The sequence below is a fragment of the Phycodurus eques genome, chromosome 4, assembly GCF_024500275.1.
Source record: "Phycodurus eques isolate BA_2022a chromosome 4, UOR_Pequ_1.1, whole genome shotgun sequence".
NCBI classification, from domain to species: Eukaryota; Metazoa; Chordata; class Actinopteri; order Syngnathiformes; family Syngnathidae; genus Phycodurus; species Phycodurus eques.
The window spans coordinates 24,244,576-24,315,984 of NC_084528.1; the positions used below are offsets into that span (position 1 = coordinate 24,244,576).

The following is a 71,409-nucleotide window of genomic DNA, read 5'->3' on the forward strand; positions in this document are numbered from 1 at the left end:
CTGTAATTGCTGTGCCCGCACCACGGAGGCTGAGGACCCCGCCCAATCAATCGATGGGCGGGATCAGGCCCAGGGGTCCACCCGAGAGCAGCCCAGCGGACTGGACACATCCCACACCGAGGGACCCAGGGCGGTGTGCCGGCCCCACCGAGGCGCCCCGACAACTGGCTACCCGGTGGGGGCCGCAGAGACTCACTGCTAGGCCGCTCCTTCTCGTGTGTGCATCTTGGCCACATGGGGTCAGTATAACCCAGACAGGATGACCCTCTTCGTGGTTGTCCGGCCTAATGGGGCCGACCTGCAGGAGCCATGCCTCTTAATCACTCACTTAGCACACGCTCACACCATTCACTGTATATATTTTTCTCACTAATCACAGATACGCATATCAAAGGGTTCCTGGGGGACTGGTATGGGATCGGGAGGGTGCGGGTGTCGGATCGGGTTTCAGCACGTCTGTGCTGTTTCCCGGTCCGTCCGGTCTGCCCCTCCGCCCTGCCTGCCCCCCTGGATTTTAAATGCATCACACACACTCCCCGTGTTTTCATGCACCACATACACCTATCTTTTGGCTGTCAGGCACTAGTGCCTGGCAGCTCTGCCCCCACCCCCTCGGCCAACTGACCCCTCCAGATTTTAATGCATCACACCCCTCGGGGGGGTGGCACTGATACACTGGATAGTCGGGGACCTGGTTGGGGTGGGGGGGGGGGGGGTTGGCTGGGGGGGGGGGACCGCCGTGGGTCCCTCGGTGTGGGACGTGTCCCGTCCGCCGGCTGCTCTCGGGTGGAGCCCTGGGCCTGATCCCGCCCCTCGATTGATTGGGTGGGGTCCTCAGCCGCCGCGGTGCGGCCACAGCAATTACAGGACACTTCTATCAGTCTTTGTGCATGTAAAACGGTATCGATTCACTTGCATGTGTACGCAGGCACACACCCCGAGGACTCTTTCACTGGGTGTGGGCTTACACACTTACTGCAACAAATAACTCATGAATATGCAAATCGCTTGTGTATCCCCTCACTTATACTCTCGTCCTGTAGACTTTTATAATTCACATAATTAATGCCACCACACTTCAGTTGTACAGTCGGATTCACGACCCTTGTCCTGCATGCTTCTTCTCGTGTCCTTGTCTTGTTCTATCTTGTCCTACCCTTCCCTCACAGGATGTAGCACTACATCCCCATGCAACACTGATATTTGATGTTTCATTGTTGTAGATAGGCGGCACGGTGGGTGACTGGTTAGAGCATCTGCCTCACAGTTCTGAGGACCGGGGTTCAATCCCCGGCTCCGCCTGTGTGAAGTTTGCATGTTCTCCCTTTGCCTGCGTGGGTTTTCTCCGGGCACTCTGGTTTCCTCCCACATCCCAAAAACATGCGTGGTAGGTTGACTGACAACTCTAAATTGCCCGTAAGTGTGAATGTGAGTGCGAATGGTTGTTTGTTTGTATGTGCCCTGCGATTGACGGGCAACCAGTTCAGGGTGTACCCCGCCTCCTGCCCAATGATAGCTGGGATAGGCTCCAGCACGCCTGCAACCCTAGTGAGGAGAAGCGGCTCAGAAAATGGATAGATGGATGGATTGTTGTTGATAATATAATGATTTACTTCTCTCATCATGTTTACAATTAGTGCTTTGTCTTTTGTCTTTTTTGTCTCTCTCCTTTCTTGAAACATTGTTCTGTTCGACTGATCTGATTCTCAATAAACCTCAATTATAATACCACAGCGGAAGCTTAAAAACTCCACTGTGACAGATGCTTGTGTGTGTGTGTGTGTGTGTTGTTATACTGTCTGTCTACATGTATTGCTGCACCGTTTGTTCAAATATCCATTGTGTGAAGGTTTATAACATTATTTGTACATTATCTACCAAACTGCTGCGAGTTGGGAAGCGAGTTGTGTTCACTGTCATCATACAGCGCTCCAATCTCAAATTTTTGCTTACAGGTCAAAGCAAAAAAATCCACAGAACGACAGCTCATGTCTCGAACAACTCGTAAGTTAGGTCCTTCGTATGTCAAGGCACCATTATACGTTTAGGACAAATGTGAAAAGTACGCACAAAGTAACTAACCTCTGTGTTATCCCTTTTCTTGTGAAAAATCTAAAAGTGTTTTGGGCTTTTATTATTATCACTTTAGTGGCACAGGCTGGCTATTGGTTCCTTTTTAAAGATCACATGACACCACATGAACGCACGTGTATCATCTTCTTCCATACTGCCCGTCATGTACTGGAAATATATGTGGTGTCGTAAAAACGTGGCATGCACCAAATATGCCTCTTTTAGTAACACATAATTGTGATGTAGTACAGTAGTTCACATACTTGTGCCGCGAATCCCATACGGTCTCAAGGTTAGGATTCCTGGTTTTCGCCCGGGTTTGACTCCCAGTGTTAGAAAGACACGAGTTTAGAGTGTTATGTAATCAAACTGAAAGGAGGGAATGTCAACAGACAGACTTTACTGTTTATGTGTATGTGTGTGTTTGCACTTGTTTGATAAGCTTATCCAAGACTCCGGGACAGTGTGTGTGTGTTTATCAGCACTTGCACACTACTATGGAATGACAAAAGTATCGGGTCGGAGTCACTGATCCCTAAATACTTAATGTTTTGACGTCAATAAGTAGGATCTTCTTTTACATTCAGTATATGAAATTCTCTGACTCAGTTAATTTGGCATGTCATATCTCCAGAACTGTAACAGATACAGACCAAAATGCCCACAATTCCAAAGTTTATATCCCGTTTCAATAGTTTTGCACAGCAGAAAATCCGTATTTTCCAAATCTTGATAACTCATTTTTGGGGGGGGCATCACTTGTTGACCTTTAGCGGCATGTGCACCTTAAGCACTATAATAGCTAAAAACATGTTTTTGGTATAAAAATGCCAGAAAAAGCCATGTTTATATTCAACTTTGATACATTTATACATGGGAAAAATCTACAGATTTTCCAGTTGTGTCTCATAAACCCATTTTTTGCTCTCCTGAGTCTGTAAAAGTACCTGTATCTCAAAAACAGTTTTGAAAAGAGTGGGATTCGAAGAAAATATGTACCAAATTTCTTTGTTTCACTTATCTGCTCCACTAATTGGTTCAAGTATTGAGTCAGATGCCCGAGTTGTCTCTAAATGCTTCATTAAAAACTTGCAGTACAAAGGTTCCTTAAAAAGCATGCTTAGGTGGGTTTGGTTCAAAAGAACACAGAAAACTTGCAAAAGGCGTTCCAGTGTTTATGTGTAAAATAAATCAATAAATGAATAAAATAAGCAAGATTAACTGTGGTGCTTTTCCAGAAAAGGCCACCATTTAATTGGTGAGCGGGACCTCCCGCTGTGTGTGTGCTCGCATGTGTGTGTCAGCACATGGACAAAGGTAGTGGGTCAGAGATTGGTCTTATTTGTTACTAAATGCTTCATTTTTGGATAACAAATTCCTATTTTTCAAAATGCATGCTCTGGGTGAGTTTGGTTTTGAAGAACACATAGAAATGTGACGGTGAATGACATCAAAGACCTGACATCACAAACGTCCGCTTTTTCTTCACTTTCTGCGCTCTCTATGTGTCCCAATGCTTTTGTAAATGTGTAAAAAGACAACAACACTGACCGACTATAGTGTTTTTCTGGAAGTCTACCATTTATTCGGGAGCGAGACCTCCTGCTGTGTGTGTGTGTGTGTGTGTGTTTGTGTGCATGATAGGCCATCATCCAACTTCCAGTTTTACCTGCTTCAACCACCACCCACCAGAAGGCATTTGGATCACGGCCCATTTGTTCCGTTTAGATAACAGCAAAAACAAAAAGAATGAGAACATCTTATCAGCTCAAATGACTTTACAGCGCTGTGTGTGTGTGTGTGTGTGTGTGTTGGCAGAATAAAACATCTAACCGGAATAAAGTTCCAAAGTTCATCACCATAAACACACCAGTTTCATTTTGAGTAAACGCATGTGTGCCAATTGGACAGATTATTAGGTACACCTGTGCCAGTGCGCCAACTTTTGTTCTCCAGGGCCACATTTGATGGACAGATGGGCCAAGTCATTTGTAGATGAGGTTTAAAAAAAATTATAATAATAATAGCTACCATGTGTACGTAAAATTGTTCATTTCAATAATAAAATAATTAAAATGGTATTCTTCGAAAAATATGAATTTATTATTATTTCTTAAAGAATTTTATGAACCAAAATGGTCAATCATGCCATATGAGAAGAAGAAGAAGAAGAAGAAGAAGAAGAAGAAGAAGAAGAAGAAGAAGAAGAAGAAGAAGAAGAAGAAGAAGAATCCCCTTTATTGTCATGAACATGCAAGCATGCACACGAAATTTGTTCTCTGCATTTTACCCATCACAGTGAACACATACACATGTTAATGGAACACACTGGAGGAGGGGGCAGCTGAAGCGCCCGGGGCGTGACTATGTGTTTATCTTGCGAACCTCCGCTACCTTAACGCTAACATTCAACGCAAAATGACAAAAATGGGCTGATGGGAATTAGCATCGATGTTACTGTATTTATAATCCTTCAAACAACTGCTACTTTAACATCGAGGGAGCAACAACACATACAAACAGAGTACACAACATCCATATCATCACTGTCGGGTGTAAACCCTGTATGCCCAAATATGGCCAATAGTTTTTTTTTCAAATTTCTTCAGAAATTGATACTATTGGTCTGTCCCCACGTTGTTTCCACTTGATGAATCAATTTCAAGTGTTAAAAATCACACAAGAACAGATCTATTAACTCTCTTTGACACTTGAGACTTGACAGACTGTGAAAAGTGTCATAAAACTCAGCCCCGGTGGCATTATATTGCCTCGAGAAAAAGGTCTGGATGTTTTTTGGACAATAAGAAGAGAAAATAGTTTGCTTGGATACATTTGAGTAGGCCTTTTTTGTTAAAAATTGATTGCTGTCATGCTTGGGTGCAGCAGGAACTGGTCAGCTATGAAGTATTACGCTGCTCCGTCAGCTCATTGTTTTATTTACTGCATCACTCATGATGTTTAAAAAAGAGCTTGGGAATATTATGTAACCACATTTGTTTGCTTTCGTTTAGTATTAAAGCCTTTTTTGTTGTTGTAGGGGTAATAAATTCACTTTTTTTTTTTTACCACAGAATATTAGCGCCGGAACATGATTTTGGGGTGGTGTTGCATTGATGTTGGTGCACAATGGTATATGTTAGCAACACAAGGTATAATACCAACTTGAAGGATGTGGTGTTTGGTAACTGAAGAAAGATGTACATTTTTTTTAGTTCCTAAAAAGATAGTTCTTTAATTGTATTTTTTGTGAGGGTTACAACTGGCACAACCATACATTCTCTCTGCTCCGTGGGAACAAGTATTACTAAAGTTTAGTTGGGTACCTTCTCGGCCTCTTATTTGTGCTCTTAGTAACCCAATGTGGTACTACACTGAATGCACACAATTCTAAATTCAGACTTGCCTGTATACTGTAAAAAAAAAAAATTATAATAATAAGATCTATTAAAAATCTTCGATATAGCAGAGGCGTAAACCATAATATTCTCGAGGGTTCATTGTGTTTATTATTATCAACGTGCTTGTAGTTTAGTTGTGCCACTGTACAGACGAGACTGTCCTCAATAACCTAAAACCAGAGAGGGTGAAAATATCATCAACATTATTATACAACGTGAATATTATTCGTCGCAAACTATAACATGGGTTCAGTAGGTTCATGAGGTGAAAACACGACTCGACGTCTCACTCTGCCTCCAAAATCAAAGGCAGTCAGCACTTCCTCACACACATAAAGTAACATTACATAATTTGGTGTTCCGCGAGCGGTGTGTGTACATTCAGCAATTTGAGAATCCGTGTGTGGAGTCACTGTGCACTCATCGTTCCCCTCCTCCAGCAGGCCAGTCAATCAAATTGCACTGTTTCTGCACAGCGTGTGTTCTTCACTGGTGCGGAACATCCTATAAAAGACATGTTGTGGACACACTTTGCGGCATTATGTAACACACTTGATGTGTACAGCGCTGCCGATTGCATCATACGGACTCCTCCTCGTGATGAAGCTACACCATGGGTTGTAAAGCACGTGTTGTCAAAAGGACCAACGTTTCGGGACAACTACAGGAAGTGACTTGAACTTTCACAGAGACTGGGGGAAATGTGCTTTTAAAGGGTAGTGTGAAACGGGCTCGTGAAGGAAAGGCTTCCGAAGAAAAAAAGAAAAGAGTTCTTTCACACGGAGATCCTGCAAAATAGCTGTTTCAGAGCCGAGTATCTGTATCTGCCTTTCACACTAAACACAGTCACAGGAAAAAGACAGCCAGCCTGGGGCTAGGGGATAGGGAACGAAAACATTCCCAGGAATAGCAACCAAGACTCAGGAGCCTCTTTCACACAGAGATCCTGCAAAATAGTCACATCAAATTCATATTAGAAGAGCCGAAATTCTTCCATTTGTGCCTTTGACACAAAACATCGACAAAAGGTCTCCAGTATGAAAGAGGCAAGTGAAAGAAAATCTGGCCTTGGAACAGGTCTTTTACGCAGACATCCTGCAAGATATGCCGAGCCGTAATAGAAGAGAAATTCATCAGCTTGTGCCTTTCACATGGAACAAAGACATGGCTTGAAAGGCAGGCAGTTGGAAAGGGTCTAGTGAAGGAAAAACTTCCCTCGTAACAGGAAGAAATCATGAACTTGTGTGAGCATGATTTTGTAGCCTCTTTCACATAGTGATCCTGCAAAATAGCCATAGAAGAGCCAGTGTTCTTCTGTTTCTGCCTTTCACACAGAACACTGAAAGCTCTGAAAATCTCTCTAATGTGAAAGGGGCAAGTGAAAGAAAATCTTCCCAGTAAATAATCTTGAACACACCGAGATTTAGAAGGATCTTTCCCACAGAGATCCTGCAAAATAGCCGCATCAGAGCCGTAGAAATAGTTAGAGCCTTTCACACATGGAAACAGGAAGATGGTGGCCTGTGTGCAGAAGTGGGCAGGGATCAACTACATTTACTCCATTACTTTTGCTCAAGCAACTTTTTGGATAAATTATACTTGTACTTGGAGTAGTTTTAATGTAACATCATTTTTACTTTTACTGGAGTATTTATGTTCAGAAGAAATGTTAGTTTTACTCCGTTACATTGAGCTATACATTCCGCTCGCTACTTTTATTTTTTACCTACAGGTATTTATTATTGCCCGTGCTACAGTATTTTGATTCATCACAGAAACTTGTGTCGCACGAATGTGTTTCAGCAATCGCAATGTACTGTAGCTACTAGTGACTTTTGACGCCAATCAAACGGAGCAAAGAAGTCACGTGACTGCACACAAATTTACGGCAAACATGGGGAAAACAATCTATAAGCAGTATATAAAATGGATCAAGGGACTATGAAAAACAACAGCTATGTCATGTGCTGCATCGGTGTCTGCCTAAAAATGTCGACATTTCAGTCTACAAGAACTCCAATTGTGCTATTTCAAGACTGTAAACTAAGAAAGTGTATTTAAGAGCACTTCTTGAGGCTACATTTGCCTTTATATTTGTGTCTATTTGACATCCACGCTCTGATTAAAGAAGTAACAAGTAACTTTAGTCCTTGATTGAAAATCCTTTGCCCAAATCCCCTTCAGCGTCCTCGGGCAGGTTTAAAGGTTACAACAGGATGCACAAAGCTACTGTAGATTGTTGGCATAGCTTCATGGGAAGCTAACTCAAGTATGTAGGAAAGATGATATAACGTGAAATTTGCTTTTGTGGGAGTGACGATCGGAGGGGACCAAAACACTTAGGTGAGTGTCTTGACTGCTCAATGTACTTTTTAAACTTCCACGTGGACGATTAACGGTTTCACCTCGAAGTGAACTCCAATGGTTGAAGAGTGTCAGCCATCTTGTCCGCAAATGAACAAATCATTGACTGCGTGAGTGAGAGTTTGGTGGATGTGGACACAGGGTCAACAAGTTCTTGCAGCGTGTATCTGACGGTTACAGTTAGCGATATACAGTGTAGCATATAGCATCCCCAGTGTATCGTATGGCACACGTCTTACGTATCATGTAGCATACAGTAAATAAAGAACGCGGCATACTGTATATCAGGTTGTTTACACTCAAGTATATACTGCACTGTAAGTGTACAGTGTATCATTTGGCATGCAAACTAGATCTAGCAGACAGCGTGTAGCATAAAGTACAAAACAAATAACCCAGAATATAGCATGTTGTTTAGCCTGTAGCATATACTGTTAATACTTCAGCATACATCCTAGATGAGCATGTTGCATCCAGCTTAGCCGTGTTTGTGTGGTATATCAGTCATGAGTTGTATGGCCTTGAGACAGGTTCAACACCATCGCATAATCATGTAGCATACACAAAACAAATAACACCGAGTATAGCTTGTTGTTTAGCCTGTAGCATATCCGGTTAATCCTATAGTTTAGGTGATACATGCAGGAGATCTCGAATGTAGCATTTAGCTTAGCTGCGTTTGTGTGGTCACTCATGCGTTGCGTAGCCTTCAAGAGGTTTCAATACCATCGTTTCCTTCTGTGTGTATTCATTTAGAAAAAAGTCATCTTCTTTGTCTTCTTTTTCTAAATATGCTGCCGTTAGCCGGGGATCACGTTCCCGCGTGTGCTTAGAAATGTGCAACAAATAAATCCTTTCATCGTACTGGCGGCCAAGTGCCTCACATTCCTCTAGAGAGCGAGTATAAAAATTATCTCTTTCTCTTTCTCTCTCTCTCTCTCTCTCTCTCTCTCTCTCTCTCTCTCTCTCTCTCTCTCTCTCTCTCATCTGTCTGAATGCAGGAAACAAACTCTGTGAACTTGAGCCTCTGGCCGCCCGCCAATTGCGATCAAAGTTGATTCTCTTGTTTTCTTTTCCAGACAGGAGCGCTGCCACAAAGGCAAATGTTTGACAACATCAACAAGGAGCGCATTTGGAATTGTTTGGCTGATCCCAAATCTTTAAATATTTAACTTTTTTTTTCGAAAAGAAAAAAAAAAGGGCTAGCGTGTTTGGAATGTTTGTATTACTGTCAAAGGCAGGGGTGGGCTAACGTTTGTGCAGATTTTTAAAAGGGACACAGGGTAGATGAGGTTAAAAAAAATAAAAATAAAATTCATATGTGCATCTAAAATATGGAAAATAGTCAACTTTAACAATAAAATAATTCATTCACATTTTTTTATTTTGTATGTAACATTGTACATTTTGTAATGGATTTCATTAGAATTACTTAATTAAACCAATTATTTAATACAATGCGTAAGAAAATGTTAACTCTCCAATCGTGACTGTACTTTTTATTATATATATTTGTCTAAAAAAAATCCTTCTCTCACTATTATGGCATTTATCAAATAAAACTAATTTTGGTAATCTTAATTCTCCTAAAACAGAAAAACGTTAGTCTGATTTCATGTCAGACAGTCAAGAAAAAAAAGTTCTTTTAAAAATAAAGTAATAATTATCATCTTAATATCATTATTTATAATTAATTATAATAAACTCACCAATTATTTCATAAGACTCATTTGACAATGTTAAATCTGGATGTTAAATAATTATTCTTAACATAAAATAATTCATTTTCATTTATTGTTGTGTATTTTTGTATTACTTATTTTATAATTAATTAACTAATTATTTAATAAAATAAACAAAATTGTTAAAATTGTTCATTTTAACAATAAAATAATAATTCATTCTCTTTTTTTATTTTATATTGTAATCAATTTCATTTCAATAAATTATCCTACTGTTCAATAGGAAAAAAATACAAAATGTTAAATCCAAATATAACAGTTAATTTTAAGAATAAAATTAGAGTTTTCTCATTTTTAATTGTAATTAATTTTACTGTAACTAATTAACTAATCATTTAATCAAATAAATGCAAAATGTTGAACCTAAATTTAAAATTGTGAATTTTAACAATAAAATAATAATTCATTCTCATTTCTAAATGTTACTATTCATAATTTATTTATGATCATTAGTTATCTAAAATAAATAGGCTATCATTAATTATATTTACTTTATACAGATAAAGTCAATTCAGAATGAAATTAAACAGAAGGTATTTAAATAGGATACAATTAAATATTATATAATAATATTTAAGAAAGTTACCAGTCATTTACTAATAAATAATCATTTAAAATTAAGTTAAATGAAATTTTAAAAAATGACAAATGGTCATGAAATTAAAATATATTAAATACCACATATTTTCTCAGTTCTGTTTAGATGTTTTTGTTTTATGTTGTTTTTCTTTTTTAGAATGGAATTTTTAATATATGAACCATTTGTTTCTGGTCTGACTTCATTTCTTGAACAAATAACATATCAGATTTTTTATTTTTTATTTTTTCAGCATAATGTGCCATGTGTTTGTCATATTTGTGCGTCTGTGTCAACAAACATCCAAAAGGTGATCAACTTGATCACTTCATCACTATGAGATTGGTGCATGTCTGTAGCTTTCACACAATTTACAGATAACAACACATGATGTCAATGATGAGAAATCTTCACAAAGTCATCAACATGTTTTTTTGTGTTACTGCCTCCATTAGCCGCACCCCCCAAGGTTGTAAACCTATGGTTGTAAATACTGCCGCATCTCAAGCGGCATCCAGCAGCGGCTCGTATTTCAACTTCGTCGCGGCCTCTCACAGTATTTTAATGCTCCGCATGTATAAATAAATGAGTCTGAGTGTGAACAGTTGAGACCCTGTCCTTGAATCCTGTTTTGGAGGTTTTTTTTTTTTTTTTTTTATGTCTGAGGTGGATATTGACATTAAAGCAACTACAGTATTTGGTCAAGGAGAAAACATTATAAAGTATAACATGCAGATGTGAATATTTATGACAATACACAGTTTTAGAAAATTGACAAATGCAATGTTCAAGGTTTTCTAATAATTTGTAATTTATAATTACATTATAAACAAATATATACAATTACGTACTGTATAAAAAGAGCTTAGAAATATTTTATTTTATGATTATTTTATATCAGACTTGTCCATAATTTAAACTAAATACATTAAAACATATTAAATTAGATAAAATACTATTATAAAAAATAAAATACTACTACTATATACTTATTCAATTCAAAATTTTATGAGATAAAATAAATTAAAAATAAATAAGTGACCTGTCCAGAAATGGAATTAACTGAATTCAAATTAAATTAAATTAAGAAATATTACATTAAATGTGTTCAAATAAAATTCAATAATATACACTTCAATTCAACATTAGATTAGATCGTATCAATTTAAAATAGTTTAATTGACCAGTCCAGGAATTAAATCAAATTAAACTCAATTAAATTACTTACTTACTTATTTTATCTACCTACTTAAATTAAATTGCATTATCCATACATTTTTTAACAAAATGTCCATATTAAATTACATTTAAATAGATTTAATATAATTACTTTTAAAAAATATTAATTATAAATTATTATAATTAATTATTATTTTACATATGAATATATGAAAAATTTGTTTCTGGACTGACATAATTGAATGAACAAATAGCATACACTAGGTTTCTTTTTTTTTTTGCATTAAGTGAGGATGTGTTTGTCATCTTAATGTGCCTGTGTCAACAAATATCCAGGTGGTAAATTGTATCAGTTTATAATAAATATTTAATATTTTTATATGAATATATTAGTTTATAATAAACTTTATCAGTTTATAATGTACATGAATCATTTTTATAAGCCACCTCTCTGGTTAACAACGTGGAGAATCATTCATTGGCCATCGCCTTATATGTTTCTCTCCCAAACAAACAAACAGAATGAGGAAGCGCGTGCCCCCACACTTCTCAACAGGCCAGCTTCACTTCCTCTTTAAAACCGAACGTCGGACGCATTTTAAACGATGACTCATGTCTCTTTCTGAACGGGGCAAGGCGTGATGGCAACAAACAGGCTTTTCTTCTCCGCTTCCGGTACATTCCTCTGCTCGGAGGGCACGTCTCCGTAGTGGATCGTAATCGTTCCGTTGACGTTGCTTTTGCTCTTTTCTCACACATCCTCGCCTATTGTTTTATGGGAATGAAAGCAAACAAAAAACATTACAGTTGGGAGAGTATGTGACAATAAAACAGCATCCAGCTGCAGCCGCTTTTGCGTGACATCATATCCTGTGACCAATTGAGCAAGCAAAATTGCTTTTGTGTGCTCCTTTATAGTTTTGCCTCTTGACTCGCTCCACAAGTCTCCACTCGCTCTCAGCCGATTGCCAAACACTTGATAGTCGACTTCTAACATTATTTATTAGACACCCGCTAATATAAATGAACACAAGTATAATCCAAACACGTGTGGTGAGAATGATCCGGCTATGTTTGTGGTATAATCCGGTCAACAGATGGACATGTTGAAACAAACAAATGGGGCAAAAATACGCTTACTTACTGGATTTGGTTTACCCTTTAATCTCACACTTGTGTTTTGATGTTGTTGACGATCTCGCTGCTAACAGTTTTTTTTGTGTTTTTTGATGTTTCACATAAGGACGACAACACGCTCACCATTCACATTCATAACTGAAGACGCTGTAATGTGCATGCCAGGCCACTAGTCGGTGACGTCATGTCGGAAAGAACACAAACCATCAAGTTTAAACCTTATAGTCTCAAGCAAGTCCCATGTCGCATTAATGACACCGAGCAACACGGCCGAAACCTAGTGAACAGTCTCGCGGTGCGCGACCTTCGGCAACTAGTTTTCATGTGTGGCCAACCGGCAGCCACGGATTTGAATTGCCAGTGAACAGTTTGTCCACGGCAGGGCACCCATAGATGTGCGACGCTTAATCGCTTGGTGTGCGCCGAAGAGTCGCCAACTGTTATTTTGTTCGCGATGTTCCGCTTCAGTCGTCTTCGGCCACATCGGTGTGATCTTCATAAAGAGAGAAGCCCAAATAAGGTCAAATAATGATATTACTGTCCAATTTATCTAACCTGTTTGTATGTAACTATAAGGGCTCACCAACCTGGAGACCGCGGCCACCCAAGGACCTTATGAGTAGCCTGCAAGCCTGTTTTAAAAATAGCTCACCAGTGATGCGACATTGCAATTGCCTAGGAATATTGGAAAAGTGTTGCATATTGATATTGAAATGTTTTGTTGACAAGTGGTATAAGACGTGCCAAGATAATGCAGAGATTTGCAAAGATAATGCAAAAATTTGCAAATTTGACCATGAAGCTTATCTCACTGACTTAATTCACTCTTTCGTAATTCAACACGACTTCACAACACAGCTTGCAACAATAGACATCATTTAGTTTCATATCTGAGTGTCAATCAAATCTTGTTTTACACTGTAAACAACTTCTGATTGTTTTTGGGAGGAAGTCGTACTGTTGTTTGCCAGTCTGTTTTCCTTGAATGAACAAATCTTTTGAATAGCCTTTATTGACATATGTGTTGATTCAAAATAAGTTGCCACGTGACACAAATTGTACAAAAAGCACATAAAGTATGTTTACCATTATTGTTGTCGGAACGCTAATCGACACCATGCCCCAAACAGTTGCTGGGTGTGTCCTCCATTTAAGACTAAGCGTAATTGTTTCACTTCATCATTTTAACATGATGTCAAAGAGTCAATATCTTTAATTTGTGTTCCTGTAGACTCTGACTCCACAATGTTGTGTGCGTTCAATGTTGAAACTGTAAAACGAGTTCCCTGTGCAGTATTAAAGATGAGTTTGTTTTGTGGGGATGCCGCCAATAAACCAGTTTCAGTAGTCACACAAGTAGCCGCTCCACAATGTTGTGTGTGTCCATGTTTATGTTAGAAATTAGTTCCACTCACTATATTAATAAAGATTTTACGTTGTGTGGAGACACGTCTTCAATTTGCATTCATTATTATTGTTAGTATGACACTCTGACGTGATCACTCCACAATGTTGTGTGCGACCATGTTTGTTGTAAATTAGTTTTGTTCACATTCGTAGTATTAAAGATGATCTTGCGTTGTGTGAGGACAGCGTCTTTAATTAAGAGTTCCAATTATTATTACACTATGAGTTGGTCGCTCCACAATGTTGTGTGCATCTGTGCTTATGGTACAAATGAGCTCCCTGTGCATTATTAAAGATGAGCTTACGTTTTGTGGGGATAGCATTTTTAGCCACTATTAGCCATCCAGTACACTCTGATATGTGATTGCTCCACAGTGTTGTTTGCCTACATACGTTTGTGCTGTCAGGGAGTTCCCTGCGCAGTATTAAAGATGGTTTTACATTTTGAGGAGATTGCATCTTTAGCGACAATTAGCTAGTTCCAGTAGACTGACATGTGGCCTCTCCACAATGTTGTGCGCATCCACAATGTTATTAGCTTCACCAGTCTGTTTGGGTTCAAAACAGTCCTTTTTATTTTGGTTTGAAGCTAAACTTTTACTTGCCATAAGTTCAACTATACCAATCACATTGTTTATTATTATTCCAAAAATGTGTTTGGACAAATTACTCCTCCCCCCTTCTAATAAACACCTATTCCCTCTGCAGTTAAGTAACTGAGTAATAGATGACCATCTTGACTCAACTTTCACTTTGAGGCCATTTCTCACTGTTTACTTTTCCTCTTTGATTTCTTTTGTTCCGTTGAAAACTTTGTTGCATAACCACTTCCAGTAAGAGTCAAAAGTAAATATGGCTTTCACTGAATCACTTCCTCATGCATGTAAAAGTTGTTTTGTAGTCAAGTGTTGAATAAAACGTGATCAGGCCGCTTCGAGTATGATGTTTGGCTTCACGCCGTTGTTGGCACTGACTTTCATCTCCAACATTTTTTGGTACCACTCCCAACCGCGCCTTGCCTCCCACTCGCCTTCCCCCGCCATCTTCTTACTTGCCACTCGCCTTTGAAGTCTGAGTTAGGGCCCCTCCGATTGGCTCGTTGCGACACGTGCTGGCAGTCATAGTAGCTCCTTATATGGTGACGAGGGCTCTCATTGACTGGGGCATCAGGTTGAGCCGTGGTGTTTCTCAGAAAGCACAACTGAACACTGTGTACTACTCCCCACAGCAACACACACACTCTCCTATTGTCGGCATATACATGCTGGGCGCCACGCTGACTATGCACTGCAACCAGACGCTCACAAACAGTTAACGGGGGCCTATTTTTAAAGGTCCAGATTGCACTGGTGTGAAATTCAGCCATTTTTTTATGTCCTTACTGTGCCCTTTTGCACTATATATTAACAAACGCAGTGACTTGATATGATTTGTTTCATGGGATGCATTCAGGTGCCTGTAGAAAATGGTCCTACACATTGGTCCAAATTCTATCCCCTGAAAAGTTTGTTTTGGTTCAAGTGAGGATGTTATTGCAAAGAAATACTGTGCATTCTGGTATTAATATGTTCTTGCTTGTTATGCCAAGACAAAATGGAACACAAAAGGCTTGCCTTTCTGTCCTTGTAACCGGAAATGTGTTAATTTGTTCCATTTGTTTCACGCCTTTTCCCCCAGAAAATTCGGTTTGTTTTGGTTCAGCTGAGGGTGTTATTACGAAACACATTATGGTTTTGATATGTTATTGCTCGTACAAAAATGGCACAAAATCGAACGTCAGAGGGTTGCCTTTCTTCACTTGTAATCGAAAATGCGATTATTTGTTTCATGGGATATAATTTGCTTCGCTGGATGCGATTAAGTGCACATATATAAAAAATAAAAATACAAAATGAGACAGAAGATTTGAACCATACCTTCAGTACGTGTGTTACTCTACAGCGGAAAAACTAACAGCTGATAGAAAGGTGCAGTTGTTTGCTTAGATTCAAACTTCAGCTGGCAGCCAACGAGCGTTACAATTTCAGCACCCCGCTGCCCTCTTACTGGTCAGTGGAGACCAGTCACGTTCTTTGCTCTCGTTGACGACCAACTTGACACAACATGTAGACTGTGCAACAAGAGAGAATAAAACTGGACCTCCTCTGTGCCAAATGGTAATGTGAAGGGACCTCTTCTTATATATTTAACGAGAAAATAATGTTACATATCTATTCAGGTATTTATTACAGTTATTGTGTTTTATTGTGCTTTTGTCCAGCAGCCAATTTGTAAAGATCCCATTGGTTTGTTTTGGTTCACTTGTAGATAGATAGATAGATAGATAGATAGATAGATAGATAGATAGATAGATAGATAGATAGATAGATAGATAGATAGATAGATAGACAGACAGACAGACAGACAGACAGACAGATAGATAGATAGATAGATAGATAGATAGATAGATAGATAGATAGATAGATAGATAGATAGATAGATAGATAGATAGATAGATAGATAGATAGATAGATAGATAGATAGATAGATAGATAGATAGATAGATAGATAGATAGATAGATAGATAGATAGATAGATAGATAGATAGATAGATAGATAGATAGATAGATAGATAGATAGATAGATAGATAGATAGATAGATAGATAGATAGATAGATAGATCGATCGATCGATCGATCGATCGATCGATCGATCTTTGGTTCCCCGTGACAGGCATTGAGGAGTTATGTAACGTCCATTTCGGCGAGATGACTCCAAAAGCAGCAGAGCGGTTACGTGGGTTCGATGCGTTAATAAATCTGCATACATACACGAATAAGTGCATTACTTGTTTTCGAGAGAATTTTAAAAAGTGAGTATGTTTAGAAAACATCCCACCGACTGTTCGCCATGACTAGTTGGATGTTTTGTTTTTTCAAAACATCCCCCGACGCCCGCTCGGCGGGAGACTTGGTACGTTCCGCATCACACGTCATCCATTGTTTACAAATCAACGGAGCTTGTTGGTGGTTGGCGGCGTGGCGAGAGCGAGGAGCGGTGCGAGGACCGGCGCCTCTCTCATTCATCCCCGACGACAACAACAACAAAACCACCGGTGTTCACGATGCCCTGTCGAAAGGAAAACTACATCTTCCTGGAGCAGTCCGTCACCGTCGACCCCAAAGAGGTGGACGCGCTGGTCACGAAAATCGGCGAGGCGCTGCAGCTCCACAGCAATAGCGGCGGCCACCCGAAGAAAACGGCCTGCCTGCACAGTCTTAACGCCGGCGTGGGGAGCGTGGTTAACCCGGCGGGGGTCCTCGCCGTCGGGGGAGGAGTAGGAGGCACAACCACCACCACCACCGCGGGGGCGCCGGTAACGAAGCGGCAAGGCTGCTGCATGCGGCTACGGAACCGCGGCAGCAGCCGGGCGAGCCCCTACCACATCCCCGGATCGAGCGACCAGGAGTGGGACCAAATCAAGCCGTGGAACAAAAAGAGGCTGCACGCCGACGAGGACGACCCGCACCGCCTGCTACAGGAGCTCATCTTGTCGGGCAACCTGATCAAAGAGGCCGTGAGGCGGCTGCAGTTCTCCGCGGCGGACTGTGGAGACTTCCCCAAGGCGGCGGACAACGTGCCGTGCTGACGAGGCTTCAAACACGGTTCCCCCACCCCATCCACGGTCCTCCTTTGGACTTTCAAGTTGAACTCAACAAGACCGGTACCTGTGTTTCCCCTCCTCATTTCGTTCGATTTGTCCGGAACCTTGGCTCCGTTGCGTCAGCGGCAAGCGGTTAGCTCGCCAGTTAGCCGCCCGGCTAATGAGCCGTGTTGTTTATGTTTGAAAATCTCCCCCACCGAGGTGCAGGGGTGGGGGCGTCTAAGAGGCTTCGAATAAGCCAGGATTTGCTAATTTTTCATTGACATTTCCACCCTGCCCTATTAATGAAATGACATTTCACATGGGGGCTTTTTATGTAAAATGGACGCCATTTTCAAGACGACTCGGAAAGCGCCCCCCGCACACATGTAAACACGCTTTTTTTGTTGTTGTTGTCCCAAGTCATCCCTTAATCTGTTGTCGTGTTTGGAGGCTGGAGTACACATTTCTAGCCTTATTCACCCCGTAACAAACATGAACTTTATTGAGGAGGACGGTTACGCTGGTTTAGTGTTGTGTGTGGCCATTTTGTTTACACTCGGGGAGAGGAGACAGGAAGCAAGTGTGTACCATTATTTACCCCCACCCCTAACTTCTTTAACTTCCCTCGGAGCAGCTACTTTCACCACTCAAAACCTCAACTAAGACACAATTTTGTCTCTTATTTTCTAAAGCAGTTTTTCTACACAACACTGATGCTATATGTGGTTAGCGGGACTGCCTTGCAGTTCAGATGTACGGGTTTCGAATCCCGGCTCCAGATGTTCTCCCTCCCCCGTGTGTTTTTCTGTGGGTCCTCTGGCCGGCTTCCTCCCACATTCTCCAGAACAAGCAAAACAAAAAAACGTTAGTCAATTGGAGATGTAAAAGGTCCATGAGTGTGTGTGTGTGTGTGTGATTGGCTGGGGACCAGTCCAGGATGCCCCCAGCTCATCTGTGTCCCTTATGAGGAGTACAGGAAAACCTTTTTTTCCCCTGCACCAAGCAGCATGACAACAAAAAGTCTGTTGTGGATGGCAGCCTCTAGGTGTCCTATGAAAGGGGATCCCGGTGAGCAAATATGCAGGGTAGTGGGGGTTGTGGAGGCATGGGAAAGTAAGGCCAATTCCCACAGAGCTTACTATTACTTGCTTCTGTTTGTTTGCTGGTAAAAGGGGGAGGTGGTGGTCGACGGTCACATGACAACACTTTTGTGGTGCTCTACACCTTTTTGGAATTCCGAGTTCTGATCTTTTCTTTTTTTGTATTTGTGCTCCGTGTCAAGAAAAAATGCACGACTGCTTCGTAACGAAGTATCTTGATAATGTTCCTGAGTATTCAGGGCCTTTTTTTTTGGAGGGGGGGGGGTTGTCTTAATAATAAACACACTTTGTTTTTCCAAACTTGTTTTTCTCTTCTTGACTTCTGGGAACGCCTTGTTGTGACTCAGAGTGCATTGAAAGTGTGTCAGTCAAACACTTTATCCACATGTGTGAGTGTGAGCGTGGACAACGTGGTGTTGGAGGACACATGTTCATTATGGGCCTATAAATACACCCCCCACAATGTGGAGGAGCACAGCAGGCGGGGAAAAACATGTTTTGCAGTGTCCTCTGTGTTGTTTACAGCAGCTCCCTCTGCTGCTACTGCTCAGTCACTGAGTGAGTGTGAATCTGTGTCGTCATCTTTCCCAGCAGAAGACGAAGTTACCCTAACTCTGGGAGGAAATAAACACCACAAACCATGTTAAGTACACAAACAGACATGGGTGAGCTGTTTTTGCCTCAGTTAATTCTGTAATCTACGTTCAAACTACAGCGGCATGAGAGAATCCAAGCAGCCAGCTAATGCTGATGTCATCACTAGTAGTGCCATAGTGTTTTGTATAGTGCACCCTTGTTTATCACAGGGGAAATATTCCAGACCCAACTACAAAGGTGAAAATCTGCAATATACAAGACCATATATGTAGCTATATACACAAAAATAAACATTTTTAAAAAAATTTAAACATACTTAAATTTTGTAAAAGACAAATTTTCATAGTGTTCCTTAGCATCTGTTCTCACGCTCTCACTGTCAAGAAATGGGAGACACCATTCTCCAAATAAGAGCCTAAGCGTGCTTGCTTAGGCTGTTAAGTTGTCTCTCCCTGTTCAAGTTTACTGTAAGACAAGAGAATTAGACATTTTAGATTTAAACATCAGACTGTTCAACCAAATAATAAAATTTTGTCTCATGAAAGTCCTCTAGGTTAATGCTACTATACTGTATAGTGCTAAATGCAATTGAGGGGCTAATGTAAATTAGTATAGATGTTACAATAATTATAAAGCTTCAAAGAACTGCTACTTTAACACACACGGAGCATCAACACAGAACCAGAGAACACAACAAATGAGAAATGTTTAAACACTTAAGTGTTCATGTACTACATGATTTTGTCGAACGGACGTCCACGAGCTTTTCTCCAATTGATGATGACTGTTTTCACTGTATTCCATGGTATACTTTATGCATTTAAAATTAATTTCCACCATTTCACCAATGAGAACCCCCAAATGCTGTGAAAGCTCTCTGCGGACTATGCAGATTGCCTTGTAAAATGTGACAACAAAAATGTTAGGGAAAGCCTACTAGAACATCTGAACTTTAATTTGAGTTAATCAGAGGCACATTAAAAGGTGGCAGGTGTGTGCAGACTCCCATTTAACATGTGTTTGAATGGAATTAGTTAATTCTGAACACAGCCGCATTCAATTTATGAGGGTGTGCACACTTGTGCAACCACGTCATCTCAGTTTGTTTTGTCCCAAATATATTGATTCTTGCATACCCAAACCAGTCGTGTTTAATAATGTTATGCAATAGAAATGCTATCTATCAACATGACTACTGCTTTTGTTTATTTCTAATATACTACAACTAACAGTCATGAAAAATGTATAAAAAGCCTGCTTTGGAAGCACGACACTTACATTTGGCATGTTTCGTTAGCAGTGGTAGGGACTAACAAAATACAAATACTTTTGTTACTGCACTTAAGTAGATTTTTGCAGGTCTTTGTACTATCATCGAGTATTTTTCTGATGACTTTTTACTCATACTCCCTTTCTTTTGAAAACAGATATCTGGACTTTCTGTGAGATGTAACCTGAGGAAAACTATTGTAGTTGACTATTAATTTTTTCTTTGTTTGTGCCATCCGTCAAGTTATCAAAACAGGTATTCAGATTCAGATGACTTCATAGATCCCAGTGAGGGCAATTTGTTTACAGCTTCCAGGTCCAAGTGCACATTCTACCTCAACAGACGGCTGCCACATACTAAACATATTGTATTGCATATAAAAGCAAAACTGTAAACAAATTCATTTGTACTTTTGTATCTAGGTACATTTAAGAGTCTGTGCTTTAAAAAAAAAAAAAAAAACATTACTTAAGTACTGGAGTTGATTTTTTTTTTTTTTTTTAACACAACTATATGAAAATGATAAAGCACAAAAGGATGGAGAGGTAGGGTATCCTGACAAACATTTGATTAGGACCACCTCGGGGAGTTCACTCCGACAGGAAGTGAGTGGAGCTTCCTGGACGCCAGGCGTCACCATGGTTACGACGTGGTCACTGTAGTTGCGCCAAACGTACACTTGGGGGAAGCATTTCACCAAAATATTTGGTGAAGGCGGTACTGCAAGCTTTGGTATCGAGCTTATACCAACTAATCATAGCAGCGTCTCATCGATATCTATACCAATACTTCTGACAAGTGTTTCATGGAATTGCTAAATCTGAATTAATTTTTCGGCACGGTGGAGACTGGTTAGACCGTCTGCCTCACAGTTCTGAGGACCGGTGTTCAATCCCCGGCCCCACCTGTGTGGAGCTTGCATGTTCTCCCCGTGCCTGTGTGGGTTTTTTCCAGGCACTCCGGTTTCCTCCCACATCCCAAAATCATGCATGCGAGGTTAATTGACAACTCTAAATTGCCCGTAGGTGTGAATGCGCGTACAAATGGTTGTTTGTTTATATGTACCCTGCGATTGGCTGGCAACCGGTTCAGGGTGTACCCCGTCTCCTGCCCGATGATAGCTGGGATAGGCTCCAGCACTTCCACATCCCTTGGGAGGATAAGCGGCTCAGAAAATGGATGGATGGACAGATGAATTAATTTTTATTACGTTTAAGAATATTTCTGTTGGAATAGTAGTTAGTTAAAAACAGAAAAGGCGTTGGGCAATGTTTTTATTAACCCAGTTTGTACATAATGTCCATCCATCCATTCATCCATCCATTTTCTACCGCTTATCCGAGGTCGGGTCGCAGCGGCAGTAGCTTTAGCAGGGACGCCCAGACTTCCCTCTCCCCAGCCACTTCATCCAGCTCTTCCGGGGGGATCCCGAGGCGTTCCCAGGCAATCCGAAGGGCATAGTCTATCCAGCGTGTCCTGAGTCGTAACCGGGGTCTCCTCCCGGTGGGACGTGCCCGGAACACCTCACCAGGGAGGCGTCCGGGAGGCATCCGAATCAGATGCCCCAGCCACCTCATCTGGCTCCTCTCGATGTGGAGGAACAGCTCTACTCTGAGATCCTCCCGGATGACCGAGCTTCTCACCCTATCTCTAAGGGAGAGCCCGGACACCCTGCGGAGGAAACCCATTTTGGCCGCTTGTATTCGGGATTTTGTTCTTTCGGTCACGACCCACAGCTCGTGACCATAGGTGAGGGTAGGAACGTATATCGACCGGTAAATCGAGAGCTTCGCCTTTGGGCTTAGCTCCTTCTTTACCACAACGGATCGATACAGAGTCTGCATCACTGCAGACGTTGCACCGATCCGCCTGTCGATCTTCCGTTCCATTCTTCCCTCACTCGTGAACAAGACCCCAAGATACTTGAACTCCTCCACTTGGGGCAGGATCTCATCCCCGACCCGGAGAGGACACGCCACCCTTTTCTGACTGAGGACCGTGGTCTCAGATTTGGATACATAATGTCATTGTATAATTTTTGGCCTATAAATAAAACTCCCTCTTTCTCTCTGTCACCATCCTTCAGGTCTGTTTTTTTTCTTTCTGTGCCGCTTGTGCGTGTATGCTGCTGGCCAAACGAGAGGGGGCAAGGCCAAGTATGTCTACTCCAGAGCAGTGAATTCATTTATTTCCAACATATATAATTATGTTTGAAGATGATTGCTGAAAACGTGCAAAGGCTGATAAAAATATAGTACTGAATTGTGACGATACAGCGTTAAACTGGTTTACACCATTTCAGTGTGAGCTGAGTAGCATCCATTTTTCACCTGGGTGTTGTTTCACGCATTCAGTGGACACGCTCACAGCGTTTGAGAGTGGAGACAAATTGCTTGATTTTTCACGATTTTGCAACCTAGTTGGAGATGTTTTTAACCATTCAAATTTGGCAGGGTTGTATACATCACTCCTTTCTTTGTATCAAATTAAGAACACATTTTAATTTTTCCCTTTACAGTGAATTTAAGGTTGTAGGTAGTAAAAAGTGACAATCATATCATTCAATAATAGTACAGCAGTGATTGCATGAGAGAAAAGGTAACGCAGGAATCGATATCATGACCCTGATATCGATACATAGCTATACCAAAGTGGATGTCATATTATCGATATTTGGAGTGACCCGCCCACCACCGTAGTAATAAGTGAAAGCTTCTCCTCCTCCCGAGCTCAGGAGGAGCAGGCAAGCACGCACAGCCGCTCAGCTTGCGTTCATCTCCGGCTTCCTCCTCCTAACATGGCGGCCAAAACCCGAAAGCAGACGGGCAAAAGCGACAAGAGTCCCCCGCTCGCTTCTCCCGGTGGTAAAAGCGGCGCCAGGCGAGCCGCCGCCACTGCTGGCAGGGAAGCCAAAGCGGCGAATGGGTTCTCGGGCATCCGGCACAAGCTGGGGCTAACTCACTCCGGAGCGGCCGGGTTGGGATTGACTCTTCTGCTCGGTAAACTCGGACGCCTAGCTAGCTTCGACTCGGACACCCAAAACTGAGCTAAATGTGCGGCTAAACTAAGTTGTTGTTTTTTCTGCACCGTATATTTACATCTAGGCTAACGTTAGCTAACCTGTGTGGTAGCTACTCAGCATTAGCCACCACTTATTTCTAATTTATTTGCAATTAAAATGTGTTTTCTGCTCAGATAAACTACTTGCTTGACGTGAACTAGAGTGTTTAAATGGTATTTCCGTCTGTCCACAGCTGCTCTGAGCGGATATCTCCACTGGTGAGTTGGAAGGAGCGTGTTACGACGAAAAGCTCATTTCAATTGACTCCAGTTGTTCATTTCAGACTCAAATGTTTACTAAAGATGTACAGTTCAAATAAGAGAAAATCAGGTTACCAGGTGTGTAAGAAAAGATCCCGGACTGGAGCCACCAAAGACATATTGTAAATCCAAACGGCAAGGTTTCCCCCTGGAAGTCGTCCCCCAGGAGTCTAACTCACTTTTCCAGCCTTCACTACTTTCATGCTCTCCTGGAGGATTCCTCTGAAAATGTTTTCTTAAACAGTTATTGCAACTCTAAATGTGTCATCTGTAGCTTGCCTAAAACATGACTTGAATATAGTTGTGTGCAAAAAGCTTCAGAGGATTTTCCGCTGCATCTAAATTGCCTGACTAGAGAATTTCCTCCTGCATAAAGTGCACGCACCTGTCTCCTTATGGCTTGATCTTTAGATCTGACCTTTCCTGGCTAACGTCTATTATTGTTATTCTCCACCTGCAGGTTTCATCTCACACAGCTCTTTGAGAATGACAGACACTTTTCACACTTGTCCAACCTGGAGAAGGAGATGGCTTTCCGCACAGAAATGGTGAAAAGGAGCCTTCCAAGATTTTCAAATAATAATGTTTATTATTGTGGTTGCAGTTTCCAGTGGTGTAGAAGTGCTCTGCATCATAGTGAGAGCTAATATTTAGACCCCTTTATGTAGAATGTGAGGGGGGAAAAAGTGAGTGCCTGGAAAAACAATAAAAGCATTTTCACCCATGGAGGCAGCAGTTCATAAATTAGATTGTGTCTCTGTGGATACATGTTATTATTATTATTATAATACTGTAATTTAGTGTAGAACTGCTCGCTCACAGATTTTCAGAAATAGGCAGCTCACAAAAGATTCCCTTGTTTCTCTAGGCACTCCAGATACCCATTCATCGAAAAACTTGAATAATTTGATTACAAATAAAGTCGAAGAAGAATCTCCGCCTCAAAGTTTCGCAGTAATTATTCTACTCCAGAATCACGCAGCGCTCTGTGTAGAAATAAGTTTGCGGGATGACGGCGAGCCCAGAGGGAGGAGTGCGTAAAAGACAGATTGTCCAAGGTCTGGGATTGTTTCATACTTAAAAAAAGAAGATAACAAAGTCCAATGTGTCTACTGCAAAGCAGAACGAACTAACATACCACAACAGCACGTCTAACAATCGCCAATACAAGGTATCACTTTTAGCTAATTTAATATAGTCTACCACCGCTAGTTAGACCGTATTGTAATTCCCCACGAGTGCTCAAGGGTAGACACAGCCACTGGTGGACTTTCAATTGGTTTATTAAACAAATGGTTACAATAAAAACACGTAATAAACACATTCATTCACGAGTGGTTACGGCTACAACCGACACCCACGCACTTAACGCACACAGACTGGTTAACAGTTACCCTCTCATTCGCTGACTCTAATGGGACTCACCAGCCCAGCCCCCACCTTTTAAAGCCACACCACACTCAAATTCAAATATGTTTTTAATTGACTCTGTGTCCGTCTTGTTTCTTTATTGCAGGGCTTGTATTACTCTTATTACAAGACCATCATTGAGGCGCCCTCCTTCCTGCAAGGCATGCACATGGTGATGAACGACCGGCTGACCGAGTACCCGCTGGTCATAAACACCCTGAAGAGGTTCAATCTCTACCCGGAGGTACATTCTTTTTTTTGGGGCTTTTAATTTCACGTTTAGAGATGGTTTTATGTTGTATCTGTCAATTTTTTACCATAGGAACTGATTAAAATAGAAATTACAGTATATGTTCTACAGCAAGGACGGCCCAACATTTTTCACTGAGGGCCACATACAGAAAAATTGAAGGAAGAGTGGGTCCCACTACACTTTGTGTGTATGAAACAGGCAAAAAAAACAATTCAGTATGCTGTCGGTCAAGATATGCTAATCAGTTAAATTGTCTAAATCTCAGCTTGGTGTTATCGGGGACAAAGCAAGAATTTAAAGTCAAAAGATTATTATATTTTACTATATTACAAAAAACCTGAAATAGCAAAACATAATTTATGATGATTGATTTAAACCTTCGGCACGGTGAGCGACTGGTGAGAGCGTCTGCCTCAGAGTTCTGAAGACCAGGGTTCGATTACCGGCCTCGCCTGTGTGGAGTTTGGATGTTCTCCCCGTGCCTGCGTGGGTTTTCTCCGGGTACTCCGGTTTTCTCCGACATCCGAAAAGACATGCACGCTAGGTTCATTGAAGATTCCAAATTGCCCGTAGGTGTGAATGTGAGTGCGAATGGTTGTTTGTTTATATGTGCTGTGCGATTGGTTGGCATCCAGTTCAGGGTGTACCCCGCCTCCTGCCCGTTGATAGCTGGGAAAGGCTCCAGCACTCCCGCGACCCTTGTGAGAATAAGCAGCTCAGAAAATGGATGGATGGATGATTTAAACCTTAGTCACTGATGGTTCACTCACATTCGTCTGACTTTGGTGCGGGCAGCGTGGGTTCAGTTCCCACTCAGTGACGGTATAAATGTGAGTGTAAATGGTTGTCCGTGTCTATATATGTGCCCTGCGACTGATTGGGGACCAGTTCAGGTCCTTTCGCCGAAGTCAGCTGGGATAGGCTCCAGCGCCCCGCAACCCTGAACAGGATAAGCGGTATTGAGAATAGATGGATGGATTTAAACCTTTAGATGCCCATTGATCTGATTTCTTGCTGAGACAAGAAAATTATTTCAGAGCCTTTAAAAAAAAAAAAAAGAAAAAAAAACGCCTTTCACTGACAGTTTGTTCGTGTGCGTGAATGTGTACTCCCCAGGTGGTTCTAGCCAGCTGGTACCGGGTGTACACAGCTGTCATGGGCTACTTTGGTGTTCCCACCAAGATGTGCTGGTCTATCAACAGAGGAGAAGGTCTGACGCCCGTAGACAGTTGTGAAGGTACGGGCAGTCACCATGGAGACCCTGTGTCATCTGCAAATACACTACAGCATACACACACAGTCAGTGTGGTAGGTAAGAAGAAGAAAAGCTACGACTGAAGTCCTCCAAAATGGAAATGGCACACAAACATGTTTTTTGGGAGAGGGTTCACTTATCGATTAGCCAAAGTTTACGTAACTGTGATGCAATAGAGTTGTATTTGATCTTTGTGAGACTTTGGGTAGAGTTGTGAGATGAGTAAACGGTGTCAGTTCTCGTGAACAATTCTGAAACGAGGTCAAGTTAATGATAGATGGGGAACTCACTGAAATTCTTGGAACTCAAACTACTTTAAATTCAAAATCTTTATATAACTAATGACACAGGGTGTATAGTAATAAACTTGACCATATTTTAACAAAAAAAAAATCATAGTCCATAGAAAATGTTTCATCGTTTGTTTTGTATTGTATATAAAGGATTGCTGAATTTTTAAAACATTGACATTATTAAAAACTGAGCACAATTAGTGTATTAGAGGTCTTAAATGTGTTGCCTGAAAAAGTATGTTATCAGTTTGGATTAATGTACCATCAATTTACATGTATTTCTTTTATGCACGTCTCCACAGTCTTTGCAATCTCTCTAGTGTTACACACAAATAAAAGGTGTCCTTATAGATGCTTGAATGTAAATGTCAAGTCTCTGAATATTACAGGTGTCACTATGTAGTATTATGTACTTTCCATAATTCACCACCTGACAATTTAGCTGTTCATATTTATGTTAATATTATGTATGTCTGTATGTTAGGCTTGGGTGACCCGGCTTACTTCTACGTAACGTGTGTGTTCCTGTTGAATGGGTTGATGATGAGCCTGTTTTTCCTTTACGGCGCCTACCTCAGGTAATTATTCCAGTCCGACTGGTAGTAAATATATTGATGAGGATAATGATGTGTTGCTGATTGATCCAACAAAAATGAACTGTAGATGCAAACAACCTCTCTTTGGGCCAGATTTTCTAAGATCCTAAATGCTAAATTGCATGTTCAGGCCAAGAAATTATGGCTGCTGTTGGTGGCCGTGTTGCGTGTGACCTACTAAGATTGCGGTGTTATAATTGGCACGATACCAAAATTCTGACTCACTCCATGCCTGTTTTGTGGCCATTTCTGTTTTGTATGTTTTTCCCTCCAACTTACCCAAATGCAGAAAAAGGCACCGCCTACTTCAAGTGCACAGACTGCTTGCTACCTTCAGTCAGCTCTGTCACCCTTCAAGTATCTGTAGTGAAAACATGCAGTATCCGGTAATTTTTGACAGTGAGGTATCGCATTACTTTTTAAGTACCAGTATACCGTGCGACGGTATGTTGGCTCAATTGGCAACAGGTGTAAAAGTGGTGGAGACCACCCAACTTAAATGAGTTTTTTTGCTTGAAGTACAGTAGCTCTGATTGTTTTCACCTTGTGAAATTTGTTTGAATTTGAAGTAACAGAATGAGTGTAAGCGGCAAGCAAACTGAGTTAGTGAAGAGCAGAAGAGAAATCTTATCGCTTCGATGATTGTTGAGCAAGCCAGCAACTGCGTAAAAGCCATATTTTGTTTGATTTAACTCGCCCTGTGCCCTGGAATTGGATGCATCTGCCCGTCCTGCATACAATTGCATTTAAAACTTGGGACAGTGTACCCGGAAAACTGTTCTGACTGTTCTGTTCTCCAAAATTCCCTGCTGAATAGACGATATGTCTCAAATTTTAGTTTCTGGCATTTCAAAACTATTAACATGAGCAAAAAAGATAATTATTCCCCTTGCCTCTCATTTAGCTTACGAATTCTTCGGTTAGAAACTTGAATACATTTCGTGGCTATTTTGCCTGTTTGCCAGAGGCAATCGTGGCTATGCCTGGTTAAATTAGCTTCCATGTCTATTTGCTTGCACAAACAAATTTGTGGCCGTTTTTTGACACACAAAGTACAAACCTTCAGTAAATAAGTCCCTTCGTGTTTCCTTTTCAGCGGCAGCCGTCTGGGGGGCGTCGTGACCACCGTATGCTTCTTCTTCAATCACGGCGAGGTGGGTGCAGACTCTTGAAATGTTGATACTGCTAAAAACAGCTAATTCACCTTTTGTGTGTGTCAGAGCACTCGTGTGATGTGGACTCCTCCTCTGAGGGAAAGCTTTGCCTACCCCTTCCTGGTCCTGCAGATGCTGTTCCTCACCTTCATCTTGAGGTACACACACTTCCCATTATGCTCTTTACCCTGATAAAACCATCGGACACAACATTAGCTACACCATCAAATCGAATCAAATGGAATCCAATCCAAGAATTTTCCATTTTTTTATACCGCTCGTTATCATTAGGGTCTCAGGTAAGCTGCAGCCTCTTCCATCTGACAATGGGCTAGAGGCGGGCTGCGCCTTGGACTGGGCACTGGCCAAGAGCAGGGCACATATAGTCAAAAAAACATTCTCACTCGCATTCACACCTTGTGTCTTGAATGATCTTAAATTGCATGTTTTGGGAATGTGAGAGGAAGTTGGAATGCCCAGAGGAAACCAACGCATGAGATTCTAATCCAGAACCTCTCAGCTGTGAGGCAGACGTACTAACCCCTTGTCCCACTGTGCTGCCTGTCGTTATCCTATTAATCATAATTCCAAGTGTGATAAAGTGTACGTTTTATAAGGCCTGACGCACACACCGTGCAACGTGGCCAAACCTGACTCAACTATTGCGCGGTTTACGGGGTGCGGCCACGAGTTTTGCTGCAATTCAAAAATCCGAATCGTTGGTGAACAGCATCTCAACATTGCAGATGTGACAGACAATCTAAAAGGCATGAGCTTTCACAAAAAAATACACTACTATATTTGTAATTTCATATGTTCCTGTGGCTAGAAAGTAAAGCGTGGAGTCTGTTGACAAAATGTATGGATGCAGACAGTGATTAGGGTGATTGATCATTGTCAACAGTCTCTCAAAATATCCACACTCCCTCTTTTATTCTCACTTGTTTCCTCTGTTTGTGGCAATCCGCTTCTTCCTTGACAATCACGCCATGTTTGTGTGGTATGTACCACTACAACATCAGTGACTTATAAAACAAAGAATACAGTAAAGTACAATATACTGTATGTGGAGCCTCAAAACCGGATACAGGGTTGCAGTTTTTCTGTTGCAGCACATCGGTAGGTGTGCGGTGCTCAATTGCTTGATGTGCGGGTGTGAGTTGTCACCTGTAATTTGTTATTGCGATGGTCCACTTTAGTTGCGTTCGGCTGTCTCACGCAGTGTGGAACAGACCTAAGTGGGTATCGAGACAAAATCAGTAAGAAATTTCCCTTTTTCTGGTTGATACCTCAAGGCAATTTTCTCATTTTCTTGTACTAAAATAATCTTTGTTACAGTTGTTAATTATACTGTAAGCAATAGCCTTCCATAATTTCTTGTGTATAATGCGCACAATGCATAATACGTAAAGCCAAAGTTCTGGAAAACCCTTCTACCTATGCTTAATGCATTTTTACAATGCATGATTTTCCTTCTACCCATATGATCAAAACATGAAGTATTTATTTTTTTTCAAAATAATTATTATGAAGTTAAGCACTTTTTTTGAACACGTAATCATTTCAAAGCCCAATTTTTATTTAGTAAATTAGAAAAAACACAGTTGTGCTCATATGTTTGGTTACCCAGGCAGAATTTGTAAGATGGGTACAAAAACATGAAGGGCCAGATGAAACCTATTTAATTTTATTTTAATGAGATTCAAATTAAACTGTCAAGCATTTCAGAAAAGCATTATCATTAAACAAAACATAACTGTAAAGAAATTAGTGGTGGTTGTTGTTCAGTCATCAGTCATATCTAAAAAAAACAAAAAAAACAATATTTCACAAATTCTGCCAGGGTATGTAAAATGCCTGAGCACAACTGTACATATATGCAGTCATACGTACCCCTATTATATTGGAATGAAAGTGTTGGCTATACCTTTTTCATAGCCACTAGGTGACAGTAGCATATTAGAATGAAAGTGGACACCTTTCGCATAACCTCTAGGTGGCGGTGGCATTTTTGAATGAAAGTGTACAGCTTTTCCATAACCTTTAGATGGCGGCATACATTTATAAAATGTTAGTCCCCCCCCACCCCATTCCTATGTATAGTGCGCACTATTGACTTTTGACAATTTTCTGGGGGGAAAATGTGCATTATACACGAGAAACTATGGTATTTCTAACTGATTTGCGACAATTTCATATTGGACCAGCCTTTGTAAAACACAAACATAAACAACGGCACTCATTCCCACAAATCATTGTAGGATAGTGGCAGTGCAAATCTGGGTAACAGAACGGTGTAAATTTATGAATACATTTGTAGTTTTTGACTGATAGAGTCAATTTCCAATGGGGATAAGGCATCCATATTGAATTGTGCATTAGTGACTCCTACAGGACTGGAGTAGAACAGTATCTCTGTTTGACATGTTTTTATGGACTTCTTTAGGATTGTTCATACTGTACTTTGTGGAGGTCTGGGCTCTACAGGTGTTGGATTTATCTCACCCAACACCTATAAAAATGCACAAAAGGAATGAAGACGCTGGTTTCTTTTTCTCATGAGGAGGGAGTATGGGAGATTGTTCAGATTACAGCCTCTCAACATGCGCTAAACAATCTCTCCCGTCGCTCCTGTATTTATTTGAAATAGGGAGGTTTTACAAGACATAACGTACTAAGCTACAAGACACAACACACTAAGGGTAGAGTTTCAAGGCGAAAACATGGCACCAACACCTGCCACGTCCCCGACCACGTCCTTGGTCAAGGCGCCCTTCCATCGGATGATTCCTGCTGAGTCATCTTCTTGAAGGCGAGACATCTTCCTTTCTCAAAATCGTCCATAATACTAATGCAAGCTAAGCAAATAAATGATAACTTCTACAATATATTTAACAACAGGTTATATTTATAAAGACATTTTTGATGTCTTGTATTGATCTAGTATGTAATACTAGTAGTAGTAGTTATTTGTAGTTTCTACTGTATCTAATGAAGTGTCCAGTGGGTGTGTGTAACTTGGTTCTCCCACTCTGTTTTTACCCCCCCCTACCACCAGGACCCGGAACCCGAGCAGGATGGCCCTAGTCGCTCTGGGCATCTCCACGCTGTGCTTCATGCTGCCATGGCAATTTGCCCAGTTTGTGCTGCTCACTCAGGTAAAGAGCAAGGCAGATGGAAAATCCAAATAAGTAATTACACGTTTTTTAATAAGACATATCAAATCAACACATCAGGCTTTTAATATCCTTTTCTTTCCTCAGGTGGCTTCCCTGTTTGCTTCCTACATCCTGGGTTACCTCAGTGCGGCTAAGATGCAGTCAGTGTTGGTAACTCACATGGTACAGTAGATATTTGATGTCCAATTCAGTGTTCCTCACTTTATTACAGGTTTTTAGGCATTTTTTTAATGGGTTTTCTTAGTATGAAAATATGAATATATCTCCCGTGATAAACCGGGGTTCACTCTATATAACTCAGCTGAAACGTTTTGGAATCAACTTAAGGTAGAAATGATATCCATCCATCATCTGTACTGCTTATCCTCACTATGGTCGTGGGCGTGCTGGAACCTTTTTCAGCTATCTGTGGGTGGGAGGTGGAGTACACGCTGAACTGTTCGCCAGTCAATCGCAGGGCATATATAAACAAACAACCAATTGCACTACGGGCAATTTAGATTCTTCAGTTAACCCACCATGCATATTTGTGAGATGTGGGAGGAAACCGGAGTTTCTGGAGAAAACCCACGCAGGCACGGGGAGAACATGCAAACTCCACATGAGGGAGGAAGGATTTGAACCCGAGTCCTCAGAACTGTGAGGCAGATGTGCTAACCAGTTGTCCACCGTGCCGCCTAGAAATGCTATCTCTACATAAATTCCTTCATTTAAAAGGATTGCCTCTTACTGTATTGAACTGATACGTTTAAGATCCTTTTTAATCCCCAGACAACCTCAATGCCAAGTGGTTGATGACACTCAAGCTGTTTGGACCGCATTGCTGATGAATTGTGTTCAATGGCGCCTCCTCTGTTTCGTCTACAAAAACTGCAGATCGCACTGGCCTTCTGCTTCGTCCTTATGTTTGGCAACGCCATGCTGCTCACGTCCTTTTATGCCTCTACGCTCGTCTCAATCTGGGTGAGTCGATTCAGGATTATGGTGTCTAAATTGATGTTGTTCTTTTCTTGCTAGTAGATAGTAATTATTTTATTTCTCAGGCTATCATTGCGTTGAGGGATTGCTTCACAAGGGTCTTCAGAACTGGCCTAGTCTTCTGGGTAGGATGATTTACTTCTGCTTCTTCTGGTATACGCGACTCTGGATGTGACAAAAATATGTTTTTCTTTTGTTTGAACATCCTTTTGTGTCTCTTCCTCAGGTCATGCAGGCTTTGATTTGGGTGGGGTCCACTGTTCTGCTCAAATTCCTGCTGTCCACCATCCTCGGTGCTTCAGATGATGTAAGTTATTGTCTCTGTAAAAGTTACTGCCACAAAATCAAGATTACCTTCCCAAAAGTGCTACTTTTAGAGTTGCTGTGATGTAGACTAGATTACTGTTTGAAAGCTATTTTCCGTTAATTATTACTGTCACTGTAAGAGTTCCATTTTCTTTAAAAAACAAAATAAATAATAAAATTTGGGGTCGTTTGTATTACTGTCTGTCCTTCAGTGATACGTTTCGCAGTTATTGTCACCTTTAAGAGCTGTGTTTTCTTTAAGATTGTTAGGCTTAGTACTACTGTGCCGAGTGCTAATATTTACTGTGATGTAGAGCTCCGATACTTATAACAAGCTATTATTTTAAGAGTTATTGTTGATTGAAGAGGTACTTTCACTTTAATAAAGTTAAGGTTAGTTAGTATTACACTCCCAGAGTGACACTTTTAAGAGTTACTTTGATGTAGGACTACTGTAGGTTCAAAAAGCTGTTTTCATATTAAGTGCGAGTGACACTTTTAAGAGGTACTGTCCATTTCACAGTTACTGTGACTTTAAGTGCTACTTTTTCTTTCAGAATGTTAGCGTTATTATTGTCATTTATTACTCTCCAAGTGAGTAGCACAAGGAGTCACTGTAATTCTTTTGAGCTGGTGTTATTAAATAAAATTTTTCGTAGTAAAAAATGATCATGTTTATTTATTATTATTTATTTATTTATTATTTACACACTTTTGTTCCCCAGGCTCACATCAGTGGCCTGATCAAGTCCAAGTTTACCAGCTATAAGGACTTCCACACGCTCATGTACACATGTGCTGCAGAGTTTGACTTCATGGAGTGGGAGGTGAGACTGAAATCAATGCGTGTGTATGTGCCTGTGTCCAGAATGTGTGCGTGGCTCCTGTAACACCTTTTCCTTGACTTAACAGACTCCTGCACGCTACCTGAAAACGCTGCTGCTGCCCGTCAACTTGTTGCTGGTAGCTTTGATTGCAAAGACGGTAAGTAGATTGTTTACGATGAAAGCAAACATAAAAGTACACAAACTGATCTTTTTTTTTTTTTTTTGCCCTTTTCAGACTGTGCAAGATGTTATCCGCTTCCTCAGGCATGGAGGGAAGGCGTCTGATCAAAGTAATCATACTGACAAGGAAGCTGTGAGGTCAGCCGATGATATCACTGTACACTTACCTGACAGTTCATTAGATACACCTGCACAGTCTAACAGGAACTTGGAGTGTTTGTTACTTGTCATTAAATACAGATAAATGTCAATAAATAACTAAAAATTACATTAAGCAGTAAAAAATTTCAATTAAATAACAAAAAAAATGAAGGTTAAATATACAGTAATTAAGATTGCCTCACAAGCTGGTTCGTGAATGAAAAATTTATTTAATTAATTTTTTTATTCCTTCAAATTTTAATTCTCCATTTAGATGTTATCATATCCAGAAAGCCTAATGGAGTGCACATACAGTACACACAAAATACAGACACACAATAAACAAAACATAACTCGTACACACACACACACACACATACACACACACAAAAAACCCAAAATGCATAACACATAACTCGCATACTGGATACACAGAACACATGACGCGCACTTGTATTTCCACAATTCAGCTTCTCCTTTCTGTCATAGGTGTGAAGTTGTCACAAAAGCAGAGGTGAGCAATGTTCCTCCATGTTTCCTTACATATTCTATATACAATGGTACCTTGACTTACGAGTGCCCCAACTTACGAGCTGTAGCTCAGTAGTTTGTTTTTTTTTGCTTTGTATTGCAAAATATTTACATACAGTAGTGCTTGTTTCAAGTGGTATATTGTTTATTCATCAAAGTAGAAAACTCTGTACTGTATTAAAACTACTTTATCAGCTAGCAAATTGTTACTTCATTTTTTTAGTTAACACTGTTACTCAATGTTAAATAAAATGTAATCATCTATTTCTAGGCCAAAGTGAAAATCTGTACAGTGGTACCTCGACTTACAAATAACGTGATTTATGAGTTTTAAAATTGTTCTCGATGAGCTGAAGCTCAGAATTTTTTTTTTTTTTTTTTTTTTGTCTTTAGTTGCGAGCAAAATTTTAGCTACAAGCACTAGATGGTGGCAGCGAGCTTCACAATAGGTAGCAGTTTTGTAGATACTGAACAAGTCTTCAAAAAGACTACTTCAGAAGTAAACAAATAAAAACCACTTTCTAACTAACTTTCTTTTGAAAATCTGCTAGCTTAATGCTAACACATGATGTGAAACACCGTAGATGGACTAACGAAACTAGCATTCATATTGCAGTAGTCATAAACTTTTAAACAATTGATAAGGGAACATAGCATAGCAATACTTGCCAGCGTATATTTTCTTTGAAAAACCTAATAAAATGCAAATTACTCTGCGGATAATTTCCATTTTTGAGCATGAGTACCAACAAATTTGTTTTTGGGGGGGGTTTATTTATTATATATTTGTACAAGGAAAATACAGCTGCGATAGGGCAATTAAGAGGGTGCCTATTATACTTGAGAAATTGCGGTACAGAAAATGGATGGATGAATTTTTGTTGTGAGCGTTTCCTGTGTGCTCCTGCAGATGGCGTATCACTGTCTGCAGCTGATGGCCTTCAGCGTGTTGGCTGTCCTCATCATGCGCCTTAAGCTCTTCCTCACGCCACACATGTGCATCGTGGCCTCGCTGATCTGCTCCAGACAGGTGACCCTAGAATGGCAGCCCCCCTGTGGTTGCGTGTTAACATCACTGAGCCTCACACCTTCCCGACTGTGTTCTCAGTTGCTGGGCTGGATCGGAGACAGGACCAAGCATCGGGCCGCCGTGGTCCTGGTGCTGGCCCTCATGGCGGTGAAGGGAGGGACCAATCTGACGGCCCAGTGGGGCATCATCGGGGAGTTCAGCAACATGCCTCAGGAGGAGCTGCTGGACTGGATACAGGACAATACCCTCCCTGGTGAGGAATATATTCATACTGACACCATCGTATTAACTGTAGAAGGAATGTTTAAAGCAGCATTTTAATTTTATTCACTGTCTTAAAAGAATAAAATAAGTTTACCACTGTCCCTACCCTCCCCATGCACAATAGTGTACACATCACACTCACTGTTTTTTCCCCCGTGTGTGTTGTGTGACATAGACACTGTATTTGCGGGTGCGATGCCCACTATGGCCAGCGTGAAACTGTCCACAGGTCGTCCCATTGTCAACCATCCCCACTACGAAGATGCTGGTCTGAGGTCAGTGCGAGTCATATGACCACTAGTAGTCGACGTGCGAAAGACCTGTGAGGGTAACATGACTGTATGTTGCGTTGTGCTGTCTTGTGAAATGTTGTTATGTCCCTCAGGGAGAGAACCAAGCTGGTGTACTCTATGTACAGCCGCATGTCTGCACACACTGTCAAGAGCAATTTGAACAAGCTGGGAGTTGATTTCTTTGTTCTGGAAGATTCTTGGTGCACCAGGAGAACCAGGTACGACATACCACAGCACACTAGGGCGAGCACAAAATAGCCATATCGTATCTTACTTGTACCTTGTAGTTACTTTTATTTTAATGAAGCAAGTGTTGACAACTTTGGAAAGTAAATGTTTTGTTTTGAACAGATGATTGACGAATGTTTTTTTTTTTCACTGCAGTGAGTCTAGTAAAGTGAATTTGACATCAGACTATCATTACTTTGTCTTAAACCAAGTTCCGAAAGCCCTTGAAAAAATACCTTATGTTTTAAACAGATGATTGACAATAAAAGTAGCTTTTCAGTGCAATGTGTCGAGTAAATTCCATAACATTACTCTGTTTTTAATAAACCAAGTGCTGACAGCATTCAGAAATGAATGTTATCCTTAAAGCAAATGATTGACAAGTGTATTTTCACTACAGTAAGTCGAGCAAAGTAAATACGACATCAAGCTTTCGTTACTTTGTGTTAATAAACCAAGTGTTGCCAATTGACAAAATAAGGTTTATTTTCACTGCAGTATTTTTTTTGTAAATTTGACATCAGACAATTGTGACATTGTTTTAATAAAACAAGTGTAGAAAACCCTCAATTTTTTTTTCTAACATATTGACAAAAGTACCTTTTTACTGCAGTAAATTTAACATCAAACTATCATTACTTTGTTTTCATAAATCAAGTGTTGACCACCTTCAGAAATGTTACGTTTTAAACAGTTGAGTGACAACAGAAGTATATTTTTACTTTTTTTTCAGTGAAGACTCACAACAACTGCAACAATAAAGACATTGTTGGTTTTGTTTTAATTAACTAAGCACTGAAAAAATTTGAAAGTGAACTTTGTTTTAAAAAAGATGATTGATAAAGTATTTTTTTACTTTTTTTCAGATGAAACGCAAAGGGATAGGTATTGACAACCTTTGAAAATAAACATTATTTTCCAAGCACAGAAGTGACAAAAGTATACAGTATGTTCAATTGTTTGGGAAATCCAAAATTGATAACGGTGTCAAGAGTCGAGCTGACCATCGTTACCTTGTTTTAAGAAACCAAGTGTCGACAACATTTGAAAATGAATGTTATACTTTTGTCAATCTGCTTGAGTTAAACCTATTTTCTGATGAAGAGTGAAAACTTTAAACAGCGTCGACCGTCGTTTATTTTTACAAACATAGTGTCTACAACCTTTGAAATGAATGCTTCTGTCTATCTTCTGTTTAAAACATTTTCATTCTTTTTTTCCCGCGTCAAGAGTAAAGACTCAAAGCAGCATCAAGAATAGAGCTGGCCATCGTTACCTTATTTTAATAAACCTTTTGCGGACAACCTTTCAAAATGAACCTTTTGTTTTATACACATGGTTGACATTAAAAGAGTTTGTTTACAGTTTTTGTCCCCTGAAGTAAGTGCAAACACTCACAATACCATTGAGAGTAAAGCTGTTACTTTGTTTTAATAGCCCAGTTCAACCTTGGACAATGTTTTCAACAGATTGACAATGAAAGTGTTTTTTTCACATTTCACAAGGCCCGGCTGCAGCATGCCTGAGATCTGGGATGTGGAGGACCCCCAGAACATGGGTAAAATTCCTCTCTGCACTCGCATGTCCAGGAACTCACGGCCCCACTTCACCACTGTCTTTGCGAATCACATCTACAAAGTCCTCAAAGTGCCCAAAGAGGCCAGATAACAGCACCTGACCTCTACTATTTTTTTAACACCCCCGCCCCCCAATCCTCAAATCTCCCGTTTTTTATGCAGTGATGGAAGGAAAGTTTGTTGTAGGATTTCTGTTTTTTTCTGTTTTCCTGAGGGAAGCGGTGGATTCTTCTTTTGTCTAGTGGCCTCTTTTGCAACGAGTACCTGCAAAATTGGTGCATCAGAGCCGTAGTGGTATTTCTTCATTTCTCTGTCACACAGAATCCAGCAAAGCAGGACATTGTCGGGTCCCACAATCAGATCGTGAGAAATGTTCCAGTAGGCTGTTCAACACAGTAAAATTGAAGAATCATTTTTCCACATCCTCCTTTTATGCAAAACCCAGAAAACTGGGATATTGCAGAAATTTTGCTGCATCAGTCAAGTAGTATTTATCCATTTGTGTCTTACACACAGAATCCAGCAAAACCGGACATTGTCATCCACTAATTCCCTTTCTGTTACACCTCGGATACTACCTAACTGTGTGAAAGGGGCTACTCACATGTTGAAGCAATATGCCCGCAAAGAACTTTTGTACAGCAGTGTCATCGTAATTGACTACTTTTACATAATTTATTTGTGGGCTCTTTTCTTTTTTTTGTTGTTGTTACAAAAACGTTCTGAAGTTTTACGGAGTAATGTAATACCTTTCGTGACATTTTTCTTGGCAAGTCATTTTGAAGAAATGTGCACTTTGTTCAGTTTAGTTGTCCTGTTGTGTGGAAAAAAAAAAAAAGCAGCACACTTCCACTATTGTTTTTACCCTCTCACACTGCCTAACTAACTGTAGCGGTTCATCACATCCTAACAGTAGCAGCGTGTGGAAGAAGCAAAGGACGCAAAAATATGAAGCTAAAGCGATGCGGGGTGACTTTAACCAAGCTTAGCATTGCAGCAAGGCGCTAAACTGTAAGCCTCAATGTGCCAAAGGGAGCATTAAAACAAATCCACAGAGCTTTTTTTTTTTATTTTATTTTATTTTTTTTATATGAATGTTTTCAGTCGTTTTTAATGTACTTGCTGTCTATGCCTTGCACATTTTTAATAGTTATTTGTTTTGTATGGAAATAAAGGGTGCAATGGATATATTTTCTTGATTGTATTCGTAATTTTGCTGGAGGATTCGTCAAAATAATGGTGGGTTAGGTTTTGGTAGCAAGACTACATTTAAATTAGTTTACTGCTTTTAAAGACATGTAGAAAGGCAGTACTCAGCAAGTAGTTTGTGTCAATGCCCTTGCCGTAGATTTTTAACAGGTCGAGCACTTTTGGTTTTGAGGGAGACTCCAACATGTTGTATTTTCGTTTAAGAAATGAAAACGCGTGGGGTAAGTATCAAACCTGTACGATTGCATTCTTCCTAATTATGGGCCACACAAGTATTGTTAGCGCGAAAGAGCTTTAGGATAGTTTACTGTTTTCGAGAACGTGTTGAAAGTATCACCGTGTAGTTCGTCCAAGTGGACTTGCCGTACTATTTTGGCGTTAGTTTATCAGGGCTCCCACGTGCATTCCTGCAGGTCACGCCCTTCTCCAATATTACTGGCTCCAGGATATGCGCTGCTGCACTATGATTGGCTACTGTATCTCGGTAAGTGACCGATGACACCAGCGTCTACGCTACCACTTTCGATTTCGAAGGGACGTCAAACTGCCGTATTCTTTCGCCAGAGGTGGAAAAGTGTTCGGTTAGTATCAATATATTCCTTATTATATAGGGAGATACCACTTGTGTTATCACGAAGGAGTCTTAATTTCATTATGTATTTTCGCAAGTTGGCATTGCTACCGTGCATTTTGTTCTTATGGACATGCTATAAAGTTTTCGCGTTCTCTTAAGTTCTACGAGCAGTCATACCCTGGACCTTTGGTTTACCAAGGAAATATGAATTATCGTGTTATTGTTAAAGAATATTTCGTTGTGCATCAATCTTATAAGAATGGTTAATAGACGTCTTGAGAGAAAAACGACAGTTGGGATTTGTTTTCCGCTTGAAAGAGCGGCATCGTGAAACTAGGTAGTTTGTCCAAATGGACTTGCCGTATTATTTCCGCATTATAGTTAATTCCGGGGTCCACGGAAGTGAAGAGTTCTGATACTCCCCAGTGACCATAAATGAAGCCGGAGCACCGTGAAGCGATACTGCAGGCGTGCAGCGCGGCCTCGCTACGCGTCGGCGCCAAGATCCAGACGCTGTGGAGCGGCTACGGCGAGATCGTCCGCCTGCAGTTGGAGGGCTGCGGGCGGCCCTCTGTGGTCGTCAAGCACGTCAAGTTCCCTGCCGCGCGGGCTGAGCACGCCGCCGCCGACCCGGCGGCCGAACGCTCCCATTTGAGGAAGGTGAGGTCCTACGAGGTGGAGACCTACTGGTACCAGAACTACACCACCAATCCTAGGTGCAGGATACCCGCCTGTCTGACCGCTTGCGCCCATGCAAACGAGATGCTCATCGTGCTGGAGGACCTGGACGTGGCCGGATATGACCAAAGAAGGTACTATTAACTTACACCGCATTTAGATAGTTGTGTCCCTGGAGTTCCTGATCACCCATAAAAAAATAAAATAAACAATCAAGTCACTGTGTTTGACGCCAACGACTTGGTTGGGCGAAGATTCTCTATTTTCAAGTAATGGCCTTTTTTTTGTATTTTTTGTATTTTTATTATTAGTTCCTAGAGGGCTCCTAAAAGTAATTAAAAATAGCCACAAACTTGCTACAAGTGGCAACACTGAGGAGCCCTAGCTTTGTTGAAACACCCGAGCAATTCCCTTGACTGTCATGGTAACAAAAATGTACTTGGCATTGGCACCTCTGAACTGTTTTAAATTGTGGGGGGAAAATGCACGTCCCCTTTGAAGCAGTTCCCACATTTTCTCAAAAGTTCTGACATTCTTTCGTCAAAACCCACAAAGGTGAAAGAATTACAGTACAATTGAAATGGATTCATGGAGAATTTTTTGTTTGTTTTTCGTTGCACAATACAGTATTACGTCAAAGAAAAACATACTAACTACAACTACATATGACAACAAAGGAAACAATAGCAGATTTTGCACACCATGAACTTTTATGATTTTCCTGTTGTATTTTCACAAATTTGCAGTAGTGTATAAAAGTAAAATCTAATATGATGCTGTTAACAACAGTAGATTTTGCACCACATGATCTAGTATGATTTCAGTATTTAATTTTTTGCAGCATATACAGTAGTATGTAAAAGGAAAATAAACATATCACAACATCGTAAACAATTAGATTTCACACCACATGATCTGGTATGATATCACAGTTATACACAGTTATATACACCTGTTATGATTTCACTATTGTAGTTTTCCATCCATTTTCTGAGCCGCTTCTCCTCACTAGAGTCGCGGGCGTGCTGGAGCCTATCCCAGCTGTCATCGGGTAGGAGGCGGGGTACACTCTGAACTGGTTGCCTGCCAATCGCAGGGCACATATAAACAAATAACCATTTGTACTCTCATTCACACCTACGGGCAATTTAGAGTTGTCAATTAACCAACCATGCATGTTTTTTGGGCTGTGGGAGGAAACCGGAGTGCCTGGAGAAAACCCACGCAGGCACGGGGAGAACATGCAAACTCCACACAAGCGGGGCCGGGGATTGAACTCTGGTCCTCAGAACTGTGAGGCAGACGCTCTAACTATTGTAGTTTTATTGTGCACAAATGAAGGCACATATAAAAGGAAATTGTAATACAATATGATAAACATTTCTAGATTTTGTACCACATGATCTGGTATGATTTGACTGTTGTATTTATTATTATTTTTTGCACAAATATATAGCAAAAAAGAAAAATGTAATACGTTGTCAACAATTGGGGATTTTATATCACGTGACCTGGTAGGATTTTGGTACTGTATTTTTTTAAAAATATTTTTATTTATTTACTTATTTTTTTGTTGCACAAATATGCAGTAGTATATGAAACAAAAATTTATCCAATACAATAGTAGATTTTGCACCACATGTAGTTGTTTGCTAAATAGGCGCCTTTTGTTGTCCTCGCAGAACCAGCGTGAAGGATGACGAGATGAGGGCCTGCCTCAGCTGGCTTGCCCACTTCCACGCTCACTTCCTGGGCGTGTCCCCGCGGGGCCTGTGGCCAGTCGGCACCTACTGGCACCTGGAGACACGCCCGGACGAGCTGGAGGCCATGGGCGACGCCAGGCTGAAGGTGGCGGCCGGCGCCGTGGATGCAGCGCTCAACGGCTGTCGCTTCCGTACAGTCGTGCACGGCGACGCCAAGCTGGCCAACTTCTGCTTCTCCAGTGACGGATGGGACGTGGCGGCTGTGGACTTCCAGTATGTGGGCGGCGGCTGTGGGATGAAAGACGTGGCATACTTCCTGGCCAGCTGCCTTGAGGAGAGAGAGTGCGACAAGAAGGTGCCGGTCCTGCTGGACCATTACTTTGCAGAATTAAAGTGCGGGGTGAGCACCCAGGTAGACTTTTTGGCGCTGGAGGAAGAGTGGCGGGAGATGTTCGCCTTCGCCTGGACCGACTTCCGTCGATTCCTGCTGGGTTGGATACCAGGACACCGGAAAATCGACCGCTACAGCAAGAGGCTGGCTGATGAGGTTCTGCACAAGCTCAAGCTTTGAATGCAAATAAAAAGATCAGTTTGACAGCTTTTATTTATACACTACTTACAAATATTTGGGAGTTTGCAATATTGGTCTTTCGGGCCCAACATCTCAAAAGCCCAACAGTTTTTGTGAGTTTTGTAATATAGTACACACTAGCAGAAAAATATCATTTCAACACAATAATCAGATTTTTAAAAATAGAGAGATTTTTTTGGATGTTATGTGACTGATACAAAATAAAAATCATGTCTGTGGCTGAACTATTATATTTTTTGTATGTCTGACCTCGTTTCATTTCAATACATTTTTCCAAAAAATAAAGCCTTAATTGTCCATAAACCCACCTTTCAGAGGTCTTACAAATGTGTCTATTGTTTCAAAAATTGTAACATTAAAATAGCACTGAACTATTGTAAAACAGTTTTCTTTCCTTTACAGTATATTCATGTTTTGATTTTGAGTAAAAATGCAATTTGGAGATAAATTGTCTGATGTCGTCATCATCATCTTTTACTTTCGGCCTGTTCTTTTAGGGGTCGCCACAGCGCGTCATCCTTTTCCATGTAAGCCTATCATCTGCATCCTCCTCTCGAACACCAACTGCCCTCATGTCTTCCCTCACGACATCCATCAACCTTCTCTCTGGTCTTGCCTGGCAGCTCCATCCTAATCACCCTTCTACCAATATACTCACTATCTCTCCTCTGGATGTGTCCAAACCATCTAAGTCTGCTCTCTCTAACTTTGTCTCGTAAACTTCGAACCTTGGCTGTCCCTCTGATGAGGTCATTTCTAATTTTCTCCAACCTGGTCACTCCTAGAGAGAATCTCAACAGCTTCATTTCCGCCACCTCCAGCTCTGATTCCTGTCGTCTCTTCAGTGCCACTGTCTCTAATCCGTACATCATGGCTGGCCTCACCACTGTTTTATAAACTTTGCCCTTCATCCTAGCAGAGACTCTTCTGTCACATAACACACCTGACACATTCCTCCACCCGTTCCAACCTGCTTGGACCCGTATCTGCACTTCCTGACCACACTGACCATTGCTCTGGATGGTTGACCCCAAGCATTTAAAGTCCTCCACCCTTGCTATCTCTTCTCCCTGTAGCCTCCCTCTTCCCCCACCACCCATCTCATTCATGCACATATATTCTGTTTTATGTCCACTAATCTTCATTCCTCTGCTTTCCAGTGCATGCCTCCATCTTTCCAACTGTTCCTCCACCTGGTCCCTGCTTTCACTGCAGATCACAATGTCATATGCAAACATCATGGTCCACGGGGATTCCAGTCTAACCTCATCTGTCAGCCTATCCATCACCACTGCAAACAGGAAGGGGCTCAGAGCTGATTCCTGATGCAGTCCCACCCCCCACCTTAAATTCATCTGTTACACCTACAGCACACCTAACCACTGTTCTGCTGCCCTTGTACATGTCCTGTATTATTCTAAAATACTTCTCTGCCACTCCAGACCTCCGCATGCAGTACCACAGTTCGTCTCTGGGTACTCTGTCATAGGCTTTCTCTCGATCTACAAAGACACAATGTAGCTCCTTCTGACCTTCTCTGTACTTTTCCATCAACATCCTCAAGGCAAATAATGCATCTGAGGTACTGTTTCTAGGCATGAAACCATACTGTTGCTTGCAAATACTCACTTCTGTCCTGAGTCTAGCCTTCACTACTCTTTCCCATAACTTCATTGTGTGGCTCATCAACTTTATTCCTCTATAGTTCCCACAGCTCTGCACATCACCCTTGTTCTTAAAAATGGGCACGAGCACACTTTTCCTCTATTCCTCAGGCATCTTCTCACGCGCTAGAATTCTATTGAACAAGCTGGTCAAAAACTCCACAGCCACCTCTCCTATATGCTTCCATACCTCCACAGGAATGTCATCAGGACCACCTGCCTTTTCATTTTTCATCCTCTTTAATACCTTTCTAACTTCCCCTTTAGTAATCATTGCCACTTCCTGGTCCACTACACTTGCCTCTTCTACTCTCCCTTCTCTCTCATTTTCCTCATTCATCAACTCCTCGAAGTATTCTTTCCATCTATCTAGCACACTACTGACACCAGTCAACATATTTCCATCTCTATCCTTAATCACCCTAACCTGCTGCACATCCTTCTCATCTCTAGCCCTCTGTCTGGCCAACCTGTATAGATCCTTTTTTCCTTTTTTAGTGTCCAACCTGGCATTCATGTCATCATAGGCCTCTTGTTTGGCCTTTGCCGCCACTGCCTTTGCCCTATGTCGCATCTTAATATATTCCTTTCACCTCTCCTCGGTCCTCTCAGTGTCCCACTTCTTAGCTAACCTTTTCCCTTGTATGATTTCCTGTACTGTGAGGTTCCACCACCAAGTCTCCTTCTCTCCTGCCTGCCTCTCTGATCACCTTGGCTGCAGTGGCCCAGTCTTCTGGAAGCTCCTCCCGTCCACAGAGAGCCTGTCTCATCTCTTCCCAAAAAGATGCACAACACTCGTCCTGTCTCAGCTTCCACCACATGGTTCTCTGCTCTGCCTTTGTCTTCCTAAACTTCCTCCCCACCACCAGAGTCATCTTACACACCACCATCCTATGCTGTCTAGCCACACTCTCCCCTACCACTACCTTACAGTCGGTAACCTCCTTCAGATGACATCGTCTGCACAAGATGTAATCCACCTGCGTGCTTCTACCTCCCCTCTTGTAGGTCACCCTATGTTCCTGCCTTTTCTGGAAAAAAGTGGTCACTCCAGCCATTTGCATCCTTTTTGCAAAGTCTACCACCATCTGTCCCTCCAAGTTCCTTTCCTGGATGCTGTTCTTACCCATCACTTCTTCATCACCCCTATTTCCTTCACCAACATGTCCATTACAATCTGCACCAATCACGACTCTCTCTCTGTCTGGGATGCTCAGAACAACTTCGTCAAGCTTCTTCCAGAATTTCTCTTTCACCTCTAGGTCACATCCTACCTGTGGGGCATAGCCACTAATCACATTACACATAACACCCTCAATTTCAAGTTTCAGCCTCATCACTTGATCTGATACTCTTTTCACCTCCAAGACATTCTTAGCCAACTCTTCTTTTAAAATAACCTCGACTCCATTTCTCCTCCTATCTACACCATGTTAAAAGAATGTAAACCCTGCCTCTAAACTTCTAGCCTTACTGCCTATACCCCTGGTCTCCTGGACACACAATATATCAACCTTTCTCCTAATCATCATGTCAACCAACTCCCGAAATTTTCCTGTCATAGTCCCAACATTCAAAGTCCCCACATTCAGTTCTAGGCTCTGTGCTTTCTGCCGAAGAACCCGCTTTCCACCTCTTCTTCTTTGACTTTGACTGACAGTAGCTGAATTTTCACTGGTGCCCTGCAGGTTGACGCCGCCGGTGGCGGACGTTGTTAACCCGGGCCACGACCGATCCGGTATGGAATCCTTTGGATGAACGCTCATATTTGTTTGGCAACATTTTAAGACGGATGCTTTTCCAGACGCAACCCTCTGCATTTATCCGGGCTTGGGACCAGCCTACAGTTTGCACTGGCTTGTGCCCCCCATAGGGCTGCATTAATTGTCTGATGTCATATGATTGATAAAACTTAAGTCATGTGAATATGTGGCTGTAATGTGTAGTCTGACCCAGTTTGCGCCCAACATTTAGGCCTTAATTTTCCTTTTAAAAATTGATAATACTCAGATCTACCTTTCATAAGTTTTAAAATGTGATTTTGTCATACAATTGCAATATTAAATAACTAAAGCACTTTCCTTTACATTCAAACAGAAATGTTACATTGTTGAGCTACGACATTTTATCCATTTTCGTAGTCGCGCCAATGTTACGTCATGACGTAGGTCACCCGACGCGGAAACGTCACATACACTTCTGCAATGACGTCATCGACCACTCCAGGGTCTGAGTAAACGGAAGACGACGGCGTCATTTCACCATCGAGGCATTTAAACAGGTACACACAGAAAGCACGTTAAAGCCGCATTTTCCCTTTCAAAGGCGCTGTGAAAGCCGCGAGTCGCCATGGGGAAACTGGGCGGAAGCCGTGCTATTTTGGTAGCCGCCGAGCTAAAGCGAGCTAGCAGCGACGTTAGCCGCCGAGCTAACGCTGGTAAACATGCCAATTAAAAAATACTGTACGCTATTTGTTAAAATCCGCACGTCGGGTTAGTGCCATTTAGTTAAATACTTAAAACAGCTCGAATAGTTTAACAAAAAATAAACCTGGACCCCAAATCGTTTAAAAAATATTTTTTTTAAACACCCATTCGAAGAGTTCAGCATGACTTCTAAATGGCAGAAAAGTTAAGTATCGGCTCTTCGTTCCCTCGGCAGCTCGAACTCAAATCACTTTCAAAATTAATACCCTGAAGCCTGTTTAATTTAGCAGCAAGACAGTTTGTAGACATGTCATACGTTGAATTATAAGAAAGCCTCAAGAAGCCATCCCTGAAAAGACATAAGACGTCTGCTTTTTTATTTTGAAGCCACATTCATTCTCTTGAATTTTGTTGAATGATTTTTTTTAAAGTTTACATTTTGGAATACATTGCTATTTTTATTTATTAGAAAAACATAACCAAAAATAATGGTAATTTTTGCGTGGTGGAACAGATTAATGGCATACATTTCCATAGGGAAAATGTATTTGATATGCGTGAATTGAGGTCCGAGCACAGTCACTGAATTAACTAAACTAAGTCAAGGTACAACTGTAATTTAAAATCCCTCTAGTGTCTTGTGAGTTCATATGACCATTTCTCCCTCCTCCTGCCAGAAATCTCCACAGACGGAACAAAGCAGAACCCCCAAGAAATGATGTAGAAGGCGTAGCATCCCGCAGCGATGCTTTGAAGGGAGCTTCCTCAGGTGGTGACACCAGGATTATGAGCCATGGAGTCAGGGGCAGCAGACACCCCAGTAACCCTGGTCATCAAGACCCCCGACCAGAAGTATGAGGACCGGACCATCAACTGCTTCCTGAGCTGGACGGTAGAGAAGCTCAAGCGTCATATCGCCAACGTGTACCCCGGCAAGCCTGTGAGTCATGGATTTGTGAAACAAGTGTTCCGTATTGGACAGTTCACCATGATATCACAAGTACTTCCGGGTGGCAAAAGCAGGAGCTTTCTATGATGGCACCACCAGTAAACAAACACTTCCATATCATTTGACCAAGAAAGAGTGATTAAAAAAAAACAAACAAGATAGATAGCTTCCATGATGATTTTAATCTTCTACCACCGTAGTTTGAATGTGTTGAAGGTCAGTTGAGAAGATGAGGTTGCGTGAGGTGAATATCTTGGGAGACGGAACACCGGCTGTAATTCACATTTCACCCAGTAAGTTGATTAAAAAAATAAACGTGGTGGAAATTCTGAAATAAGTCAAGTGGGACTGGCTAATTGACTTTTTTGTTAACACATTCACTGCCATTGACGGCTTTAGAAGTCAATTATCCATGTTAACTGGGAAGGCTGGCAGTGAATTAATTAAGGAAGGGCATCTGGGCTAAAAACTGCCAAACAAATCATCCGAGTGACTCGCTGTGGCAATCCCTTTGGGACAAGCCGAAAGTTACAACAAAAATGGGATTTATCCTCCACACACACAGCTTCTGCTCAATTAATTTAGATTTTTTAAATAAATCCAACCTCAGTCTTTTGGGGTATATCTGGTGGTGCAAACCCAAACACAGCAAGTTTTTGTGATTGTTTCAGTTCACGTTAGCCGTAGTCAATCACTTTTATGCCACCCGAAAGTATCCTGGCGCCTGTTCACAAAAAAAAATGAATTCGAAAGATTTCCTCTGTGTACTGCAGCGGTCCAGAGATCAGCGATTGGTGTACCTGGGAAATCTCCTGGAGGACCACCTCCGTCTCCGAGATGTGCTGCGACAGGTACACATCGATCACAGCAGTCTACCATTTTGGTTTGGAGTCGCCATTTTAGACTCGATTTGGTCATTTCCTATGGTTCTTCAAAAATGATTTTTGTCCTAGAGATCTTGTCCGATGGCTACCAAATTTCAAGCAGATGCAGTGAACCCCCGCCTATTTGCGGTTCACTGTGCACAAATCCAACTTTTTGTGTTTTTTTTGGTTTTGTTTATGTTTTGTTTTGTTTCCCCCCCCAAGAATAAAACCTTTGTACAGGATATCGGAGGAGGAGCCAAGTTTAAACTGAGTTATTAGCAGAAGTTATGGAAAGTCTTCGCTGCATGTGTCAGTTTTTTGCTCTGCTGAATGGATAAGCAACTTCTAAATGCTGACCTAACCCTCAGATTTTTTAAAACCTAAACCCAAAACTTCCTCTTGTGGTTTCTCGCATGTGTCTGTGCCAACCATTTGAACCAGCATGACGAGTACCACGTGTTGCATCTGGTGTGCAACTTTTGCACCTTGCCGGGCTCACCCGCACCCTGTAGTGCCTCCACGGTCAACGCCAGCGTGAGTACAACGCCGCCGTCCCTCTGTTTGTCTACTCGTCTCTGTCACGTGTCAGTTTCTGATTAGTCCTCTCATCTTTGTTAAGATTTCCAAAACTGCAATCTCGACACTTCCTGACATTCCCGCTGTCCCGGGAGGTCCAGATGGGCTCAGGCATCGAGGTGGCATCCTCAACTTGAACCCTCGGAGACCTGCTGGCATACCTCAATGGTGAGCAGAGTACATTACCTCCTGTTTTATTCTTTGAGATAACACGTTTCTAATCCTTCTTCTTTTTTTTTTTTTTGCATCATATTCATTAACAGGCCTCATGGAGGAGCTCAGATGCCTTTGCAAAGTGGCCAGATGTTGACGCCCATGCAGATGTTGTGGTGGCAGCAGATGTATGCGCGGTACTACTACATGCAGTAGTGAGTATGATTAGTCTCACATTGCTCGTTGTGCGGTGTACATACAGTATGAACTCAATAATATCGCACTACAGGGATTTTGTGTGCGACAGGAAATGTTAATGAGTCTCCTGTTTTCAGCTTTGAACAAAATGGATGCAGCAGCAAATAGCTAAGACCATTTGATAGAATTATGTAACTAGGGCTGGGTGATTAATCAATTCAATTATGTATTTTTATTAATTTTTTTAGTTACTTATTTTAGTGACTTAGTGCATCCTGCTGATGCAAAACGTAGTTGCTTGTTTTTCGAGTCTTTTCTGGTGTCAGTCCTCCACGAAACAATATGTCCTCCTCCATCTTCCTCTACGCAGTCAAGCTGTGGTGGCGGCCTCCGGGCCTCCCACCTTTCCAGCTGCCACCTCGCAGCCGCCGCCTCCCCGGCCCAACGAAACCGCGCGGCCCCCGCTGGAGCCCGTCCAGGCCGCCGACCCTCTGCCGGAGAACTTGGTGCCGCCTCCCGCGGCCGACGCCAACATCCAGATGAACGCGCAGGCCGGGGGGGGCGTGCTTAACGTGGACGAGCCGAACCGTGATTGGCTGGACTGGCTGTACGCGCTGTTCCGAGTCTGCGTCCTGCTCAGCTTCGTCTACTTCTACTCCACCTTCGGCCGCTTCGTGGTGGTGGTGGGAGCCATGATGCTGGTCTACTTGTGAGTCCCTGGGATTTGGGCGAGAGAAGCGGGGGGCACCCCGGACTGATTGCCAGACAGGGCACGTACAGTATGGACAAACAAGCATTCAGATTCGCATTCACACTACGGACGTTGTAGAATCCTCAATGAGGCTAATGGGCATGTCGTGGGTTTGTGCGAGAAATCCGGAGTAACCCGAGCTCCTTGACTGTGAGGAAGACGTGCTAACCACTAGCTGGATGTGCTAACTACTAGCTCCATCGCGCTGCCCTAGAGCTGGTAACTGTTAGTCAGGATTGCGTCTCTGCTTACCTTTCTTTTACATGGTAGTGTGTCTGACCATTGTTTCAAAGTGCCGGATTTTTCAGCCAGTCAGTTGCCAAGTCATAGGCAGAGAAAACCTCGCCCTCACGCACTGTGTAAATTAGCCACTCTCTCACGTGACAGTGGAAATTGCGAATGGCTCGCTCACAGACACATTTTCAGAAATAGGCACACCACAAAAGATTTACTTGGTTGTTCAATTTCACACTTGAAGGGTGGGCAGATGATCTACACACAGCTATTTGTATACGCAACATTAAAAATATGGCTGTAACTAGCGATTATTATAATAATAAATTCATCTGTCGATTATCTTTGGAATGAATCAAATAAAATAAAAACATTCTAAACTATTCAAAAACAGGATCTTATTTCAAATTGGCATTCCAGAAAATGCACAAACATAAATTGATTCTCATTCAGTTACTGGTTTGGTCCTTTACGTCTGTCAGAACATGGGAAAAATTTCCCAAATAAAAGATGTTTGCAAATGTCTTATTTTCATGAAAAAACAAAGATAATAAGTATGCTTTATTATTATAATAAATAAATGATCAATATTACAGTTGGAAGGCTGAAATTCTGAGGATTTGGGCAATTTTAAGTTAAACAAGGTCTAACGATGAACCCTTTTAAACTCGCAAGGATCACCGGTGACACCGCGGTGAATGTGTATTTCAAATTATTGACAAAAATGCACAAAAAAGACCAGGTGTTTTAATAAATAATATATCTATTATTATGGTGCTAAAAGGGTTAATAGATTTCCAACATTGGTTATCAATTGATTTGATAATCGATTAATCGTTGCACCTCTATATAAACATTACTTTTACATAATATGTCCCCATTAAACACTGTTTGAAGCAGAAGTTTAGATAGTTCTTTTTGTTTTAGGCACCAGGTGGGCTGGTTTCCCTTCAGGACGCTGGAGCAGCAACAGCGGCCGCCGAACTTTCAGGATCCTGAGCAAGCCCAAGCTTGGGAGGAAGCAGAGATGCAACGGGGCGTACGGGAATTGGTGCGTTTTGACAAATTCCAAAATGCTGACGTACACACTAACATGTCTGCGAACAGAGAGGAGCTAGAACAGTATCTTCTTCGCATCGTAGCGTGAACTTACCACGTTATTTCAAGATATTTTTACCTTAAAACAATATAAACAGGCAAGTGTTAAATGATAGAAGAGAAGACATATAACATCCTGTTACCCAATTAGTAAAAAAAAAAAAAAAAAATGGGAGGGATGATTACTTGGTGAGTCGAAGAAATAGCTATAGAATAATCGATTCTGAAAAGATTCAATAGTGACATCCCTAGTATGAGTACAATAAGAACACTCCAATGGAGCAAATGAATGACGCTAATTTGATTTTAATTAGTTGAGGTACACTGCTGACCATGGACAATACTTTAATTTCAAAAGTGGAAGCTACCTTTGTTGGCTGTAGAAAGACTGTTCTATTAGCATGATAAAAGTGGGATTGTACTGAGACTATTAAAACAAATGTCATTTTTTATAGGTTGTTTTACAACTTGCGCATTGTCCAAACAAACTTCAATTTGAAGGGTTAAAAAGTAAAAATTAATGTATATTTTATAATGATGACAAGAGCCGATGTTAGTTAAAAAACGTATGTGGTAAAAGAAGCAAAAAAAGAATCTTAAAAATTCCAGACGGTTGACCACCAACAAGCTGAAAGTTTAGTCAAATCCAAGAAGGCCTGAGGGTTGAACGGCGTGTTTGCTCGTCTTCAGGAGCAGGTGATGGACGACGGCACGGAGGAAGCCGAGCGAGAGGACCGCGGCTTGCTCGCCACGGCATGGTCCTTCGTCAGCACCTTCTTCGCCTCGCTCGTTCCGGAGGGCTGGCCCCAACGACCACCCGATTTACCCCCTGTGCTCCGTCCTCGTTAGTCCTTAACAAAGCTCAACCAGCCTGTAAACTAGTGAACCCATGTTCATTTTTATTAAGGCTCCTCACTAAAGTCTGGCAAAGAACTTTTTGGAAATACTATCATTATAATAGTAACAATCAGTGAACGGATGCATAAAAACACAAAAGGGGAGTGAGCAGTCCTCTAGGGGGGAAAAGGTGAATGTTTCACAATGTGCATCATGATGGTGTGGTTTGTCAATTTAACAATTTACACGCAAGAATTTTGTTAGAATTAATGGCTATACTTATTCTTTTTTGGGGGAATAAAAAGCTTTCCGTCTGTTCAGTTGTTCTACTTTTTCGTTCTTGTTAGTCCTCTACTGTCCTGCTGGTGGCAGCATGCGTCCATGGCAAAGGCAGAACGCAGGCAGGCCGTCACATCTCATTAACATGCATGAGGAGAGCGGAGCCGGGATTGGCCAGTGAGTGTTCAACTTGTTGAAAACCATTCGCGCTCACATTCACACCTATAGGCACTTTACAGTCTTTAATTCACCTACCATGCATGTTTTTGGAATGTGGGAGGAAACCGGAGTACCCGGAGAAAACCCACGCAGGCACGGGGAGAACATTCAAATGCCACACAGGCGGGGCCGGATTTGAACCTGCAACCTCAGAACTGTGAGGCAGATGTGCTAACCAATCATCACCGTGCTGAATATTAAATACAAATAAATCTTGTTTTATTATGAACTGCACTAGATATAAAAGGCTATATTAATGCTTGAAATTTATATATAATCAGAAATGTATTGACTGCACAGGAACAAACTAGCAGACCGTCTACCAAGGCCAAATAATTTGTAACAAATCTCATTTGACTGCAGTGTGACTCCAGTCGTCTTGGTGACGATAATGTGAATTTAAAAAAAAAACAAAAAAACGCTTTATTTGGCGTATTAAACTAAACCAACACATCTGAACCAACACAGAATTGTATTTAAGAAAACAAAAAATACATGAATTGATAGCAGGAAAAGTTGAGTCTGATTTCATGCCAGACGGGGGAAAAAAACATTTCTTCTTATATTTTCTATTTTTATATATTTTATGTAAACTTCTGGTTTAATCTGTAAATGTAGAATTGAATTGAATTTGAAACAGCAAGAATAATCAGCAGCATTGTATGTAACGAATGACTATAATGTAGCAATAGTCTACATAGAAGCATTTAAATACCAATAACATTAACTATCAGCGCTGATACTATGCAGACTATATTAATGTCAGATGTGAATGTGCACAAAAAAGCAGCAAGAATAGGCAGCGGCATAAAACGACACGACGCGATGCACTTCAGACGAGTCCTCCGAAACGTCGTAATGCAATCAGCATGGATTTTTGTGTAGCGGGCTCAATTAATTATGCATGACATGGGCTTGACGGACATTTGATTTGGTTACGTCCCCTCCCCGCCGCGAGCCGTCGATCCAATCGGGTTAGGATCTTAACTTCGGTGCCCTCCTTCCGCCTTCCATCGCTCCTTATCTGAGCTGAGCTTTTTTTTAAGAGTGTTTGGACGCTTGTAGGATGTTTCATCATCGTAATAAGTTGTTGTTATTCAGCCTGTTTCTCTGCTATCAAACCTCCTTGTCTTTAGAGGACATACTCACTTCATTACACCGTGTGTGTGTGTGTGTGTGTGTGTGTGTGTGTGTGTGACAGTTTGCTGAGTCTATTTGAGATCACCACGCACACACACAGATACAGTCTATAGTCTACTGTTCGCATAGCTAAAGGTGGCTAATTAAGATTTACTGGACACTTGATGATGTCAGACATATTTGATCATTTATAAGCCATAAATTAGCCAAATGTTTATTATCGTTGCTGTATTTTGCATTGAACTTAAATAGTACTTCAGTTATGGTACATTCTGAGGAGGGATGTGTGGTGACCCACAAGAGGGAGACATTCACCAGGAGTTGCAGGAGATGAGAGAGTCAAAGGGAGTTGTTGGCTTCAAAGGGAGTGGTTGGCTGTTTGATGTGAAAACACTCAGTTTGTACTGTATGTGGAGAGTAAAGTGACATGAGTGGTTCTCATCTCCTCGTCTTGTTATTTACCCCCATCTCCACAATTGGTGATATGTATTCCAATGAGAATGACCAACTGTATATTAATAAATAAACAGAAGCAAGAATAGTCTGTATATAAAAGCTGTATATAAATATATTTAAAAAAAAAACACTTTTTGATTTGAGCGATTGAAATAAATTCAGTTTTCCACCATATTCAAATTTATTGTGATGCACCTGTGTATGCAGTTGTGAATGAAATTAGCAATATTAATTCCAAAATATATTTACACAAATAATAAAAATACAATTCTGACCATTATATCACCATTAGAAGTAGCCATAGTAGTAATCACAATAGGGATAAAACAAATAAAATAATGGCTAAAATAAGAAAATTACATGAGATGTGTACCCGAAGTGCTTAGTATTTTGACACGTTTGAAAGAAATTCAAAGAAAATGCATCACAGAAATGGCAATTAATTTGTTTTATTAATCTTATACAGCACATTATTTTAAAGATCTTTACAATACAAAAAAAAATGTATAAAGGTGAAAAAAAGGAAAAAATGATTCACTCAATGCAAAGTGCTGTGGATGTTAGCTTTATAAATGTCAATATTGTCAAACTTTTTATGCTAAATGTGTTCCGGCGACGCTCCGTTTAAATTCCGCTTCCACTTCCTGTCTTATTCGTGTTTCATCACGCACATGTCGCTCGTCCTTGGAGCACTTTGGTGGCGTCTTGGCTTTTGAAAGCACTTTGCCACTAAATGCCCGCAGACACGCCATCCATCACGCGGCCTGCTCTTAATCTATTAGCATATTGTTAGCAAGATAGCCGCCGCCCGCCAGCGCCCCGTAACCGACCTGTTAGCTTGTCTTGTAGCGACTGCTAAAAGCCAGAGTGGAAGAAAATGGGTCAAAATGTTAAATTGATAGAAACCAGGCAGGGGTTGCAAATGTACTCACACTCTGTACTTAAGTAGAAGTACAGATACTTAAAATACGTTTAAAAAAAGACTGCTAAAGGTAGAAATACTCATTAAATGCCTGTACAAAGTTAAAAAGTACTGACTCTGGAATGTACTTAAGTAGAAAAGTTAAAAAGTACAGACTGACATGTATTTATGTACAGTACAAAAGTAAATTACAATCTCTGAAATGAACTTCACAACAAAAGTACAAAAAAAAAAAGTGAAAAATAGTTAAGTGCAAAAGTAACAATAAAAATAAAACAATCAAGCCTCAAATGTACTGAAGAACAAAAGTACTGACTGTGAATTGTACTTAAAAAGTGCATTTTGAAATGTACTTAACTACAAAAGTAAAAAAAAAAGTATAGACTGAACTTTTAAGTCCAAAAGTAACAAAACAACAAAAAACACAATTTTTGATAAAAAAAAAAAAAATACTAGCACATAATTAGTTAACAATTTACCTGTATGTGTTTCTTTGTCAGATTAGATTCAATTTTGGTTTTGTTTTTTCAGGCTGGGTGGGAATAGCTTGCTTCTCCGAATCTGTTGCATCTCTTCGTTAACGCTCCCTGGTTCACGTTACTCCATGTTGCTGCTGTTACTGTTGTTTTTCCCCCATCTTATAAAACCTCAACATTTCCACCAATCAATCAGTCAAGATTTCAGCTGCAGTTGACGTGACCTCTGTCTTTTTTTACGTCGCGTCATCACCTGCCGAAGTTATAAAAAATATATATATTTTTTTTTGTGAGTGTGTGCTCGCGTGTGTGTGCGTTTTTTTTTTTTTTTCCATTGATTAATTTTAAATTTATTGTCACATTTAATGTTATTTTACTTTCATTTATTTTCACCAGTAACAGAATTAACTTTTGAAATACTGTATAATATTCTGTCACCAATTTTGGGTTGAATTTATTCACTCATTGATTCATCTTTTAAAATCTCTTCCCCATTTTTTTATCGAATTTTAATTTCATTTCTAATTTTAAAAAAACATGTTCTCCACTTAGGAAAATGTTTCTTTTTTATTTATTTATACATTTTCCCCATCTAATTTTTATTTAGTTGTTACATTGAGTAATTCCACATTGATTTGCGGCTCCGGATGTTGTCGACCGAACCCCCTGAATACGGGCTGTTCAGTCCCTGTACGACCAGTGTCAGAGTTTGGTTCGCATTGTACAGTAAGTCGGACTCGTTTCCAGTGAGGGGTGAGACTCCGCCAAAGCCGCCCTTTGTCACCGATTCTGTTCATAACTTCAATGGACAGAATTTCTAGGCGCAGGCGAGGCGTAGAGGGGGTCCGGTTTGGTGCCCTCACCAGGTCGGGGATGAGATCCTGCCCCAAGTGGAGGGGTTCAAGTATCTTGGGGTCTTCTTCACGTGTGAGAGAAGAATTGAACAGTAGATCGACAGGCGGAACGGTGCAGCATCTGCAGTGATGCGGACTTTGTATCGGTCCGTTATGGTAAAGAACGAGCTAAGCCAAAAGGTGAAGCTCTCGATTTACCGGTCGATGTACGTTCCTACCCTCACCTCTGGTCACGAACCAAAATAAAAAAAATCCCGGATACAAGCGGCCGAAATGAGTTTCCTCCGCAGGGTGTACGGGCTCTCCCTTAGAGATAGGGTGAGAAGCTCGGTCATCCGGGAGGGGCTCTGAGTAGAGCCGCTGCTCCTCTGCATCGAGAGGAGCCAAATGAGGTGGCTCGTGCATCTGATTCAGATGCCTCCCGGACGCCTCCCTGGTGAGGTGTTCCGAGGACACCCCGGGGACGACCCAGGACACGCTGGAGAGACTGTGTCTCTCGTCTTGCCTGGGAACACCTCGGGATCCCCTCGGAAGAGCTAGAGGAAGTGGCTGGGGAGAGGGAAGTCTGGGCTTCCCTCCTGAGGCTGCTGCCCCCGCGACCCGACCTCAGTTAAGCTTAAGACAAGATGGATGCATGGAGAATTGCATCATTAACATTATTTTTGTGTGAATTTACATATTTTCACTTTCATTTTATTTAATTCAGACATTCATTTGTAATTTGTTCTTTGTCTATTTGTAGTTTTCTGTCCACGTTAACATGTATAATTCTTATTTTATATAAATAATACAATTTATTAAATATTTTGAACATTTCATGTTGAATTTATTTTCCCATTTTAGCTAATTTTATTTTAACCATCCTTTTTCTTTTACCACAATTTTTTCCTGTGTAAGTTTGATTTTTTTTATTCATTATTTTTTTTCTATTTCATTTTTAAATTTCCAGTACTCACCCCCCCCCCCCCCCCCCCACCCCCAAATGTCCCGCTGTGCAAAAATGACTTAAATTTTTGTTTTTTTTTAAATAGGCCTTTGCAAAAGTAATCCGCCACCAGAGGGTGGTGGTGGATCAGTATTATATTCCCAACGTCTACTTGAATTTTGTCTCTACCAGTGTCATCTACATAACCATTATAACCCCATAAGCTTAATAATCACAGTCTATATATGTATAAATAATAAAAAATATGTGTTCCTCATCTGTTATGTGTAAATGAATGGAAATAATAAACAGTCAGCATTTGGGTGGTGATATATATTTTTTAAGTTTTTAGTTTTTTTTTTTTTTTTAACCTTTTTTAAAGGTGATACATTTGACATTATTTTCAGACAACAAAATAAATATATTGCACTTAAAAAACAAGATCAACAAAACACAAGATTGTTTGGTGCTCAAATGACAACAAGCAAACATTTGTTGTTTGTACATTTTACATTCATGGAACCCAAATAAATAGGATGAAAAAAAAATGTTTTTTTTTTTCAATGTACACATTCTTGTGCGCCATCACGGCATGTTTAGGATATAAAAATTAGAAACTAAGTATGAAGGAAGACATCCAGAAACCAGAATTGAAAATATGACATCGGTCATGTGACTTTTCAGTCAAACCTTTCTGTTTCAGTGATTAATATGAAATTTAAAATCCTAATTGTGAGGAAAAATTCACATAAAAACAAGGTTATCATGTGACCATTTAGTTGAGTTGATGTTGATAATACCTATAGGCCTTATTTCAATGTAATCCAGTATAATCTAACATTTGGACGCCAATGTTAATATCGACAGTATACAGAATATACAAAAAAGTCTACAGACCCCTGTCTAACTGCCAGCTTTTTGTGACATATAAATAGATAAAAATACATCATTTCCAAACTTTCTCCACCATTGCTGTAAAAATAAATGCCAGGAAAAGTCTACTAGAACATCTGAACTTTATTCAGTCTTAATCAGAGGGACTTTGAATAAATGCAGGTGTTTTCTGACTGACATTTACCATCAGTTTGAATGTGATTGGTTAATTCTGAACACAGCCACATCCCAGTTATAAGAGGGTGTGCACACTTTTCCAACCCCATTATCTCAAGTTATTTTTTAATGTCCCCATTGTACAGGCTGTAGGTCACATTGGTGGAAAACGCTTTGAATTAATTTATCTTATTCCCATTTTTCATATCACAAAAACCAGGCTTTTGATGGGGTGTGTAGACTTTTTAGATCCACTGTACTAAAAGCCAAATAATAATAACGAATGACATGAAAAGCACGGATGACAATTCCCAGGAAGACTATTTTTTTTCTTTTTTCACTTTCAAACTAAAAGACAAAATGCATCTAGTTAGCGTTCGCTAACAAGCAAGGAAGTTTACGTTTTTAAACTTGAAGTTAGCAACTCAAAGTGAAGCTTTTTTTTCTTTTCTTAAATGATGTAGTCCAGCATGCGTGCTAGCGTTTGTTTTGTCTCTCTATAATGAGCCAATGTAGTGCTTCCTTCCTAACTTAACATTTCTTACGTATTATAGTACACGTGTTTGGAAGTTCGTCGTCTGGTTTCCAGGAAATGTCGGCAGCCTCACGAGTCCCAGCGACGATCCAAACCATTGAGGTTGAAGCTTTTCTCTTTCTTTTTCTTGTCTACCTGAGAGGTGACATATTCCTGAATCGGCTTCCTGGTCCTCGAGGATCCTCGGAGGGCTCTCTCTTAGGTTTTGTTACAGTTGCAGTTTCTCCTTCACTAAGGACCGCATTATAAAAGAAAAAGGATTATAGTACGAGAATATAGTCGTCGTATTAAAAGAATGAAGTCCAGATAAAATGTTGCAAATAGGAAAAACAGCCGAAAGAATTATCCTTTTTTTCAGTAAAAAAAGAAAACAAAAAGTTTTTTAAGTCTTAATTTTGGGGAAAAGGGTCTACATTTCTTGAATAAATAAATCAGAAAACATTTCTTGGTTTAAAGAAAAAATCTTTTTGGGAGGAAAAGTTAAAAACAATTTGGGAAAAAAATGTCTTAATTGGAAAACAAAACCTCATTTAAAAAAAAAAAAGTTAAAAAATTACAGGGAAAAGTTTTGATTTGAATAAAAAAAACTTATTAGAAAAAAGTAAATCTCACAAGAAAAACAATTATTTTTCCCTGTACAAATTAATAATTTTTGGGGATATTTTCTTTTGAAAATTATTTTTATTTGTGTTTCATTTTAAGAATAAGTATTTTTTTCTTTTTGAGCAAAAAAGTTGCAATCTCAAAACAGTTGCAATCTCATGAGAAGAAGTCTTATTTTTATTTTTCAGTAAAAAGTCTTAATTTTGAAGGGGGGAAGAAAAAAGTTGTGAAAATGTTGCAATATTATGAGGAAAAAAAAGTATTATTTTGTCCTTCATTCAGTCTCAATTTCAAAGAAAAAAAAGTTGTGATCCTTTGAAAAAAACATTGTAATCTTACAACAAAAAGTCACTATTTTAAGATAGAAAAAAAAATCTGAAAATTTCAGGGGGGACAGATGGAAAAAAAGATATTTTTTCAATAAAAAAAAGAAAAAAAAAAACATTTCTGAAGCAAAAAGTTTTTTTTCCCCAAATAAAAGGTTCTAATTTAGTGAGGGAAAAAAAGTTGCAATCTTGTGAGAAAACAGTAGTATAATTATTATTATTTTCCTTTCAGTGTGGCCCTTTGTCCAACGTTCTATCAAGTACGATAACATCCATGCCATTGATTGAGGTTCGCCGTCTTGTTGCATTGGCAAACAAACATCGGTAGCTCTGCTTTCTGGTCATTGAGTGCCAGGATGTTCCTCTCATGGACTTTTTTTTTATTGTTTCTTCCGCTTGTTGGAGGTCCTTTTGTTATTGTTGCCGGGGCGGGTGAACTATTTACACAGGATGAAAGTGAGGCGTTCCGGGCGAAGGGGGTGAAGTCAAGTCATACGAAGGGCGTCATGACGGCCGAGGGGTGGCGCAGGCCTTGGATGGTGGCATAGGGACCCTGCTGAAAGTAGTGGTGGTAGCGCGGCATGTGGAAGGACGGGAAGGATGGGCCGCCGCTGGGCGCCAGGGGCACGCCCAGACGGCCGTAGGGGGGCAGCGAGCCCTGGATGGGGTGCGGCAGGGAGGCGGCCCCGGAGGCCCCCATGGTCGACAGCGACGGAGGGGGCTGGAAGCCCGAGAAGCCCGACGCGCCGCCGCTCACCCACGAGTTCAGCGACAGGTTGTCCGAGGCCGTGAACGCTGAGCCTGCGCACATCAACGCATTTCATCTTTAACATTTTTAGGTACAATTTCTATGTGCAATATACAGTAATGTTGGTCATGATGGTGCTCCACATTTTTTAATCATCTTTTTTTTGGAGGCGGGGAAAAGTAATATTTTTTAGAGAACAAGTCATATTTTTTCAGGAATAAAGTAATTACTATTATTATTAAAGTCATATTCTTTAAGAAAATGTAAACATTTTTGAAAAAGTAATTTTTGGGAGAAAAAGATAATATTTTTAGAGAACAAGTCTTATTTTTCAAGATAAAGTAATGTATATCTTTAGAAAGTCTTACTTTTTTGGGAAAATAAATTTGTATGAGTTTAAAAATGTAATTTTTTGAGGAAAAAACGTTTTGTTTATTTATTTATTTTTTTAGAAAAAGTGTTGATGACACTAGAATTTTTTTTTTGCCCCGATAAGTTTTTTTCCCCAAATTCATTTTTTGAAAACATTTATCAGAGATAAAAAAAACATTTTTTTCCCAAGACATTCAGATTTTATCATAATATATACTGTACATAATGAAAACTCAGATTTTCTCCAAGATAAAAAAAAAAAATCAAAGAAATCATAATTTTTACAAGAATAGAGTTGCTGTCACACGGTATTAATAATCGAGCTGCCTCAGGTTGCCAAAAAACAAAATGTTTATTTGAGCGTATGAGAAAAAGCTTGGGTAATAAGCCACATGCTGCTTCAACGGACATTGTCATCCAAGCTCACGGAGCAGGCTGCTGTGGTAAATCCTATAATATTAATAATGATAATGATCATAACAATAATGTTGCTAGTCACCTCTGGCGTGTGGCAGGTGTCCGTCGTCGGGCATGTGGTCGTCGTCTCCGGCATATGTTCGGATGGGCGAGCGGGCGTACGAGTGCTTGTGGATCAGATTCTCAACACTTTCCCTGCAGCAGAATTCCAAGAACGACAGCCCAAAATAAATCTCTTTGTTTTTGTTCGGCTCAGCTCCTTCTTCACCACCACAGACCGATACAGAGTCCGCATCACTGCAGACGCTGCACCGATCCGCCTGTCGATGTCCCGCTCCATTCTTCCCCCACTTGTGAACAAGACTTCGAGGTACTTGAACTCCTGCACTTGGGGCAGGATCTCCTCCCTTACCCGGAGAGGGCACGCCGCCCTTTTCCGATTCAGGAACATGGTCTCAGATTTGGAGGTGCTGATTTTCATCTCAGCTTCTTCCACTCGGCTGCGAACCACTCCAGTGAACGCTGAAGATCGTGGCTTGATGCAGCCATCCGAACCACATCTTCTGCAAAAAGCAGAGACGTAATACTGACGTCCCCAAACCGGACCCCCGCAACGCCTCGACTGTACCTAGAAATTCTGTCCCTGAAGGTAATGAACAGAATTGGTGACAAAGGGTAGCTTTGGCGGAGTCCAACCCTCACTCAAAACAAAACATATTCGACTTACTGCCAGCAATGCGGACCAAACTCGGACACCGGTCGTACCCGTATCAGGGGGTCCTGTACCCATACTCCCGGAGTATTCTCCACAGGACTCCCCGAAGGACACGGTCGAACGCTTTCTCCAAGTCCACAAAACACATTTAGGCATGCACCCTCGAGGACCCTGCCGAGGGTGAAGAGCTGGTCCACTGTTGCACAGCCAGGACGAAAACCACCCTGCTCCTCCTGAATCTGAGATTCAACTTCGAGACAGACCCTCCTCTCCAGAACCCCTGCATAGACCTAAGGAGGCTGAGGAGTGTGATCCCCCCATAGTTGGAACACACCCTCTGGTCCGCCTTCTTATAAAGGGGGACCACTACACCGGTTTGCAAATCCAGAGGCATTCTCCTCGATGTCCATGTGATATTGCAGAGGCGTGTCAACCAGGACAGCTCCACAACATCCAGAGCCTTTAGGAACTCCAGGCGAATCTCATCCACCCCTGGGGCTCTGCCACCGACAAGCTTTTTAACCACCTCGATGACTTCAACCCCAGAGATAGGGGAACCCGCCTCAGAGTTTCCAAACTCTGCTTCCTCCTGGGAAGGCATGTCGGTAGAAGTGAAGAGGTCTTCGAAGTATTCGTCCCACTGACTCCCAACGTCCTGAGTTGAGGTCAGCAGTGCCCCATCCACACGATACACATGGTTGAGGGTGCACTGCTTCCTCCTCCTGAGACGCCAGATGGTGGACCAGAATTTTCTCAAAGGCGTCTGAAAGTTATTTTCCATTGCCTCACCTAACTCCTCCCAGGCCCAGGTTGTTGCCTTAGTGACCACCAAAGCTGCATTCCGAGTGGCCGGCCAGTACCCATCAGCTGTCTCCAGAGTCCCACAGGCCAGATACATCTGATAGGACCCCTTCCTCAGCTTGACGGCATTCCTTACTGCTGGTGTCCACCAACGGGTTGGAGGACACAAGTCGCAAGTCAGATGACATGACCACAAAGGCGACCTTAGAACTGCAGCCTATGGTATTCTGGTGTCAAATGCACATCGACACCCTTATGTCTGAACATGGTGTTTGTTATGGATAGTCCATTACGAACACAGAAGTCCAATAACATAACACCGCTCGGGTTCTGATCGGTGGTGACGTTCCTCCCAATCACGCCTTTCCAGATCTCACTGTCATTGCTCAGGGGAGCGTTGAAGTCCCCCAGCAGAACAAGGGAGTCCCCAGCGGGAGTGCTCTCCAGCACCTGCTCCAAGGACTCAAAAAAGGGTGCGTACTCTGAGCTGCTGTTTGGTGCATAGGCACAAACAAAATTCAGACCCCGTGCCCCCACCTGAAGGCAGAGGGAGGCTACCCTCTCATCTACTGGGGTGAACCCCAATGTACAGGCGCAGAGCCGGAGGGCAATCAGTATGCCCACACCTGTTGGGCGCCTCTCACCGTGGGCAACTCTAGAATAGAAGAGAGTCCAACCACTCTCGAGAAGACTGGAGCCCAAACTGTGTGTTGAGATCAGCCCGACTATGTCCAGTCAGAATTTCTCGACCTCACACACCAGCTCGGGCTCCTTCCCTGCCAGAGAGGTGACGTTCCACGTCCCTAGAGCCAGCTTCTGTAGCCGGGGATCGGACTGCCAAGGTCCCCGCCTTCGGCCACCGCCGAGCTCACACTTGGCCCCTCCCACAGGTGGTGAGCCCATGGGAAGCGGAACCCACGTTGCCTTTTTTGGCTGTGCACAGCCGCGCCATCGTGCCCCACCTCCGGGTTTGGCTCCAGAGCGGGGCCCCGGTGACTGTGCTTTGTCTGGCCCGTCACCTAGGACCTTTTTGCCATGGGTGACCCTGGCAGGGCATAAAGCTCCAGACGACTTAGTTCCTAGGATCATCACAAACCCCCCTACCACTATAAGTATTGTCCCCATTTTCAAATTCTTCTATTTTAGCATCATTTCCCCACTTTGTTCAAGATCACTGCGATTGACTGGCAACCAGTTCAGGGTGTACCCCGCCTCCTGCCCGATGACAGCTGGGATAGGCTCCAGCACTCCCGCGACCCTTGTGAGGATAAGCGGCTCAGAAAATGGATGGATGGACGGTTATATTTGTCTGATGTTTACATTTGTTTGATGATCTTAAACAAAGTAGGGAAACTATGCCAAAATATAAGAATTTGAGAAGGGAGCCAATATTTTTCACGACACTGTATATTTTATATATATATATATATATATATATATATACACACACAAATATACATACACGCGCACACACACACACATATATATATATATATATATATATATATATATATATATATATATATATATATATATATATATATATATATATACACATGCATACATACATATATATACACATATACATATATACACATACGTATATATACACATATATACACACACACGTATATATACACATACGTATATACACACATATATATATATACACACACATATATGCATATACACACCTATATACATATATTTAAGTAGAATATTTCCGAGTAAAAGTTGGAATAATGTGAGTAAGAAAGTTATAACTTTACAACTACAATTTTTTTTATGAGAAGAAAAATCATATTTTTTCAGTAATAAATGTTATTGTTTGAGAAGAAAAGTTGCATTTTTTTAAGTCTTAATGTTACGAAAATCAGATTGAATCGGATCTTTACACACAGTTTGTACACAGTATATACAATAATTTACTTTCAAGCAAACATGTTTGTCATGCCATTTATGTTTTGTTACTTCCTTGTTGTGACATAATCCATATCATAATCAAATCTGACATTGTGTTTCTTGGAACAGTTTTTTGTGTGTGTGCGTGTGTACCCCCACACTCCCCCCAAGTGCATTACCTCATTTGAGTCTTGTCAAGCTGCTCTTGTCAAGCCCAGTGACACAAATTGTTTGCGTGTTTGTGTGTGTGCATGCGTGTGTTAAGCGTATGTGGTGGTCTGCATGATGCCATCCATGCGTCCACATTAGCCCCCCCCCCTCCCTCCAATCAGGTTAGTAAAGTGCAATATGTGTCAGCAGACCAGTACAAATGTGCGTTTTTATCAGCGCGACCCCATGGCAAAGTCCCACAATGCACTGCGAGAGGGAGGGAGGGCGGGGCCTGCTGGCTTCAATCACTCAGAGTCAGCCAATTGGATTAAAGCGCGTTGGAGTGCAGCCGCATGGCAACTGTTCACTAATCACGTTTTCTCTCTCTAGCTCCCCAAAGATCAATTGATCAGCTCCAATTCACAGCCTTCAAATACACTCTGACGCCACCCCCAAGTGTGTGCTTGTAAAAGCGTGTCCATTACGTACAGTGGATATAAAAAGTCTCCACACCCCTGTTCAAATGCCAGGATTTTGAAACATAAGGAACAAAAAGGAAACCAAGATAATTCATTGCAAACGTTTTAACATTAATGTGACCTATAACTTGTCCTACTCAATGGAAATATTTTTAATGATTTACTCCAAATAAGGTTCACCTGTTCTAGTAGGCTTTTATATTCCAATCATACAGAGTTGAAATGGATAGGAATACAAATTATAAATTGCAAGTTAAAACAGAAAATGGCATTCCCAGAATTCCCTGTACCTCTCCATGTCCGTCAGCCGCGACGAATCCCGAAATCCTTTGGCGAAGGGGTTACTGTCGATCTTCAGCTTGGTGATCTGGCGCACGCACACACACACGCACGCACACACACACACACACGCGCACACACACGTTGCTTTTGTGTATAGATGCGTTTGTATTTAATGCAGAGCTAGTTGAAGCTAACAAGCTTCAGCAGCTAACAATGATACACATGAAAAATCTCATGATCATTAACAGAAGATGCTTGATTGCTTTTGACACGACTAGGCAGGAAAAGTGAGTATTGTGTGTTTAATTCAAATTTCAGACCCTGTCCCAACTTTGCAAAAAACATTACACACATTCCACCTCAGACAAAGTTTAATAGGACAGTGAACCCTCACATATTCGAAGTTCGGCATTTTCAAATTCACGAAACCGTGGATTTTGTTTGTACGCATTCACTGAAAAAAAACAAAAAACTTGTTTTTTTTGCTGTTTTTCTGCTCAAAGAAATAAAACTATTTGTTGCAATATTGTGGCATCTTGGTGCCAAGGAACTATGTTGAAGTAAGTTGAGGAGTTTTATTTCGACAGAACTAGTACTTTGTCTACCTTTTGTGGCATTTAAGTGTCAAGGACCTATGTTGAAGTGAGTTGAGGATTGTCTTTTAAAGGAAAGTAGTGCTTTGCCACTATCTTGTGGCATTTGTGTCAAGGAACCATGTTTATGTGAGTTGAGGAGTTTCATTTAGACAAAGGTAGTGCCATCTTGTGGGTTCAATAGGTAATAATAATCCTTTTGGGGGGGTCAATTAGGGGGACACTGTACCTTTAATGGTGGTAAATAAGGTTAACTTCATCCCCCACATTCTATGTCAGTAGCGTTCACACAGAACAGCAATGCAGGTAAAACATGGTTTGACAGGCATTGTGAAAGGGGCTACAGAAGAAATAAACTTGAAACCTTAAACAACTTAGACTCAGTCGCCTCCTTCAAATAGAGATCCCACAAAATTGCGGCATCAGCCATAAAAGAAGAAACTTGATTGCTTTTGACACTACATGGCGGTTGTTGTGAGTGTGTTAAACTTGAAGCCCCTGCCGACATTGTGGTCTACCCTTTCACACAACCTTAAAGGTACCTCCGAAAATTACCGGTCAACTTCATTACCACAGAACAGTGATGCAAGAAAAACACACTAAAACGTTGGCTGTGTGAAAGGGACTAGTAGTATTGGAAAAACTTCACTTACACAGAAAGAAACCGTGAACACAGTCACTCACCGAATTCAGGAGAATACCTTTACACACAGCTTTTGATGTCGGTGTGAAAGGGGCTCTCAATGGAAAACATTTGATCGTTTTGAATACAACCGAGACTCAGTAGCCTCTGTCACCCAAAGGTCGAGAGTCGTAACAGAAGATGCTTAATTGCTTTTGACACCACAGCGCGGCAGTAGTGAGTGTGTTAAACTTCACACCCCTTTATATACGATTACACGCAGCTTTGACAATGCCTCCCAAAACAGCAAACGGCCAACTCGTTGGTCGCCAGCTTTCGCGATAGTACCCTCCACACAGAACACCGACGTGGGAAAGAGTGATTTGGCAAGCTGCGTGAAAGAGACTAGCGGCTGGGGTGACTCACCAGCTGGTTCTGGTATGCGGTGACTGCGGTGAAGACGGTTTCCACAAAGACGAACGTGCGGAACTCCTCTGACTTGAAGTTGAGCAGCGAGGCCGTGTGCTCCTTCTTCTTGATGATGTGAACCCGAGGCTGGTACTTGTGCATGGAGTTCAAGATAATCTGAAAGCACACGCACACAATTGAGCCACTTAGAACTAGAGTGGGCTCACTCAATTTTTGGTCATTTTTAAATTAAGTGAAGAAATGAATACAGAAAACATCCCCGAGAGTGACGTCATTCATTGACATATAAATCACTACAATATAAATCCACCTGTTTTTATTGCAGCCATAAAACTTTTAAGCTGCTCTCCTGTAAAATGAAAACAAAATTGAGTTAGTCCCCTCCAGTTCTCAGTAGCTCAATTTTTATGGTTTTGTTTTGTTCTGGCTGATTCGAGTCAAGATGCACAGAAAATGAAGCCACCAAGTTATGTGACACAAAACCACTAATCCAGTATAATAATTGAACTACTGAGAACAAGACTGGGCTAACTCCAATTTAGATCATTTTTAAGTAAGTGTAGAAATAAATAAAGAGAAGGCATAACTCAGATGAATACTAGTGTAAATCAAAGTTACGTTCCAATGTAGACATATAGAGGTCCTCTGTCCTCTATTGCACCAAGCAATTTTACAGATTCATCAGTGGGCCAACTCCCCGTTCCGAGATGGCCGTGCCCATGAAACTAGACTTAACATCCCACACAAAAAATAAATCAAACTGAGCTTCAGAGATTGATAGAAGACTCAGAAAGTAAGTAGCGTAGTAGTTTGAATTATTTTAAAAAATAAAGATATGGAATCCTTTTCTTTAACACATTCACTGCCGTTGACGGCTTTAGAAGTCAAATATCCATGTTAACTGGGAAGGCTGGCAGTGATTAATAGCTATTTTTTAGTTCTTTTGTTTAACGTAATACACAAATTATGATCCCTTAATGTAAATAAATATATAACTGAAGATAAATAAATGCCAAAGGGTTTCCTATAAGAAAGCTATCATGCCTAACATGATATATAAAGCTGTAATTACAAACGGACAATATAAAATATAATTATGAGAAAAATGAAGATGTTATAATCTGACTTCTTAAATTTGGTGAGAGTAAAATGTTAAAAAATGGATACGTATTAGTTCATGTTTCTTCTGCTTTAAGAAAGCGATTTAAAACAAAAAAAGAGTTCAGTCAGTGCCAGAGCTATATATATTTGAGTTTTTAAAAATGCAATGTTTTACAGTAATGATTTTAAATCAACATATAACATATATACAAACTGACGTGTCCGTGCTGGTCGAGCTCGTTGTTAGTGAGTTTGACCTTCTCGAAGGAAACCATTTGCTTCATCAGCTGCTCGCCGCTGAACGGAGAGTCGGGATGTACGTACAACCTATGAATGTAACACCACAACAGAGACGTCACACGCTCGCCTCTGATTGGCCGAGAGCTCTCAAAGTAGCCAACCAGCGCATACATTTTGTGCAACAATTATATTGTTTGCATTATGGACATTTTTAACAGTCTTTTTTTTTTTTTTTTTTAACAAAATAAAAATAAGACAATCTGACAACAAAAATAAATTAAATGTATGAAATATTTAAATTTGTCCCTTTTAACTTAAAAGTTGGCTATTTGTGTCACTGTACACATTTTCAAAAATAATGCTGACATTGTTATTATTTTACCCCTTCCCATTGAATTAAAAAAGAAATTGCCGCGTTACAACTACAATACTTGCGGTACATGTTTGAGTAAAATGAACATTTTTGTTTTATTCCATAAACGATTGAAAACATACTGTTACTTCCGAAACAAATAAGCAACACACGAGAGGGAGTGACGTGCTGGAGATCGTCACGGCTGTGATTCGGTTGTAGGGATGAGGCTAACAGGTCGAGTGCGGAAGGGAACATAATTTTTGACAACAGATCTACACGTACAATTTCATAATTAACAGTGACAGGCGACAGAAAATTATGATTTGCATATTTAATCAGTTGTCCGGCTCCGCCAACAAATATAGTTCCGCAAACAGTGGCTTGACACGCTAAATAGCCAAAAACGTCGGCGTCAACATTGACACGCACATTTAAATACACCAACACACAAATGAAGTTTGCCTTTCCTCTTTCCCTTTCACGGAGCAAATTAGGCGATTTGTCCACGTTACGTAAAGTCGCGTCACGCTATTGTGTCCCTTAAGTGGGAGTTCTACACAAAATAGTCCGGAAATGCTAAATGACCCGAGGACGGCGAGCTCGTTATGACTGTCCGCTCCTGTTTGTACATTTAATGTGTCATTAACCTTACATTACCACCGTTGATACTTTTAATCAAATATAATTTTGGGGATTATGTCCATATTTGTGACTAAGATTTTTAATTTTTGCTAACGGCTGAACGTTAAATTACCGGTTTAAGATCACCTGTTAGGCGGAGTGATATATACAGTTAAAAGTCCCATGCGCTATTGAACAGCGGTGATGGAATGACTTGTCCAATCAGATTGCTTGGGCGGAACTAACTGTTGCGTGACGCCATTTGGAGACTTTCTTTGCAGGAAATGAAAACTGGTAAGAAAAAAAAGGTTAATTTTTCTTTTGTTATTTATTTATTATTATTTAATGTTTACTTTAAGTATTAATTAATTAATTTATCTCCCCCGCCCGCCCCCAACATGTTTGTAGACATTTTACAGTTTGTGATACACCTTTATACTAGCGTATATGAATATATTTTGATGTTTACCTGGCAGGTAGAGGAGGGTCAGCCTTGCCGGCCACCAGCCACGAGGATCTGTGGTAAGCGTATCTGTACCTCTTGTTGTCCACCGGAACAATGTCCATCAACACGATGTACTTGCACTCCTGCTCCACACCCGAAAAAGACACCCGGATGGTCGGGAACATCCGCCTCGAACACACACACACACACACACACACACATACACACACAGACACACGCACACACACACGCACGCACGCACGCACGCGCAAGAGCACACTTTAATATCATTATTAGGAGGAGTATTTTTAGATTATTAGTCATTTCATTTAGCGTTGCCTTTCAGGGCTCTCAAGGTCACCTTACAGTGACGTCAAAAGTACTTTGACAAACATGCGTAATGGGGTATGCAATCAACACTTAAAAAACAATAACAACAATGTTTACTATTTCATCATTAATATTAATATTAAAACAATAACTAAACAATGAATCAGAAATGTGAGAAGTGTATATATATATATATATATATATATATATATATATACTTTATTTC

General features: G+C 41.0%; 5 protein-coding genes across 8 annotated transcripts in view; 4 read left to right on the forward strand and 1 right to left on the reverse strand.

Moving 5' to 3' along the window:
- The first annotated feature begins 16,570 nt into the window (after positions 1-16,570).
- Positions 16,571-18,881, forward strand: gbp (glycogen synthase kinase binding protein). Its single transcript, XM_061675734.1, has one exon. The coding sequence runs from the start codon at positions 16,984-16,986 to the stop codon at positions 17,506-17,508; it is 525 nt and encodes a 174-aa protein (XP_061531718.1). The 5' UTR covers positions 16,571-16,983; the 3' UTR covers positions 17,509-18,881.
- A 4,290-nt stretch (positions 18,882-23,171) lies between these two features.
- dpy19l1l (dpy-19-like 1, like (H. sapiens)) lies at positions 23,172-39,462 on the forward strand. The gene is made up of 22 exons (XM_061674757.1): positions 23,172-23,471; positions 23,727-23,751; positions 24,254-24,341; positions 25,310-25,447; positions 26,573-26,693; positions 27,489-27,582; positions 28,697-28,754; positions 28,821-28,912; positions 31,813-31,912; positions 32,018-32,095; positions 32,810-32,896; positions 32,977-33,036; positions 33,138-33,218; positions 33,943-34,044; positions 34,130-34,201; positions 34,280-34,362; positions 34,855-34,879; positions 35,807-35,926; positions 36,005-36,179; positions 36,366-36,465; positions 36,576-36,701; positions 38,217-39,462. Exons 1-22 carry the CDS (start codon positions 23,270-23,272, stop codon positions 38,377-38,379), a joined length of 2,190 nt encoding a protein of 729 aa, XP_061530741.1. The 5' UTR covers positions 23,172-23,269; the 3' UTR covers positions 38,380-39,462.
- Positions 39,463-40,020: 558 nt separating this feature from the next.
- Positions 40,021-43,481, forward strand: pkdc (protein kinase-like domain containing). 2 transcript variants are annotated; one of them, XM_061675735.1, is made up of 3 exons: positions 40,021-40,078; positions 40,498-40,883; positions 42,432-43,481. In XM_061675735.1, the coding sequence occupies exons 2-3, from the start codon at positions 40,507-40,509 to the stop codon at positions 43,021-43,023; spliced, it is 969 nt and encodes a 322-aa protein (XP_061531719.1). In that variant the 5' UTR covers positions 40,021-40,078; positions 40,498-40,506; the 3' UTR covers positions 43,024-43,481. The 2 variants fall into 2 exon arrangements, with proteins under 2 accessions (XP_061531719.1, XP_061531721.1); XM_061675737.1 differs by lacking the exon at positions 40,021-40,078 and having other exon boundaries at positions 40,085-40,883.
- Positions 43,482-46,898: 3,417 nt separating this feature from the next.
- Positions 46,899-53,116, forward strand: herpud2 (HERPUD family member 2). The gene is made up of 9 exons (XM_061674758.1): positions 46,899-46,989; positions 47,812-48,074; positions 48,857-48,934; positions 49,391-49,483; positions 49,569-49,693; positions 49,789-49,893; positions 50,247-50,585; positions 51,789-51,912; positions 52,650-53,116. Exons 2-9 carry the CDS (start codon positions 47,928-47,930, stop codon positions 52,806-52,808), a joined length of 1,170 nt encoding a protein of 389 aa, XP_061530742.1. The 5' UTR covers positions 46,899-46,989; positions 47,812-47,927; the 3' UTR covers positions 52,809-53,116.
- Positions 53,117-61,071: 7,955 nt separating this feature from the next.
- Positions 61,072-71,409, reverse strand: part of tbx20 (T-box transcription factor 20) — a 13,603-nt gene continuing 3,265 nt past the window's right edge. Inside the window, exons 3-9 of one of the 3 annotated variants that reach the window (XM_061675740.1) lie at positions 70,878-71,042; positions 69,411-69,519; positions 68,089-68,247; positions 66,456-66,532; positions 64,085-64,087; positions 62,201-62,313; positions 61,072-61,382 (exon numbers count right to left, since the gene is read on the reverse strand). In XM_061675740.1, the coding sequence (XP_061531724.1) occupies positions 61,072-61,382; positions 62,201-62,313; positions 64,085-64,087; positions 66,456-66,532; positions 68,089-68,247; positions 69,411-69,519; positions 70,878-71,042 (937 nt within the window). Of the gene's footprint in view, positions 61,383-62,200; positions 62,329-64,084; positions 64,088-66,440; positions 66,533-68,088; positions 68,248-69,410; positions 69,520-70,877; positions 71,043-71,409 lie in introns of all 3 variants that reach the window. The other 2 variants (XM_061675739.1, XM_061675738.1) reach the window with 2 other exon arrangements.

Excerpts from the sequence above, each read along its gene's own strand:
- gbp (XM_061675734.1), top strand. The coding sequence starts at position 16,984 with ATGCCCTGTCGAAAGGAAAACTACATCTTCCTGGAGCAGTCCGTCACC.
- dpy19l1l (XM_061674757.1), top strand. The coding sequence starts at position 23,270 with ATGGCGGCCAAAACCCGAAAGCAGACGGGCAAAAGCGACAAGAGTCCC. Across the intron at positions 36,180-36,365 it reads ACAGGACAATACCCTCCCTG|ACACTGTATTTGCGGGTGCG; the intron begins GTGAGGAATATA and ends TGTGTGACATAG. Across the intron at positions 36,702-38,216 it reads TGGTGCACCAGGAGAACCAG|GCCCGGCTGCAGCATGCCTG; the intron begins GTACGACATACC and ends ACATTTCACAAG.
- herpud2 (XM_061674758.1), top strand. The coding sequence starts at position 47,928 with ATGGAGTCAGGGGCAGCAGACACCCCAGTAACCCTGGTCATCAAGACC. Across the intron at positions 48,935-49,390 it reads TCCGAGATGTGCTGCGACAG|CATGACGAGTACCACGTGTT; the intron begins GTACACATCGAT and ends CATTTGAACCAG. Across the intron at positions 49,694-49,788 it reads CCTGCTGGCATACCTCAATG|GCCTCATGGAGGAGCTCAGA; the intron begins GTGAGCAGAGTA and ends ATTCATTAACAG.
- pkdc (XM_061675735.1), top strand. The coding sequence starts at position 40,507 with ATGAAGCCGGAGCACCGTGAAGCGATACTGCAGGCGTGCAGCGCGGCC. Across the intron at positions 40,884-42,431 it reads GCCGGATATGACCAAAGAAG|AACCAGCGTGAAGGATGACG; the intron begins GTACTATTAACT and ends TTGTCCTCGCAG.